Genomic DNA, 72,089 nt, shown 5'->3' with positions numbered 1-72,089 from the left:
ATAGTGGCACCTGCCCCTTCCCTATGTATGCATACCCCCATAGGCATTAGAAGAGCCCTGCTGGATCAGACCAAAGGCCTATCTCGTAGAAGCCTGTTTCTCACAGTGCCCAACCAGATGCCTACAGGAAGCCCACTGGTAAGACACAAAGGCAACAGCCAGCCCTCACAGTTGGTCCCAGCAACTGCCTCTGATCCTGAATAGTTCACTCTCCCTGCATTCGTCCATGACTGAAATTGAATTGGGAATGTCTCTAGCTCGAACGAAACACAATTTGGAGTAACTGTTTATACAGTTCTGCTTTTGCCGCAATGTTTCGAGCCACGGTAGGCTAAAGCAGGTTCCAACCTCTAGCAACTGTAGCATTCCATAACTTTTTGTTCTGCTTTCCAAGGCTCATCCTTCAAGTCTTACTAGGTGATGAGCCTATTGGTCTTCTTGCCCCAGATTATGGGGAGCATGGGGGTGCAAGGGAGGAAAGAGGAAGAGTCTGATGGGACTCATTAGGTGATTCTTGCCCATAGAATTTAGATTGCTTGCATTATGAACTAAACTTTTGTGGGGAGGGTGTGTTAAGGTTTGTAATCCAAATAAAATATGATACAAGTTATAGTATCATTGTTATATACTGTTTCCAGAGGAGGTACTGTGCTAGCCTGATGTTGCAGAAAATATAACAAAGTTTTGTAGAGTTTTAAATACCCTTAAATACAAATGTGTTTATGGACTAGAGCCCACTGCATCAGATGGATGAATTGCTATCCCCAGTTGGCATGTATTTCTAAAGGGGGAATCAGAAAAAGCCAAGAAAGAATATGGGCTAATATGACAGGTCCTATATACAATGTGTGTTTCACTTCAGCTGAATTCTTCTGGTGCCATATTTTATTTGTGTATGTTCTTGTTGCTTAGGAAACCTTTGGTTAGCCAAGGTATGGCCAATTAACTAAGCCCAGAAACATAATGAAAAGCAATTTGAGATACCAACTACAGTACAATATCTCAAATCAGAAAAGTGATTTCGGAACTTCCACAAATAGAAGCTGGAATGATAATTCAGAAATGAATACATGAAAAATATTGATTAACACAGTGGTAGCTCATATAGTGGCTTTTTTGGGTGGGTCACTACCAGCTTTGTTTTGTCTGAAACCCTGGAGAACTGCTACTGGTTCCGTGTCAGTGCCATTAAGCCAGATAAACCAATGGTCTGGCTGAGTATAAGGACATGTTCCTATGGACCATTGGTATGAACTTACGGTGCTCTATGACAGAGGAGAACCCATCCTTAATGGAAGCCTAGCAGAGGCTCAGATGCTGCTACTTTGGCACTATGTAGGAGGCATTGAGCAAGCTCTGAGATCACCAGCCAACATCAAGCACTATTATTCACCCAGTGACTATGGGCAGTATCTAACAAACTTCCCGCTTGCACAATGCAACTTTCCCCCAAAGGAGATTTAGGGGAATATGGGAGCGGGGAGGTTTTGCTGGGCAAGTGGAAATCCTTGCATTGATGGAACAAGTTAATTGGATACTGCCATATGTGTGGTGCTGAAGTAGTCACTCCTCTGCCTGCAACATTCTCCTGACAACATCCATCATTAAGGGCATTGGGTCCCGCTTTCTCTTGCAGGAATGCTGAGCAATGGAAGCTGGTGGGCCACCAGCAAACTGCCATGTGAACCATTACTGGTGTGGTACTCTAAGCATTACAAGGCAGGTTTTGCTGATAGCCAAACAGAGTGAGTTTATTGGTCCACTCTTTATTGATGCCATGGGCTCCATTGCATTGACCAGCTCAAGTACAAAGATTAGAAGGGGGTGGGAAGAAAGAAATCACAGTGTAATCCTGAAACTTCTTTATCCCTATGGCAATTTTATAGTGTTTCAATGTAAATGACTAAGGAGTTACATACTGCTGTTCTTCCGTCTCCCTTTTGGCCCCTTTTATACTTTACAGATCCTGGACTTAAATCCTAAATTTAGTACAAGAGTTTGGCTGGTATAAAGAGCTTGTACACAGTATCCAGAGGGAATAAATCAATGAAACCGAGTAGCAAAGCAGTTTAGGTAGAGATGCTTAAGACTTTGGAGGCATTCATTGTGTAGTATAAGGATGTGGAACTTCTATCGTCCCTGACTATTAGTCATGCTTACTGGGGCTGATGAGACTTGGAATTCAACATCATCTGGAGAATCTCAAGTTCCCCAACAAAAGGCTGTATCCAACCAAGTCAGTGCATTTATTTGTTTATTTTTTTAAATACTGAAGTGAAATAAATAAAATAAGTCAGCATAGAGACATTGAAATCGATAGACTTGAGCTGGTCATGTTGATAGATTTCAATGGATCTGTTCCGAGTATGACTTAGACTCAATCCACATACGTAAGATGGCATTTGCAAAGATGCCCTGTTGTTGCCAAAGGTCAGTACCACCGCCCTGTGACAGCAACCTGCTACTTTCATGAACCCATGAGCTTTGATTCCTATAAACACAGTTCAGAGGCTTACCAAGAAGCTAGAAATGGGATACAGACATGACACTGCAATGGGTGTATAATGACACCTACTCAGTAGACAGTACCCCTCTTCTTCAGACATTAACCCTTGCTTTCAGAGGATGTGTGGAGGGAGGTGCAGGGCTGTTTCACCCTAGATGTGAACATCTCAGAACTCCACTGCCAGACCTTCACATGTTGAGTGCAAAGTCTGAAGGGGGAACTTAAGATGCTTTTAGCTGAATGTCCACAGGCTCAGCATGCTTTGAAGTGTTGTGTGGTTGGAGGCCCCCATTGCTTGGAGGAACCTGTTCCATCGGGGTCCAAATCAACGGGAAGCAGGGCTATTCTACCACCTCTGCAGATATACCAGCTGCCTTTGGATGTATCTGAAGAAGCCATTCCACCAGACAACCCATGACAGCTGTTATAAATACTGTTACATTAATAGCTGGTGCCTGAGCTTGCTTTTTTCCCTTTACCCTTTCCCTCTCTTTTTCTTTGTGTGTCATATTGCCTTACTTACATTCGCGCCTTACTAATGATTTTGTATCCCACTCCAGGATTCTTTGCAGCAGAAGAGCAGGACAAAAATGCTTCAAATGAAAAACATCTGAAAGTGCTTCAGAGTGCTTTCTAATTATCACAGCTGCATCTGTACACAGCAGCTCACCTTCCTGCTTAGCATTTTCAAACATGATTAACATTTTAAGAGAGAGTGTGGATTTGACATTCCATTGAATATTTTATTGTTTACAGCTAGAAGCAGCAGCGCAGGTAAGTCCAATGCCTCCAATGACCATCCAGAGTGCGGCAAATGATGAAGGCTGTGACAAAGAGGCCTCTATTGTACATAGTGGGATTTATGTCTTAAGTAAATATGCACTAGACTATGCCGCACACAGATAAGCAATGCAATGTGTATACTTGAGGACATCAATCTCACTATATGGCATAGTCATTAAGCCCTGCATGCTCCCTGTTTTGCTTTTGTGCTCAAGGTCCCATTTCTAACTATCTGAACGTGCTTCTCCATGTATCATAACATTGCTCAAGATCTCCTGTGGATAATCTCACTCTTGTCTCTGTACTAATATCCAAAGCATTTGGATGTTGCCAATTTTAGAAGTCGGTTTATAGAGAGGTTCAGACTCCCACTTCCCAGATCAGGTTTGCTATCATGAGTTAAACTTTGGAATACAGAAAGTTACCTTTCACAGAGTCAGACTTTTGGCCAGGGATGCAGGTGGCGCTGTGGTCTAAACCACTGAGCCCTGGGCTTGCCGATCAAAAGGTAGGTGGTTCAAATCCCTGCGACGGGGTGAGCTCCCATTGCTCAGTCCCTGCTCCTGCCCACCTAGCAGTTCGAAAGCACATCAAAGTGCAAGTAGATAAATAGCTACCACTCTGGCGGGAAGCATTTCCGTGTCCTGCTCTGGTTTCGCCAGAAGCGGCTTAGTCATGCTGGCCGCATGACCCAGAAAAACTGTCGGCGGATAAACGTCGGCTCCCTTGGCCAGTAAAGCAAGATGAGTGCCGCAACCCCAGAGTTGTTCACGACTGGACTTAACTGTCAGGGGTCCTTTACCTTTACCTTTTTAGCTCAGTATTGTCTCCAGTGCTCCAGACCTTCAGTTTAGACCTTCTACATATAGAGCATGTGCTCAGCCACTGAGAAACAGTCCTTTCCCTTGCTCATGCCAGAAGAGCAAATCCAAAACAATGGCTCCCCAGTGCCAAGATGTTCTGTTTCCATCAACACTGCTTTGTGAAGGGGGTCACTATAATTATTTTACATACTAAAAGCTTTAAAGTTAGCACTGTCAGTATTTCTTGCACTCTATTTCTTTCTCACTTCTCTTGCTAACATTCTCTCTCTTTCTCTTGATAAAAAGGTAAAGGACCCCTGGACGGTTACGTCCAGTGAAAGGCAACTATGGGGTTGCGGCCCCCATCTCACTTTTCAGGCCAAGGGAGCCGGTATTTTTCCACACACAGATGAGCTTTCCGGCTCATCTGGCCAGCATGACTAAACCGCTTCTGGCACAACGGAACACCGTGACGGAAACCAGAGTGCACGGAAACACCATTTACCTTCCTGCCGCAGCAGTACCTGTTTATCTACTTGCACTGGTGTGCTTTCAAACTGCTAGATTGGCAGAAGCTGGGACAGAGCAACAGGAGCTCACCCCATCATGCAGATTCGAACCACCGACCTTCCAATTGGCAAGCCCAAGAGGCTCAGTGGTTTAGACCACAGTGCCACCCACCCACCCACCCACCCACACACACACACACACACACAACATCAGATATATCATTCCCTGCTTCTAATGAAGTTAACTCTAGCCCATCAACACGTTTGTCAAATCAATGTTACTTTTTGAGCTGCCACAAAACTCTTTGGCAGCCAACCTAAACATATGTTTTAGGCTGTACACCCCATTAGACACAATAATACTTACTGGTACTTCTGAGTAAGCATGCATAGGATGACAATGTGGTTTGGGGGTTTTTTTTGCAGCAATAGACTAACATGGCTACCACTCTGGAAATTGCTCAAAAAGTATAGATTACAGCTCATGGCACAGAAATATTAATATTTCTTCATCAGTGACTTTAAAGTAATACTAATATTTCCAGAGCAGGACTTATGTTAGTCTGAATTCCAAAGTCACGGACTTTGAATACCCTTGAATAAGTGAGCTGGTTTACACTTCTGAATCACACCATCTGATGACTGCAGCCTCAAATGATGACTTGAAGATGCGAAGAGCCATTACAGAGCGAAACACAACAGGTAGAAGTTGCATGTCAGTCTCATACCACTACAAACAGAATGCTTTTCAGTTTACATGTTCAACCAAGTCATCAACTATTGAGAACTCCAGGAAGGTTCATTAATGTTTATGTATAAACTGGCCCAATGTCTACATTGCTTTTACTATAAAACAGAATGAACATATGCACTTCTCTGAAGAAACTGAGAAATATAGATTGGGGGGGAGACAGAAATGAGTACTACATACTATCTATATGCAAGTATGAGTTGATTTGTTGTTGTTTAGTCGTTTAGTTGTGTCCGACTCTTTGTGACCCCATGGACCAGAGCATGCCAGGCGCTCCTGTCTTCCACTGCCTCCCGCAGTTTGGTCAAACTCATGCTGGTAGCTTCGAGAACACTATCCAACCATCTCGTCCTATGTCGTCCCCTTCTCCTTGTGCCCTCCATCTTTCCCAACATCAGGGTCTTTTCCAGGGAGTCTTCTCTTCTCATGAGGTGGCCAAAGTAAAACCCAATGGTTGTATTGTAAGGGGTCTCAGGCAAAAGACATGTTAATATATTGGTTTTTCCAGTTTAGGGTTTTTAAAACTGATGTATGTTTATGGTATGACCTGAGGAACGTCTAATCAGAACAGCCAATGGCCAGGGAGGATGGGAACTGTAGCTGACCCAACATCTGGAGAGTTATAGGTTCACCATCCCTGAATAGTGTTTATGAGCCAGGAGCTAGATACCCTTACTTCAAATGTCAGGTGAGCAAAGAAGGCACTTACCGTATTTTTTGCACCATGACGCTCACTTTTTTCTTCCTAGAAAGTAAGGGGAAATGTCTGTGCGTGTTATGGAGGGAATGCCTACGGGTGGCATGCCTACGGATTTTCCTCCTCTAAAAACTACGTGCGTGTTATGGTCAGGTGTGTGTTATAGAGTGAAAAATACGGTATATTCAGGTTCTCCATCCAGTATATACGTGGATGATGTTATTGCTGTACCTTTACAGAACTGTTATAAGAACTACTGAGATACAGAGATGAAATGCTAGGCAAATTGTAGTAAAACAACAGCAACATGTAGCTATTATTATTAAACAATCACTAGAGGAAATGCAAACCTTTGGAAAAGCATTTCACAATGGAAACAATCTAGCCAACATTAGGGACTCTGAACTAGGATGTCACCCAGTTCAAGAAATGGAAGTTTAGTATATTCATTGGTTAATCAATTTGTTCAATCTGCATACAAAATCAATAGCGTTGAAGAAAATATACATTGTTGGGAGATGCTGCACATATGCTCCACAGTGGACATAATCTTAGGAGAAGCATCACCCCTCACTTTCCTCCTCTCATGCATAGGTGGGCTTTGCTCTTTTAATATATGACACTTGCCACCTGCTGTTTGTATAATTAATCTCACGGGTTAAACGATATAGCCGAATGTTCAGGCTCCACTGACCTCAAAAGGAAAGAGTTCAGCAGAAGCTTAAATATCTAACTGAAGTCAATGGGGACTTTGTAGCATTTAGTGCTGTAGCCATCCTAAAACAAGAAGTATCTATTCTGATAGGTTGCACAGAGCATACTAGCAAATGGGTAGTTCCTCTTCCAATGAGAACTAGATCAATGTCCACTTGCATCCCCCAACCACTACCTTTCCTTTAATCCCTCTTCATTTACCTTTGAGCAGGACGGCTGCAAAGAGGAAAATGCCAGCAGTGCTAACACAGGGCTGTGCCAACATGAGATTCGCATTCGCTGGAGTTATAACACATCATTAAGTGTGCAATTCAGTGGGGCTTACTTTTGAGTAGACACGCATAGATAGGATGGCGCTAAAAGGGCTTCGCCTTATTAATACTGGGCGGATTTCTTGGTCTGCAGAGATTTCCTATGGACCAGGGTCCCTGCACCCAGGAAAGCAGAGAGCTTGCAGCTGCAGAGTGCTTGCAGTTTTTGAACAACCTCCTGCCGGGTAACCTGTCTTGGTCCAGGTACTGCGCATATATTTCCCTTCCCACCAGGAGTGAGAACAATTGGGTGAGCGCGCGCCTTCCAGCAATGTGCAGCTGAAGCGGCAGCAGGTTGATTTAAATCCCCTTTTCGCGTTGGAAGCGCGCGCACGCCCACACCTGCAACCGACATAAACAGAGCTGCTTCTTTTTTACACCCTGTCCTCACAAGGTCCCGTCCAGAGCAGATCACGCTGATCCAAGGTGACAAGCAGCCCCGCGCGGATCAAGAGGAGATCGCCCTCCCCAGACGCCGGAGAACGCGAGACAAACCCGCGGGAGCCCCAGACATTAACTTGCAAACAAACGCGAGCAAGGCGGCCAATCGCCAGCGCCGCCCGCCGCCTGACTTGGGCCCCGGGGAAACGTTTCGCAAGAGGCGCGCTTCCAACAAGATTCCCGCGCGGCAGGAATACTACCCAAAAACTTGTGTTTGCTTGCTTCCTCCACAATGCATAACTCTTGAGTAACCCGCAAAACCCCATCCAGCGTAATATTCCGGGTTGTTTTCCCTTGTGGGCATTGCAAACGGCATTTGACGCGAGCCTCTCTCTCTTGCAAAACCCCTTAAGAATTTGGAAGCAGCAGCGAGCTCTTGCTGCTGATTTACAAATGTTTGGTCGGCAGGACGTCCCACTCGGTTCAGTGGGACTTGCATCTTGAATATGTTTAGGATTGCGGCCGGGTTCGTGTCTATTCAGAAGTAAGTCTCAAGTGCACCTAGGAGAGCAGCCTTGCAGTGCAATGTCTGCTCAGGAGTAAGTCCCATTAAGTGCAATGGGGTTTACTCTCAGGCAAGCGGATATAGGATTGCAACCCGATCCTATGATACGCCCACTCTGAACTAAGCCCCGCTTATTTTTTAATGAGGCTTATGATGCACAGAACTGCAGACTTGAGGTTTTTTTTATTATTATCATCATCATCATCATTATTTAAGCGGTTTGCTAGCCCTCGGCCCTTGCAAGGGTTAAAGCCGGTAGGGAAGAGGAAAAGCTCTATCCTTCTCCCAAGGGAGACTAATATTTGAAATGTCATTCTCCAGCCTTGAGCTGCAGCTGGATGCTTCTTTCATCCTGTAGGGTCGGCAGGAAGGACGCGGAGAATCCCGCCGCCTGATAAGCCCACACGCAACAACGGAACGGAACAGCCACGCGCGAGCAAAGCAACCCACTCGAGACCCAGCCCGATCTTCTCACCCCACCCCTGCCGGCAAACCAAGGAAGGGGGAAAAGGAACAGAAAAGCCGGTTTCCTCCTCACCCTTCTGTCGATGCCATGGTCCAGCGGAAGCCCCCCTGTCTTGCCTTCCCAAGAAATCCAAGGGTTTAAACCACGCGCGGCCTCTTTCCGGGTGGGGAAACTTCTTCTTCTCCTTTTATCTTTGGGTGTCGCAGAACCCCTTTAGTTCCTGCCTTGTATAATCCTCCCGGCTCCGAAAGGCGATCATCCAAGAAGCTTGGCTGGTCTCGAGATCTAAGCCCCGACGCCGCCACCTCCTCTTGCTCCTGCTACTCGGAGGGAGGTTTCTCAACGTCTCCTTCCAGAGGCTTGAATGTCTTCAGGGTAGTAGTGGAAAGAGAGAGAGAGAGAGAGAGAATATGAAATAGGGGAGGGAGGGAGGGGGGCGAAGAGAGAAGATGGTCAATGGCAAACGACAGGCAAGGGCTCCGAGGCTGTGTGCTGGTGGGCACCTGCGCTACGATCCTTGGCTTTCTGCGCCTTTCCGGAGGGCTGCCTGGCGAGGGAGTGCAGTGTGTGTTTGTTTGTGTGTGTGTGTGTGTGAGGGAGGGAGGGAGGCGAAGGGGGTTGTGTGTATGTGGAAGAGGCGGTGGGTGACTTCACATTGCCATGGTGTTTGTTGGCTGAGGCTGGATTGGAAGGCTTTAACGGTGGATTTGCAGTCTATCCCTCTCTATTTTAGGCGAGAGCTGACATCACCCGGTGTGGTTGCAAATCCCCCTCCCCGAGTCTCTTTATAAAGGGAGGGGGCAGCCCTCCCGGGAGGGAAGACGCGTGAATCTATAGGAATGAAGGCGATCCCGGGCTGAGATCGGCAGCTGGGGAACTCCGAGGCCGAGCACAACTCTACGCCCCCTCCCTCGCTCCCTCCTCATGCTCGCTCGCTTGCATTGCTATTATTATTTCGACGCTTTTCCTCGATGGCTTGGATTAGCTGACGGGGAGGGAGGCGTCTCCACTGTCTCACCAGCCTGCACAGACGATCGATTCCTTTTGTGCTCGTTGTCTGATCCCAGTGGCAACAGCAGCAGCAAGCGTCTATCGGTTCTCCCACCACCCTGCTAACGAGGGAATATATTGCCCCCTCGTCCCTATTAGCAGCTCCGCGCCGGGCTTGCAATGCGTGTGCGGCTCTCTCCGCTCCCTCCCACACCCTTTCCGCCGTTTACCGTGGAGGTGGGGGGCCACATGGCGCGCGCACCCCTCCCCACTCGGCCACTCACTCGCTATCAGCTCCGGAGCCTCCCGGCGGCCTGGAAGAGCTAATTGGGAAGTCGGACTAATTAGTAGTGCAAGCGCTCGCATTGCTGGAATTCTGTCGGCAAGTGACGCTTGTGATCATATTTGTAGAACGAAGACATACACAGAGAGAGAGAGAGACAGACAGAGAGAGAGCATCCTCTGGTCCGGCAGAGAAGGGGTTAACCGCCCCCCCCCCCGCACTCCAATGCTGTCACATTTATTGTCCTTTAAAACCTGCCTGAATATCCGATTGGAACTCGGGCGGGAGGGGGCGGGGCTACTGTACACTAATGAATTAATACTCGCGACACGAGACAAAGGGCGGCTTTACTGAACGCTGCGCAGACAGAGGAGGACAGGAAGCCAAATAAGCTTCTCAGCCAGTCAGACCGCTCTCTTTCTCTAAGTTGCCTTGTAGAATTAATAGGGCTCGATACGATTCCCTATCGTTGAGGGCTGCTCTTATCCGCTAGCGTTAGGGAGATTTCCAAAGAATCAGGGAGGTTTCTGGAAACTCCAAACGGAGAGAAACTATGGGACTCTGATGCAATCCTAACATTTCTTTTAAAAGAAATCCTTCTGGAGAGATGACGGTGACTTGTGTGGAATGGATGTTGGGTAATATAAGCTTGCCTGCTTTCTTTAGCGGCTGAGCCATTGTTTCTTCTTTCCACTACTGCATATCTGTTGGAAAGTCCCAAGAGGCATCTTTGGCCTGCAGCTCAATACCTCCTTACCTGGGAGTAAGCCTAAATGGACTCAATGGAACTTACTGCTCAGTAGTTATGTGTGGGGTTGCACATGCTCCTACAGGAGTTCTATGAAAGTGTTGGTGTAAGCAAGGAAGGAGAACAGACCAACTCTATTTCCCATCTCCCTGCAGTTTTTCCTAGAGAAAAGGAAAGGCAACAGTATAATTCTTCTGTATTTTGTATTTAAGCGATGCAATAGCAGCAAACTTGACACCTCTCATTGGGTCTAATGTCTGATTTATATGTATGCAATCTTTTGAGGAACAGAATGATGAAATGAACAAAAGAAGGCAGGCTCACGAGATAGGATGAGATCCAACCACCACCACCTCAACAAATCCCCCACCTGCACCCTTGGCAACTAAACTTCTGTAAATCTCATTTACTCCCAGAAACCAGCTATGAAGATACACCATGTGTTAGCATCGTTTTAGCCCATTAAGAAATAGGAGCAGCTTCTCTGCATCTATAAACTTCAATGACTGATAAAGAGTCAGTCCTCCAAGGCTCTGCTGACCTCTGTTGGAGATGTGGTAAATCAGTGCTAGTTGAAACAGGCAGGGGAAAGAGCTGGGGAAGAGAGGGCTTTCCTGGGAAATTGGGAGCATTTTGTGAGCTTGCTTTTCTCTTCCTCAAAACAATTTCTTCTTAATTGGCATCCTTAGTAGTCAGTAGATTTTAACTTCCTTAGAAGACGGTAAAGGAGAATATAAACTGGTATTTTTCTGAAGTGGAACGCTGGCTGCTAGAGTACTTGAAATCATTGTTCTAGGGCAGGGATGTCCAACTCCCAATAGACTGCGATCTACTCACAGTATAAAAAAAACTGGCAGTGATCTATCCATTGTTGTTGAGCTTCTTTTAGGAAGGCAGAGTTGTTGAGCTTTTTTTAGGAAGCCACTGCTGTTGTTTTCACCCTTTTTGTGGGGGGCAAGAGATCTACCAGAAGCACCCCACGATCTACCAGTAGATCACAATCTACCTGTTGGCCATGCCTTTTTCTAGAGGAATACTCAAGTTGGAGTTGTACATTAGCTTTTCTTGCAGGATGAAAAGAGACGGCTGTGCTGTAATTCAAGGAAGGAGTGCAGAAGCAAAGAAGCAGTTTGGCAATATTGACCTCCTCTGTTGCTTGCTAGTGAAATGCCTCCTTTATCTCTAGCAACTTCATCTTTGCAAACTGGGTTATTTGACAAATAGTAATTAGCCTAGGAATATGTAAACACCATGTGCTGTGTGGACCCAGGTCAACTCTTACCAACATTATAGCAGTGATCTCCTTCTTCTCTTTACTTCCTGTTTTTCTGTCCTCTCCACATCACACATGTCTAAACAGAGGTGGGAATTTGGGGGGTCCTGCAGATGTTGCTGGACATACCATCATCTCTGACTCTTGGCTTTGCTGGTTGGTGCTAGCTCCCTCGCCCTTTATCGTTCCTAAGCCACTTCCTGACTCTAAATATTTTTGCATGCTTCATCTGATTCCTTATCAAACAGAACCTTTCCCCTTAATCTTTTCCCTTAGTTCTAAGCTTCTAAACATGAGAGGACTCCTGCACCTTCTAGACAGGAAAATTCCACTAGCTGTGGTTTCTCAACGTTTTGTAATGAAAAAAGGCACACGGGCAAAAATATTTCTCCTTCTGATCGACTCTTAAAGGTACAGGATGTCAAGCAATTTTATTTCTGTCCAGCCTGTTACATATGTGTGTGCATGCAGTATTCAAAAACAGGAGCATCAAAGTAATGCTAACACAATCAAACAACAAAAAATGCTTCACTTGAGCCAGTCCACGTGCTCAGTTCCCAGAATTTCAATCCAGGAATCAAATGATGAGAGATCCGGTAAAAGCATGGGTGGATCATGCACTCAGTGGAGTGCCCCTTCAGTATCTTCCAAGGATGCAATCATATGGAGAACATTTCACATCAGTTATCATGGGCAAGTTACTTTGGAAATGCATGCTATGGTTGTAGAAATTACTGCAGAGAAGTGATAGCTGTATCTCTAGACCTCTACATTTTTGAGATATTTCCTTACTGGGAAGGGTAGCAATGATATAAGGGTGACCATATACTGTAAATGAGGCAGTATATGGAGGTGTAACCTGACATTTAGGTTTTAAGCTCTCCCTTCTGTACAATGTTTAGGTCCCAAGATGCAATATAAATATTATGTTCTAGTACTAATGATCAACATAGTCCTAGGGTATGGTCAGAATATATAAATTGTTGGCAATACATAAAGTTGCTGTTGCAGCTGGGTCAGATGAAGGCGTCTGGTTGTGCTGCTGCAGATGCACTAAGGCATTTCTTCTCTCTGAGCTCCTCCCAGCGGTCATCCCTCCTCTGGTCACTGCTATGGACTGTCTCCAGGCATTATGGTTGTCTGCAAGGAATGATCACATGGCAGGGCTAATGTTGCCAACCTTCATGTCATGTTTGCAGACTACTTTATAATGCAGAGTACCTGAAGCCAGCTCCCTGTTGAGCATGTCCCTGGGGATCCTGCCATCTTCTATTCTGTGGACATGACCAACTCCGTGTAGACAGAAATGGTACTTCTTATTTTATTTTTTTTAAAAAATGATTAGCCTTGGTCATGGTACTGGCCACAAAATTTAACCAGTCATCAGTGCACTTACACGAAAATATCGGTTTTATCTCTCACTTACATGTGCTATTCTATACATGTCCGCTAAACTGATATGGTGCTCATGTTGGTTTCTGCTTTCCTCCACTGTGCAGCGAAAGGGCTTGTCACGAGACAGGTGTTTACATTCCACAGTCTGTACTGTTGGAGTTTCTCACGGGAAAGGGAGGCTGGATGTGACGTACACTGGTTTCCTGTTTTTCACTGTGTGATTCTCTCCGAGCTGTCGAGGAGAGAGGATGCATTTTTCTGCTCCGGCAGAGGCAAGATGTCTTTCTGTAATATACCAGCTTTGAACTGTAAATAAAAGCAATATAGAGTATGCAGCACGTACTCCTCATCCTTCCGCTGGGCACGAGACTCTGCTTTACATCAACACGTGGTTATGGGCTCCAGAAGTCGAATCGGAGTGCCGGCAAAGAATCGGAATGCAGAGGGACAGATCGGAACAAAATCTGCTCTGCGCGTAAAAGTGATTGATGAGGTATGTGCTACTGCTCCGGGCAGCCTGCCAGCTGCTAGTTAATGACTTTATGGCTGGTCTTTGAACTTTTAAAGCCGTTTTGCCGGGAATAGGCAAAAGGCTCCCAGGCTCAAGTTACTATGCTGGGGAAATCGAAAGTAACTTTTAAAAGCGCTTTTGGAATAAAGCAGCTGCAGCAGTGACGCAGCAAGATTTAAAGCGGCTTATATGACGCTGAAGGCTAATGCCAGAGTCATGATGGCCCTTCAGGATGCTTGTGGGATTCCTAAGCTCAACAAGAAAAATTATGCCGACTGGGTTCTATATGCAGAGGCAATTCTGCGGAAAGAGGGTTTGTTTGAGGTGATTACAGAAACCCCCCCAGTTCCAGTTACAGATGCATGGGAAGCTAAAGATTCTAAAGCTAGGGGAACTCTTACATTGATAGTATCCCCAGAAGAGCTCTGTCTATTGCGTGATAAGACCTCAGCCAGAGAAATTTGGGACGCTTTGAGAGAGGCTCACTTAAGGACAGAAGCTGGATCTACTATGTTTTACTTTAACAAGCTGCATAATATGGCTCTTGCTGAAGGTGGAGATGTGCGTTTACATCTGATGGAGATGCAAAATCTGAGACATGAGCTGCAACAGAGAGGACTCAACTTTCCAGAGGCTGTGTATTCTTTCATGATACTACAATCTTTGGGTACAGGTTGGGAGTCTGTTGCAACCCAGATTGCTGTGCAACCAACCGCTCAGCTGACAGTGGACTATGTAACTGCCGTGATATTGAATGAAGCAGATCGCCGGGGTGCTAGCTGCATGGGCAAGGGGGAGTCTTCACAGACGTCATCCCTTAGTGCAGTGGAACCACCAGATGGCGCCAAAGCTTTGAAGGCAGTGAAATGCTACTCTTGTGGACGTCTAGGCCATATGAAGAGGGAATGCAGATATCCCAGGGCCAAGACAGAGCAGCGCAGCGAAAGCTCATCGCGTGGAAAAGGCCGAGGCAAAGGCAAAGGTCTGGTGTCTAGGACAACGCAGCACAAGGCTATGGTTTCACGCTTCACTCCAAAGGTTGCAGAGGTCCAGAAGACGTCTAGATCTTTCTTCGTTGTTGATTCAGCGGCAACTCACCACATGTGCAACGATAAGAGACTGTTTGTGTCTTTTACACCGCAGGAAGGTGCGATTCACCAGGCGGATGACCACACTATTCCCAGTAAAGGCTACGGAACTGTTGTTCTTCACAGTTTGGACTTATCGATACAGAATGTGCTTTATGTGCCAGACGCCAAACATAATCTGCTCAGCGTTGGACAGCTGAATGAGCGGAACATTGACGTGTCCTTCAAGAACAAGAAGTGCATCATCACAAAGAAAAATGATTATGTATTGCATGCAGAATATGTTGATCGTTTGTTTGTTTTGTATTATGATGATGTTGAAAAGGATGACACTTGTTGCATTGCAGGTTCTAACAAAAGTTTGCATGCAGAATGTATTCACGATTTTCATAGAAAATTTGGTCATTTGCATTTTGAGGCAGTATCTAAAATGCCTGCCTTGGTTGAAGGTATGACTATTAAACCCTGCAGGTACCACATGAAGTGCAAAGCATGCGCAGCAAACAAGGTGAAAATGGCTGCGAAAGGTAAGGTGTCTAGTAGGCAAGCTACAGAACCATACCAGGTTGTTCATGCTGATTTGGTTGGACCACTAGCGCCCTCTTTGGGTGGCAATAGGTACTTCATGGTTCTCATTGATGCATTTTCTAGATATATTTTTGTGTACAATCTCAAGCAGAAATCAGAGGCTTTTCCTAGGTTCAAGGAATTCTGTGCTTGGTTGGAAAATGTGCATGGTAAGAAGATAAAGACTCTTTTCAGTGATCGCGGGGGAGAATTCACTTCTCAGCAGTTTGAAGCTTTTCTGACTGAGAAAGGAATTCAACATGATTTGTCTAGTCCTCGCTCGCCATGGCAGAATGGACTTGCGGAACGGGCAAATCAGACATTGCTTCAAGGGTTAAAAACCTTGCTGCATGATGCCAATCTTCCAGAGAGTTATTGGGCCGAAGCTCTCTCGTGTTTTGTTTACAGTTACAATCACAGGTTATCTTCAGCGATTGGTTGTACCCCCTATGAGAAGATGTTTGGCAAGAAGCCATACATCAAACACATGAAAATTTTTGGTTCGGACATGTGGGTTCGCTCACCACAGAACTCCAAGTTAGACAAGCGTGGATTGCATGGTATCTTTCTAGGTTATCAGAAAGGGTCTTACAGAATAATGATGACTGACTCTAAGACAATTAAGCTCACGAGAAGTGTTGAGTACAATGCAAAGTGGGGGGAGAATGTGGGTATTTTCCAATGTTATCCTGATGACAGTGATGAGACTGAGGATAGTCAAAAGCAACCACAACAACCCAAACCCACTGATGAAGGTTCTGAGTCTGAATCTGAAACTGAATCGGGTGATTCAGAGGATTTCAAGAGTGCGAAAGCCTCTATGCGACCCTCTGAAAGTTCTGATCAAGAATTGGAGGAACCGTTGTTCACAATAGGTCGTTTTTCTCCTAAGAAGGAAGAGGAGAGTGTTGAAGACTTAAGGCTAATTCGTAGGTCACAGAGAGCCACAAAAGGCAAACCTCCAAAGAGATTTGCTGATGAGTTTGCTACGATAGCAGTAACAGCTGTTAAAAGCTCCAAGAAGGTATTTGAACCTTCAAGTTTCCAAGAAATCCAGGGTTTGGATTCAAAGGAAGCTGAGCCATGGTTAAATGCCATGAAGGCTGAGCTTGATTCCTTAGAAAGGAACAAAACATGGGAGCTAGTTCCAGTAGTTCCTGGAATGAAACTGCTTGGAAGCAAATGGGTCTTCAAAGCGAAGACAGATCAAAATGGCAAGATAGTCAGACACAAAGCCAGATTGGTAGCCAGAGGTTTTGCACAGGTACCAGGTGAAGACTATCATGAGACCTACTCACCCACAGTGAGATATGAGAGCATTAGGCTTATGCTCAAGCTAGCTGCAGAGGAAAATCTGCACATTAGTCACCATGATATTAATACAGCTTTTCTGTACGGATCTCTAGATGAATCACTTTATATGCTTCCACCTGATGGCGTACAGGTAAAACAGGGATTTGTTTGTGCTCTGAAGAAATCCCTTTATGGTCTCAAACAAAGTGCACGGTGTTGGCACACAAAACTCACTGAAGTATTGTTTTCTCTAGGTTTTCAGCAAGGGAAAGCTGATCCATGTGTATTTGTCAAAGAGGAGGGGCAAAAGAAACTGTACTGTTTATTTTATGTTGATGATTTATTATTCTTTTGGAAAGATGTCGCAATGTACAATAACGCCCTAGCTCAACTGAAAGAGCACTTTGACATGAAAGATCTTGGTAAGGTAAACAACTACCTATCTCTGGAAATAGAGAGAGATCAAGATGGTAACATTCTAGTACACCAGTCACGGAAAATTGCTGATGTGTTAAGCAAACTAAACCTGATGGATGCTAACCCTGTAGACACACCGATGACAACAGGTTATCAGGTAGATGACACTGAAGAAGCATTTTCTGACACTACACTGTACAGAAGTGTGCTAGGCAAGCTAAACTTCATTGCCAGATGTTCAAGACCAGACATTGCTGTTAGCTGTAATTTGCTAAGCAGACAAGTCAACAATCCTAGTGTCAAGGATTGGAAAGCTCTGAAACGCATAGCGCGGTATTTGAAAGGCACTATGCATTACAGACTGAGACTTAACAATCAGAAGTCTGGTGGTCTTGAAATATTTGCAGATGCAAGTTTTGGAAGTGACACTACAGACAGGAAAAGTACGTCTGGAGTTTGCTACATGTACAATCAGGGTCTGTTTGATTGGTCATGCAAGAAGCAAACAACAGTTAGCTTAAGTACTTGTGAAGCTGAACTGAATGCACTGTCTTATTCACTTCAGGATTGTGAATGGTTAGTACAATTGTGCAAAGATATGAAAATTCCTGTCAAATGTCCAATCCAGGTTTACCAGGACAACAAAGCATGTTTGGCTTTGCTGAAGTCTGAAGGTTGTAAGCAAAGCACAAAGCACTTGCAATTAAAGTTGCAGCATGCTAGGGAATGTATTCAGAAGGGACTCGTAACGGTGTCCTATATGCCAGGTAATGAAATTCCTGCTGATGTATTGTCCAAGATTATATCAAGGGATCAACACTGTACCTATGTGCAGAAGTTGGGTTTGTACTGATATTTTACGAACACGCTGCCCAGTGATGTTCACAGAAAGGGGGAGGATGTTGGTTTCTGCTTTCCTCCACTGTGCAGCGAAAGGGCTTGTCACGAGACAGGTGTTTACATTCCACAGTCTGTACTGTTGGAGTTTCTCACGGGAAAGGGAGGCTGGATGTGACGTACACTGGTTTCCTGTTTTTCACTGTGTGATTCTCTCCGAGCTGTTGAGGAGAGAGGATGCATTTTTCTGCTCCGGCAGAGGCAAGATGTCTTTCTGTAATATACCAGCTTTGAACTGTAAATAAAAGCAATATAGAGTATGCAGCACGTACTCCTCATCCTTCCGCTGGGCACGAGACTCTGCTTTACATCAACAGCTCACCTATACTAAGGTTAAGGAGGCATAAGGTTGCAGTCTTGATATTTTCATTAGCTTATTGATCTCCAAAAAAGGAAGTGTGAAACAAGATCAAATAGAGAGACCCAAGAGTTAGTTTTAGATGTTTGGGAGCTGTGCATTCATTCAGCGATAAAGAAATGGCACTCTGCTCTTGCTCAGAAGCATCACTTTGTTATGACTTTTGCTGTCTCGGGGCGAGAATTACCAGTTCACAGATTCTATTCAGAGTTACTATAACTATAAACAATCATGCCTGGGAACATTTGAAGCTGGCTTATTCTGAGTCAGACTGTTGGTCTATGTATTCCAATACTATTCCATTCAAAAGCAAGGTAAGGTAAAAGTAAAGGTACCCCTGCCCGTACGGGCCAGTCTTGACAGACTCTAGGGTTGTGCGCTCATCTCACTCTAGAGGCCGGGAGCCAGCGCTGTCCACAGACACTTCTGGGTCACGTGGCCAGCGTGACAAGCTGCATCTGGTGAGCCAGCGCAGCACACGGAATGCCGTTTACCTTCCCGCTGGTAAGCGGTCCCTATTTATCTACTTGCACTCGGGGGTGCTTTTGAACTGCTAGGTTGGCAGGCGCTGGGACCGAACAATGGGAGCACACTCCGCCACGGGGATTCGAACCGCCGACCATGCGATCGGCAAGTGGGTTTTACCCACAGCGCCACCCGCGTCCCTTTTTCTTTTTCCCTTGTCAAAAGCAAATGTTCTTAAATTTTACAGGGTTCATCCTCCCCTTTTAGTTTAACCTTGAATATATGCAAGATGGGACCTTTCAGCTTTTCTCAGAACCGTGTTGTATAGCTTGTGTGGCAAGCTGAAATTCCATCTTCTACCCAACTATTAAAGATACAGGAGTCATGTTGTCTTTTCTAATGAGCCAGCCCTCCTCACCCTTCCTCTGGCAGAGGCTGTATAAAAGCAAAACAACTTAAGAAAACCCTGAAAACTTTTTTTTAAAAAAATGAGCAGGAACTCAGGGAGGGGACACAATTTGGAATGGACAAGGGGGCTTTTGGAAATTTATTGATGGAAACACAGTTTGGGAAATAATTTAGAGTAGGACAGCTGTACATAGGGAAGAGATGAAGCGTCTCATTTCTCTACTCCAAGCCATGCTCCTCTTGAAACCTCCCAAATTTTTATAATGACAATTTAGATTCTGTTTCATGCATATTTGTATAACAGAGAATCATAGAATTGTAGAGTTGGAAGGGACCCCAAGGGTTATCTAGCAGTAAGGCCCCAAGTCCTATCTTAAAAGGTACGGTTAAATATAAGATACACACACACACACACACACACACACACACACACGCACACAAAAATGAATAGTGAGATGCTAGATTTGCAGCAGGAATAACCTTAGCATGCCTTTTAGACACTTCAAATGCACTCTCTGTAGAATACTAGGTTCTACATCAAAGCCTGCTTTCATTGAAAGATTTTGTTTTATGAGCCAGCAAAAGACTCTCAAGAATCAAATCAAATTGTGCAGATCAGCAAAGGGTATGAAGCAGCTCTCTCTACACTTTGTTCAAATGGCACAATTCTTTTTCCCTTGTCAAACGCCGTTATCAATCTCAGCACTTCTCTTAAGAGGATCTAGACTTCTATCATGGTTTTTGTAATACAAACGGGCTTTTCCCTTGCTTTGGGTTTAACTTGAACCCTGTGTCGAAATACACCCTGACCCAGCACTAAGATAATCAGGTGCATTTGACACAGCCCCTGTACTTCTAACAGCTGCATGGCAGCTTACAATGCAATTATTGAAGATAATTAAATCCTATTTTCTTTTTTCAGGGTTGGGTAATCTGTGAGCCTCTAGTTATTGTTGCTGGACTCTGACTCCCATCAGCCCCCGCCAGCATGGCCAATGGTCAAGCATGATGAGACTTGTAGCCCAACATCTGGTGAGCCCAACATCTGGTCAAGCATGATGAGACTTGTAGCCCAACATCTAATTCATCTACAATGAACAGCAAATCATCTAATCCATTAGTCCATCTACCCAGGATAGCTGCCATAATTCAAGGACTCAGGGAGATAGCCTTCCTAGATCTGCAACCCCATATACTGGGGATTGAATTTGGAAACTTATTGCCACAAGTGCATCCTCTAAGCCAGGCACAGGCAAACTCCGGCCCTCCAGATGTTTGGGACTACAATTCCCATCATCCCTGACCACTGGTCCTGTTAGCTAGGGATGATGGGAGTTGTAGTCCCAAACATCTGGAGGGCTGGAGTTTGCCTATGCCTGCTCTAAGCAATATTATCTAGTCTTTACTTTCATGAGTTGGGTTATTATACTAGTACAGTAGAGTATTTGACATAGCCTTCAATAAGATTGTTCAACACTAAACTGTGTTAAGTAAGCGAGAGCTTCTTATCTGCTTGAAGACGTACATGCAAGTGATGCAATTTCCTTTGCAATATATATGCTTTTGGAATATATATACATATTTGCACATTATTTGTGATTGGGATAACTCTCATCTGTTTCTTATGCCCTCTGTATCAACCTGCCTACCTCCCAGCCCACTGATATGCCTTAAAATAAAAGTGATTCCTACAGAAAGCAGTCCATTTTTATTGCTTGATAATTGCTGTAATAATGACAAGTGACAGCAAAATAAAACAATAACTCACTAACACCCTTTTAAAGGGGAAGCCAGAAAGAGGGCAAGGAAACATACAACCAGATTCTGTACAATTTTACTTGGCAGTAAGTCCCACAAGTTCAACAGGACTTTCTCCCAAGTAAGTGCACATGGGATTGCTGGCTAAAGTTTCAACACTGAACATGCTTATTTGGACACAATTCCTATTGAAACCAATGAGACTTGCTTTTGAGTAAACATAGAGCAAACGAGGCCATCAAATTGCAGTGGACCATTTAGAATCACTTGAGAGGTAGATGTCTTGGGGTACTGGAAAGAACCTATTCTGTGCTGAAGCCTTGCCACATTATTATTATTATTTATTGAATTTATACAGCAAAGGTTATCTGTCTCTCAGTTTTTCCTCTTGGGGAGTCACTTGCTTGAAGGCAATACAATCACTATGGTGAAAAGTATGTGAAGGAGACAAAGACACATCCCCCCATTATTTTATAAATGGAGGAGACTCCTGGATAAGCAAAGGCATGCCATAGTAAACAATTAAATTCTTTTCTCAAGCTGCTCTTCACTTCTGTACCACTAAGGACCCACAAACACATTCAGATGAATTTCAAACATCTAAAAAATAATATCTAACTAGAAAAGAGAACTTCTGATGTTTACTAGCAGTTAATTCCTAGCATATATGTTCTTTGTAATTGTCAATAAGAACATTTTTCAGGAGTAATTTTCTGTTTGAAAAAGTGCAGTAAATTGAAATATGAGCAACATGTAATTGATGAGGGGAACTTAAGTAATTAAAAGCTAAAAATGGTCATGATTCTGAAAATGTTTCTGTGTGTGGAAATTGAAGAGAATGCTATTTATTTATCTATCTATTTATGTGTTTGATTTATTTGAAAAGACTTATATGCTACCCTGAAACTAATGTCTTCAGATAATCCCACTACTAATTTCCTTTCACAAGTATAAGTTTCAGACCATGTTCAGATAAGAAACACTTTAAAAATAGGATATCCAAATATGTTTTTTGTTTTCTATTGCCCAGGATTGCACAGTCTTATAGTATTGGGTAACCTGCTTGGGTCTCCTGAGAACCAGTGCAAAATGATGTTCATGAGCAGTTTCTATGACTGGAAGAGGAAATGTCAACCCAACAATGAAAATAAGATGCCAGAGTACAAGCACAGGCAAGGGTTAGTCTTCAGGAGTTAGTAAGGCACTAAATACCGGAAACAGAGTCTATTTTAGAAGCACAGAACAGTGAACCCTGGTGTTTGTTGGCATATATTATTATTTCGATGATATGGACCAATCTCTTAGAATGCTGAATATGGAGGACCATAATTCAGTGGATTAGATCAAAGGTTTTCAAAATGCATTCTTGCTTGGAGGTTCTCAGGGGTTCACTGCTGAGAACATTAGCATCAGCAGGGAAACTTGCCTGAAAGATACTTTGCCCCCCCCCCCCCGCAATGTGCAACCTCAAAGTGTGCTCAAGGCATCAGTCTCAGTGTTTGTGGGACAATGGCCAATTCTCCTCATGAACTGACTAGGGGTCCTGGAACTTGTCCCAGAATCCTCTTCTATCTGTAGGTGTTCAACTGCAGACACATTAAGTCAATAAGGAAGGGGATCCATCAAGACAGAACGTTTGAAAAATGATAGAATTCAGTGGTCTACATTTTTCTGGTTCTACCTGTCTAAAGAGAGAAAAACTATTTTTGATCGATCAGACTCGGAGGAATAAATGGTAAAGTGTTGGTTTTCAGGTTTAAAAGAAACCTTTGTTTATTTGAATGTGTAATGTCCTCAGGAGGGCAAATAATACAACATAAAATACAGCAATATAGATAGCTTCGAAGTGACCATAACAAATTCATCCAATCTCCTAATTATCTCTTTCCAGCCTCATCTCTATCTCAGACTCGGATGAAAATAATTCTAATTGTTTCATTCAGGTGATCGTTAAATATAGATTGAAGACCGCTACTTCTGGTCGTTGTGTTTTTTGGTACAACAACCCACCATCCATGCACGCCCTATTCCCACCAGGAGAAAAGGGGGCAGCTGAGACATGCCAACCCATCTGCTGTGTGCAGAGCCTCTAGCACAGATGAAGTGGTCTGGCTTGATAGCTAAAGCTAAAGGTAAAGAGACCCCTGACCATTAGGTCCAGTCATGGCCGACTCTGAGATTGTGGCGCTCATCTTGCTTTATTGGCCGAGGGAGCTGGCATACAGCTTCCGGGTCATGTGGCCAGCATGACTAAACCGCTTCTGGCGAACCAGAGCAGCGCACAGAAATGCCGTTTACCTTCCCACCAGAGCGGTACCTATTTATCTACTTGCACTTTGACGTGATTTCGAACTGCTAGGTTGGCAGGAGCAGGGACCGAGCAACGGGAGCTCACCCCGTCGTGGGGATTCGAACCGCCGACCTTCTGATCGGCAAGTCCTAGGCTCTGTGGTTTAACCCACAGCGCCACCCGTGTCCCTCTTGATAGCTAAACTGTATCAAATTGCTGAGACCCCTGCTTCACCAGGTGTTCCATCAATGGGGTGACAATTCTAAAGTATCAGAGACTGTGAGAGAAATGAATATATTTAACATTTTAAAAAAAAATTGGAGGGGAGGGTGGGGGGAGTGTTTCATTTCATGTTCTTCTCAATCCAGTCTTTGAAAGGGATGGCTCGGGTGTAGCCGGCATAGAGTTCTAGGCTGCATGTTTTATCGTAGCCCCAGCTCACTAACCCCATGAGATGCCAAGTTAACTCCGGAAATGATTTTCCTGGCAAAGCTATAGCCGCAATGCCTCCAGTCTCAGCAGGGCAGATGTTGGAAAAGGCGGTGGGGTGCTGCTTGGCACAAAACATGCTCTCAGTGACGCTGACCTGGATGCCGTTTTCCTCATACTGCTGCTCACACAACAGGGAGTCTACCATCTGAACAGTCCCCATGCGGAGGGTGTCATTCTTGTAGCTCGGATCAGCAACATCTGTCAGGATCTTCCAGCCAGTGATCATTATCTGCAAGTCATCCGCGGGTGGATCAATATCACGTATGGATGCCAGGCATATGGGTTGGACACGGCTGCTGATTTTCCCTTTGTCCAGGAGTTTAATGAGAGCAATGTCGGAGTCGAGCAAGATAGGGTCATAGTTAGGGTGAACTATGATGGCTGAAATCTAGGAAAGAGCCCAGAAATAGTCAACAAATTATAACGGCTTCATTTTCAGTTCACCATTTACTTGGAATTATTATTATTATTATTATTATTATTATTATTATTATTATTATTATTATTATTATTATTATACTTTCCCCCTGAAAGGGACTCAAGGAGGCTAAAATAGAAAGATCTAAAAAAACAAACCAGGGGAAAAGCAATCATTAAAAAATATAAATATTAATAGAATACTACTATGTGCGATCTATTAAAACATACGATAAAAACATTGCAGCACCAAGCCAGTTAAAACAGTCAGTTCCCAAAAATGTGTTGGAACATAATATATACAACTGGGAAATTCTGAGGTGTCTCTAGTCATTGTAAGGTGGTCCCATTGCTGCTGGTGACTCATTGTCATTATTTAGAAAGATCTTTTGGTAGATTACACTATTGAATAGGAAATCAAATGGCTATTGTTCTAATAATACTTCATTCACCAATGGAAATTAATTTGGGGAAGGCCCACATGTTTTCATTTTAACTGTAATTTCTGTAGCAAGTATTTTGTACCAGTATTTTGTAGTAAGGTCATTTACACTGGACAGATCTGCATACATTTCACAGCTGAATGGCAGAATCCCTTGCAAACATACTGTGGAATGCTTCTCAGAGACTGGCAGGGGATGGAGGTATCACAGTATTGGAAGTGCAAAAATTCTGCATCTGCAATGACCAGGGCCAGGAGAGGGGAAGGAGAGGGAATACTCTGTAGTGCAGAACTCCCAAGTGTCTGGTCTGGGTAACCAGAAGAGAATGTGTAGAGCCTTCAGACTTTTAAAAAAAGTTCTTGATGCCAACTAGAAAATTTCTTTAAAACCTTGGCAAATGAAGGTGAAGATTTTGCAATACCAGGCAATCCTAACAAGTAGAGTGATCATAGCAATGTATAGGCCCTCTGCCTACAAATGGGTTTCATGGTAACAAATAGCTGGATAGGAAATTGCCTGAGATGTTATCTTATAATACTTCAAGCTGGTAAACCTACTTGATCCAAATGACAGCTGAATAAACCTTCCAGCAGAGCTGACCAGGGACAACAAATTTACAAGTTCAGCTTTAAGCTTTCAGATTTTCACTGTTTTTTCCTCCAAAATGCAGTCAGCAAATGAAATGATGCACACAGCCAAGGGTATACTGGATGCCTGCCTTACTAAATATATTTTCTAATTAGCGCTGGTATTAGCTGGCACTTTTTTAAAAAAAGTAATCTCATCTAAGATGCCAAACATTTAATGAGGAAACTGAAATATAATCACATTGTGAGAGATTATAGAGTAGAATAGAAATATATCCCATTATATTGTATTGTACTGTATTTATATAATATTATATTATATTATATTATATTATATTATATTATATTATATTATATTATATTATATTATATTACAAACACACACAATGGAACACAATCATAAAGCTTTTGTTGGTAAATTTGATTTAGACATTATTGTTTTAAAAATACAAGTGATGTGCTAATCATAGTTATGTACTTAAAACATTTTTTATTTTATTTCTTTGCGATTTTAGTGGGTTCTACCACCATGTAAGTACAGTCGTACCTTGGTTCTCAAATGTAATCCATTCCGGAAGTCTGCTCAACTCCCGAAACTGTTCGAAAACCAAGGCGCAGCTTCCCATTGGCTGCAGGAGCTTCCTGCACACAAGTGGAAGCCACGCTGGACATTTGGCTTCCAAAAAACATTCAGAAACCAGAACACTTCTGGGTTTTGAGCGTTCGGGAGCCAAAACACCAAGGCGTTCGAGAACCAAGGTACGACTGTACTTACATTTGCAGTCCCCAAATAGTCTCTCTGTTTCAACACAGAGTCCTGAATGTGTAGCAGTCCCTTTCTGTAGGCCTTTGCACCTGTTTGCACATGCACAGTGTCATGGAGCCTCAAAGCCTTACTCACCCGCAAGTTCTGTATGGTCTTTTCGTCTCTATCATCATCTCTGTAGAACTTGCCGAGAACGACTTTAATGTCTGCTGCTTTGAGAACCGTGACCTTCCCCAGATTGGTGACGCAGTGGGCTGCCACCACGACTGTGCGCTCGTTTAGAAGGGCCCCGCTGCAAATCAATATCCAGGCCCCTTTTCTGTGACTGGGAACCTTCACCCCATTGGGCCTCCTATAGATGGCTGCTTGCCACGGCCATCTGGTTGAGGATGTTTTTGGAACAGTGGTGTTTTCTGCCTTTCCACAGACTATCATAAAAGAGAGATAAAATTATTATTGCTGCTGTTGTCTTGGTTTTTCTCGAAGGTATTATATGTTTCAGAGGCTTCTTACTTGGGATGCATGAAGGAGCTCTCCCGCTCCACTTCCCTGTTTTCAGACAGGTTCTCCGGCTGCTTCCCAAACGACGATAGAAAGGAGAAATGCAATCATACTGAAGCTGTGTGTGAAGATGCTGGAACCCTGGAGGTAGTTCTCCAAATGGTAGTAATGGTTTTTTGGTTGGGTATACGTCCAGCTTCTGCTTGTTAAACGTCGATGAATAGAGCCGATGCAAAGGGGTTTCTCTGTTTCGATGCATAAAGAACATAGGAATATCACCCAAAACCTGTCATCACAGTGTTTTATGGCACATATAAGCAAATGTTTAATGCAGGCATAGCCAAATGTGGCCCTCCAGCTGTTTTGGGACTACAATACCCATCATCCCTGACCACTGGTCCTGTTAGCTAGGGATGATGGGAGTTGTAGTCCCAAAGCAGCTGGAGGGCCAAGTCTGGCCGTGCCTGGTTTAATGGGTACAATTCAGATAAACTGTGCATGTGCTCAAACCCTACCGAAGTGATTTAATTGTGTCCTTGTAGCCAATAGATTTCATTGCTCAGAATCCAGCTCAGAGCTGGATGTGCAGTGGGTTTAATCATGCCTAACTGGGCTAGATTGTGGCAAGTGGATCTAAAATTCTTTGGAATGTGTCCAGAAGGGATCACCAATTTTTGGGGGGTGAGTGGGCACATTTGGAATTTTGAGAAAGTGCCATGGACTCCAAAATGGCTGCTCAATCTAAAAGCGCAGAAAAAGAGACAGGACCATAAAATCTATGGCCATGCCCCCACTGGTGGAGTGGGGACAGACATTCAAGTGCTGGGAGTTGTGTGTGAGGATCCTTTATAAGCTTACAGCTATGAGGTGGTCCTGAGCAGGCTTCCTCAACCTCGGCCCTCCAGATGTTTTGAGGCTACAATTCCCAGCATCCCTGACCACTGGTCCTACTAGCTAGGGATCATGGGAGTTGTAGGCCAAAAATATCTGGAGGGCCAAGGTTGAGGAAGCCTGGTCCAGAGCTTACCTTTAAAATAAATCAGTCAATTTATAATTAAAAGTAGGATCTTGGAAGAACCTTCCTTCCCACCATTTCATCTCTTAGGTTTCACTATCAAAGCTGCAACAGATCTATCAGCAATCCACAGGAAAGTCCTGGGATGTCTCACCTGCTACATTATTAGTTACAATGCTTACTGATACAACATCTGTGACCATCTCTACCTATAGTATGTATTGTCTTGTGGGTAACTTCATCAGTTTGGATGTCTACACCCAGGGTACCCCCATCTAACTAGCAGCCATTATTTCTGGAACATCTGTGTTGTTCATGCAAAGCATTTGGTAGGATGCCCAAACAAGCTAGGACACATAGGTATCAACATTGCTCGTTAACACTGTAGTTAAGACACTGCGATCTCACCTTGATTGAACCTGCATTGGGAGTACTTTCTGTCTCACCAGGTCAGAGATCTTTGGCTCTCTGCAAGCTAGGGGGAAAAAATACAATGTTCCACAATGCTTTTCCATGCTCAGAACTCGAAAGTTATGTTTCATATACCTGTCCATCCTTTCCTTTTCCTAATAGCAATGTCTCAAGATGAGAGGCAATCAGTATACAAAATAGCGGCACCTGAATTTTCTTTTCAAAGCAGCTACCATATTTTCCCGTCTTTAAGACCCCCCCCCATGTATAAGACAAAATCTATTTTTGAGCCCAAAATTAAGAAATAAATATTTTAAACATTCCGTGTATAAGACAACCCCCAATTTCAAACTTAAAAAAAATGGGAAAAAGCATAGTCTTATACATGGAAAAATACGGTATTTTCAGAGAGAAGTTTAGTCGTGCATGTTAAATGTATGTACATGTTAAAATACTGTAAACTAGCTTGAGTTCTAGATCAGGGATGGAGAACTGGTGGCCTTCCAGATGTTATCCGACTACAACTTCCATCAGCCACAGTCAGCATGGCAAATTGTCAAGGATGATGGGAGCTGTAGTCCAATAGCAATTCGGCAGGCAGAGGTACCTACCTTTATTTGGATAACTATATGTTAGAAATGACACATTTGGTTTTTATTTATACTTTTCAAGTTTATACATTTCATTAGTTTCACAATCAATTTAGCATTTCAAAGTCTGACTTCCTTCCCCCTCTTTCTGCGGTTCTTTAAATTTATTTTTTTATTATCTTCTGCATATCCAAATTCATTTAATTATCTACTTTAAATATATACTCTTATGAAACTGCAGGTTATTGCAATAATCCTACCAGTGTTCTTATCTGTAAATATTCAATCAACCATTTCCATTCTTTTATAAAAAGTTTGTTATCTTGATTTCTTATTCTTCTGGTAAGTTTTGCCATTTCTGCATATTCCAGAAGTTTTTGAATCCATTTTTCCTTTGCTTCTTTCCACTTTGGGGCGAGTAGCATTCCAAATGACACATTTGGATCCAGTCTAATTGTGAAATCCACTGAATGAGAAGTAAATCCCACTGAGCTCTATGGACCTTACTCCCTGGTAAGTGCGTATAGGATTGCAGCCTGGTTACATTCAGTTCCCCACTGAAATAAATGGGATTTAAATATGACTTCCTTCCAAGCACGTATATTGAAGATCACACTGATGGCAGGGTGGAAAGCAAGAGGCATGAGCCTGGAGGGAAGTCTGGCAGGCAAGTGAAACTTCAGCACAAGAGTCAATGCCATAAGGCAGACAAATACAGTAAATGCCAACAGTTGCCTAGACAATGGTCAAGGTTGATCTGGAAGACACTACAATCCTACCAGTCAGTGGAAACAAATATTGGGGGGGGGGGTGTCACCGGAGAATGAGAAAATAATTGAGCCATGGAATCTCCTTACCTGCAGCCCCCCCCCATGGCTGACCACTGAAAGCCATCAAGTACAAACCAAAAGTGCCCTTCCTTTAGCTTCTGGTGCAAACATTTTGCAGAAAATGAGTTTTTGTCATTTCTTCTGCATATGTGCACTTTAAAAACCTAGAAATACACATCTGCTGAAGTAGATTCTAACTTCACTGAGAGCAATGGAGGATGATTGGCAAAAACTGTCTGCCTCTGCAATGGGCGCCAATCCATCCTTGTATTGATATTTGCCAGGAAGCAGCTTGTATCTCATATGTCTCAGCTATAAAACTAAGCCAATGTAAAAAACAACAACAAATGTTTAGTTGTCATAAAAGGGATTGTAAATTACCTTTAATGCAAATTGGCTGTTTTCCTGACCATTCTCCATTGTCTTGGCAGGTCCTTTGCTCATTGCCACTGAGAATATAGGAGTTATTGCAAAAGAATGTAATGACTGCTCCAATTTTTGCATACCGGCCGTTCATCCATGCAGTACCATCCATCATTTTCTTGTACCCATTGAGTGGAGCACCAGGATCAGAGCAGTTTCTATCTTCTGTGACTAACAGCAAGGGGATACATTTTATTTTTCCATGCAGAAAGTATTAATCCTGACCATCAGATCATTCCACAGTTTATACACCTATTGTACACTGCCATGCATATTATTAACTTTCCTTTTATGAGCATTAAAGAAGTAGTAATTGCAACTGCAAAATAACACTACAGGTATAAACAGTTTGATCTGATAAAATCTAATTCCATTGAGAATTGCAGTGAAGTTACTTCAAGCTTTAGCCAAGCTAGGTGTGCTTTCCAGATGTTTCAGACTTCAACTCCCATTAGCCCCAGCCAGCACAGCTGTGTTGGGGCTGATGGGAGTTGTAGTTCAAATATTTCAAGGACACCAGGTTGGCAAAGGTTGTTCCATTGGACCATTGCATTCCATAGTTGCATCCAGCAAGTGGTGAACCAAAAGTCAAACTGCAAAAACTAAGGATAGAAGTTGTCTTTCCAAAGTTCATCCACAAAATTGCACAGTTTGCAACAACACTGCCGTTTGATTTATTACTGCTTGACTGGCCATAATAATAGCAGATTAATGTGGAAACAGATCAGACTTGTGAATGAACTCATGCAAAATTGACACTGGGTAGTAATCCATCCATTTTTAGAGGAGTGCTCACCATGTGATCAAGAAACTTGTTTTTAATGCACATGGATATACTGGAGCTCTTTCTAGCCTTAGCATGTGGCATGTTCATTATCACCTGTCTCTGCTCCCCAATTACTATCTCAGTGGGGCTCTCATTTCTTTGGGTTGGCACTCAAGCCCAGAGCCCCAGAGCTTCAGTGACTCCTAAAATGTCAAAGGCAGTGCCGCATACACTGGCTGCAGCTTCTCATAAAGAGAGATTTGGAAAGGAAAGAATTAAGAAGTAAATTGCTCTTTATATTGTGCACAGGCCACTAGGGATGTGCCATATAGCTGCTGGTGGCCTTGGAGGAATGTGCTTTAAAAGCAATGGGAGACTTACTAGAGTTTGAGGAAGGTGGTGGCTGATGGAGAGGAGGGAGGATAATGGCATATCCTGCTGAGCATGGAGAAACAGGGATTCACCTACACATAATATGGTCAGTGTATGCGTTTTCAATCATGAAACTTAAATGGAATATTGGAAGAATCTTGAAAATGGCCTGCCAGATGTGTGGCTCAGATTTGTATCCAACTATTCAAAATGGCACTTCAGCTGTTTTCCAGCCATTTCCAAGGAATGCATGCCAGTTCTGACTTCAAAATTCCAAGTTAGCAAATAAGGGCTGTGCACCTGTACATTTGGACTGGTATATTTGTTAGGCTTTTAAAGAAGTGCCACAAGCACAAAGGTCTCTTTGGCATCCAGACTACAGCTGTCCATGGCGGCAGTGACCCAGTCCAGTTTAAGCCTTGCCCCAAGCTTGAAGAAGAGACCTCACAATACCCTTACCCAGAATCCCTTGCCAAAAAGAGCAAGGAAATAGTTGGATGGAATGTTTTCATTTTTCTTTCTAGCAAAGACCAATTTTGCCCTCAGCGGGGAAGGAGAAAAGCATCAGCCACAACATACAAAAAATTGAAAATGGTTTCCTTGTATCTCTACCAAGGGCAAGTCCTTCCTTTAAGGAAGAGCAGCTGATGCCAAGTGGAGCAAGACGTTTTAGGAGCACAGGCAAAAGCCTGCCAGGAGCAGGCACTTGTACTCGCTGCAATAATTGGAAGTCACTACAAGCACACTGAGGCTTCTTAACAGGTGGCCTCTTATTAAATGGGACCATGTGAATGAATGTCACACTATTAATTCGCCAACCTCAAAATAGCGTGTTGGCTTTGCTGTTAATTAGTCTTAAAGGAAAATAATAATGGAATAATGGTTGAAATTGATAAAAAATGTAAAGCATCCTTACCACATTCAGAATGATGTTTTGACCAGCTCCCATCCAGCTGACAGTCAGCAACACGGCTGCCTTTCAATGTGTAACCTGCGTTGCATTTGAAGTAAACCTGGGACCCGTATTTAAAGTCATCTCCTTCCACAAAACCATGAGCAGGAGCACCTGGAGTCCTACACATCACCACTGACAGTTCAGATATTTCAAAAAAATCCACTTTATTACAAAAACAGGGCTGTGTTAAGTTGATTCTTTACTTAGAATGTAATAAAAATATTAAGAAGGAAGAGATACAGAGACAAAAAAAATCAAAATATTGAGACTGCTATACATAATTCTTTTTTATATAAAAAAGCACACACTTCATTCCAATCTACCAAATTCCTGACGTATCTTTCATCTTAAATACTACCACCTAAGTAATCTGATTAGTTACTTGACTTAAAGCATGAGTATATAAGTACTTGAAGCAGTAGGCCCTTAGGTTTTCTGTACTCATCTGTGACCAGGTTCGCACGACACACTAAGCAAAACCTTGGGTTAGCGTGATACCACTGGCTCCCAAGGAAATCACAGAAATTTTACTCCTTCCCAGGCTCTTTAAGTCACTGAGGTGTGGCAGCTAAGCCATGGTTTTGGCTTAGTGTGTTGTCCAAACCCAGAACCATGATCAAGGACCCTCCTTAACCATGACTGCATCCATAGGACAAACCTTGGAAAAACTATGGCTTAGTTGCCATGTTATACTGATGTAAAAAGCCTACTTGTAACAATGCTACATAGGGCTGCCCCTCCAGTGAAGAGGAACAAGGTATCTGCCCCATTTGGTGGATCACTATCAAAGGGCAGCAAATGCCAGCCATTTCATATGTTTATTAGCAGCAGCTGTAAAGGCCACCACATGCCAGAAGTTCCTGGACTAGCCCTGTATGCTTTATGACTTTGCTACCATCAGAGTTTTCAGGTTCGTATTGGCTGCCTTGTCATTCTGCCTGATGAAAAAGCAAATGCATTCAGGACCTTTTCACCCAGTAAAATGGGGGCAACACATGCTGTCTTGTAACCTATTGTAAGCCCTTTCCTTCTCTAGAGTGTTTCCTGCAGTTTCTCTGCAGCTTGATCCTTTTTCGGTCTCATTCCTGCTTTGTGCAAGAAAAGCTCTGAAGCTGGTTTTGAAATGAGTGCTGCTACCTTGTGTGTTTTATAGGAAAGTTTTCTTTCATTGTGTGAATGGTTGCCTGTCGGGTACATGAACCTGATTGATTTTTCCCCTCTTCAGATCCCTCTGTGCATTCAACAGAGTTTTAGCCAAGGACAGGATCTTTATAAGATATATTTTTAAAATGCCTTTTAAGAGTGTCCCCCGCCTTCAAAGTCAATTTAACCTTTGCAGCTGCCTATGTGGCTCTAGCTGGAAAGAGGTTTCAGAGAGAGAATGGAATAGTGGAACATTCAGTACATATCTCCACTTGTAATGACCATATTCTGCTGGGGTCTGATCCAAATGGGAGAAGTCACACTCAAATCCCTTTAGAAGCACCACCAAACTCTAAGTGTTGGGTTCTCAACAATGAAAGAGTGACCTGGATGGCTGACATCTTATCCCATGCCACAAAAGAGTTACAACTGTATCATCATTTTTCAGAAAAGAGTGGAAATAATCCTGTCCAAAAGGATGGTCCTATCCAACCACTACCAAGCACATTTAGGTCCCATTAATTCCAAAGGGAAAATATTGAGGGCATGCTTAATTGCCACATTAAAATAATGGGACTTATTTTAATGCTTTCTAGCATATAAGTCCCAGGAACCAATAAAAGTGATACTATGTCTGTGTCACTGGTGCAGTTAAATTTTGCGGAACGTTTAACTATACAAGACCTTCCTCACCAGAGTCCTTCATTATTTCTAAATATTCAGCACTGGTAAGAAGTTTCCTGTGTAATGCAGATTAAAAGACAAGTTTTCAGTGCTGCAGGAGAATGAAAAGGCAACAAAAGTAAACCCAATTAGGTGAAGTTCAGGCAGCAGCTTCGTACAGAACCACCATTAAGTACAAATGAAGGTATTATTAATGTGAATGAAGAACATTCTGGCCAATGTCGATTTTTATATTTTCACTACATGGCATAGGAACATAAGGAAGGTGCCTTTTCCTAGGCTATTAGACCGTTTATCCATCTAGACCTCCATGGTCCTCTGTGATTGGCAGTGGATCCTACACTGGCCACATTCACGCCATACATTTAAAGTGCTATGATAACACTTTAAACAGTCATAATTTCTCCCAAAGAATTCTGGGAGCTGTAGTTTGTTAAGGGTGCTGGGAGTTGTTAGGAGACCCCTATTGTCCTCAACAATTCCCAACCCTCTTCCCAGGGAACACGGTAAGACATGTGGAACCAAGCTGTATCTCTCAGGCCCCATGTCATGCACATTTTGTGCTCACAAGGGATAAGGGACTGGACCAAAAGAGTTGTTTTGGTCAGTCCATACAGCCCTCTTCCTGATTGATGGAGGAGTGCCAAGGCAGAAAATGTGAGGGTCTCAAAACTATACAAGTCCACGAGTGTGTGATAGGATTTAATACCATCCTTGCCTTTTTTCTACAGATATTCATTGATTTCTTTTTCTTACAATGAACTATATTTAATGTTCTATGTTATATTTATGTTCTGTGGGTATTTCTAGAACTCAAAGGCAGTCTAGAATAAATGAAGACAGAGTATCTGAATTTTTAAGTGAAGTATTCTGGGTTATTAATAACCAAGAGAATAATTTCATTCCTTTCTTCCTCAATTACTTATGGGCAACATTCCTCAACTTTGAATTATTTGCCATTTAGAAATAGCTTCTATACTCAATTTGCTACGGAAAAATTGGATTACCTATTTAAAACCACTTTCTTCTTCTGCTGAACATTCCCCTATTAATCCTTTCTAAATCCCGACTGTTCTTTACCCATGTTCCATTACTTCCCTGCATAAATAAAGCCTACTTTTCTTTTTCTGGTCTCTTTCCCCTCCATTATTCATTGCTAAATAATACATAGGTTAATCTCATCCACCCACATCTCATCCATAATATATCCCATAGCTAGATAATCATTCTTTGTCTTCAGTATGACCACAGATATTGACATTTGCCACCTATACCTCTGAAATATGGCCCACAAGAGGCTATAAAGAATCTGATCTTGGTGAAATCCAGTGTGAATTGACCTGAACCAAGCCTATCAGATTGGAATGTGGATTAGAATGTAGCTATCTGTGGGATTTTACACTTCTCCAAATGTTGCAGCACTGCTCTTGGCTCAAAAATTTCATCATAAGACAATTTCAAATGTGTATTTTGAGAGAAAGTGTGTTTAAAACCATGCATTTGTATATGAATTCGAATGCAAGTTTTTTCTTATAAATATTCACAGAGAAATGCAGAAATGGTATAAAATGTACAGTACAGAATGGGTGAACACATGGAAAAGTGACTTGGATTAAAAACAGAGAGTGATCTGTCTATCCCAAATAAAATTGCCTTCATGTTTTTAGGGGCAGACCTTGGTCTTTCAAATTTCAGTGGTGCGCTGTGCAAGGCCAAATTTGGCAACCCCGCCTCTTGCCTCCCATTCTACTCAATTCACTATGTCATAGTAGTGACGCTCTGTGGTGCCCCATTGGTTTGGCACCCAGTCTGACGGAACCGGGCGCTATGCTCTACATCCACCTGATATTTTCAAGGTATTAATATGATCTTTTAAAACATAGAATTGATTCTAGAGAAAGTTGATCTGATCACTCTGTGACTGCAGCAAAGGATAAATACTGTAGGAATTTCCAATCACAGAAAATTTCGGGATAGTCTGTCTCTCTAGAACAGGCATAGGCAAATTCAGGCCTCCAGATGTTTTGAGACTACAATTCCCATCATCCCTGAACACTGGTCTTGTTAGCTAGGGCTCATGGGAGTTGTACTCCCAAAACATCTGGAGGGCCACGTTTGCCTATTCCTCCTCTAGAACAAGCATAGGGCAAGGCTGCCTGGAAAACAAATGCTTCCACAAGTGGCAAATTTGTGTTCAAGGCACTTCCACCACACTTTTGAATATCTGTCTTCACGCACACTTGGACAGTATTCCTCGCTCATGCCACGTACACAACATGGAAGGGAATCTTGTAGTGATCACCGAGCCTCACAGTATATTTTCATCCATGGATTTAGAGTTCTGGTTTGAGCAAAACATCATTTTCTGCAGTTATCCCAACAGCCAGGAATCACCAGAATAAAGCAATGATGTAATCCCAGCAGCAATGAAAATCTTTTCATGCCCTTCCAGCCAAGTGGAACCCACCCCAGTGTCTTCCAGTTCCATGCGTCTGTGAATGAGACAGTAACCATGTGAAAGTATGCTTGGGTCAGCCACTGGGATGTATTCATCCGGAGGCAATTTGGAGGCTGTTGCTTACAACTAGCCACTTGATCTTTATCAGCATTGTTTGAATCCCTTAGAAATCTGTGTCTTTGGATACAACCTTTCCGGTTATTTGGTTAACCCATTTAATTATAGAACTGAACTGGTTTGCATATAAGACTGGGCTGAATGAAAACTATAAACGTCCCCATCAAACTTCACCTTCTCGCTCTATGCTTCTATCATTAATATTGTGAACAGGTTCCAGAAGGTAAGCAGATAGGAAACACCACAATAAACAGCTGATTAAAAGGAAGATTGTGGGGCTGAATAAAGGATGGTATTTTCTTTAAATAATAATAAAATAACAATAAACCAAATCTGTATCCTGCCCTTTCCCCACTTACCTCAGGATAGCCTGGCTGAGACTTTACTGGGCTGTTTTATTTTTGTCGGGGAGGGGGGTGCCTTCACTTCCCCAAAAAATGTTTTGGTACATCTACAAATATCAGGCTTTCCCCAAGCCTGCCAATCACTCCCAATGACAGCTAATCAATATTTTGTTGTTATGGAGTAAGGTTGCATGTGATTAGGAAGTATCCTGCCAATGCTATGAGTTACTATGACTTTATTGAATTGTATTCATTGTTTTGATGAAGTTGTTGTTGTTTGCTTCAAATGCTATTGTGTTTGATATTATAAGTGACTGCAATGTGTGTGTGTGTGTGTTTTAAAGCTCTTGTGGTTATTGTAAGCTGCTTGGAGCTCAACATCTGCTGTTGGGAAAGCAGAATACAAGTATAAAATCAAATCAACCCTCTGAGATGCACAGGTGGTGTCATTTTGGTTGTTCAACGATCCATGTTTGCAGAATGCATTTGTCATTAGTATAAATGATTTAGGGTGGGAGGAGTGTTTAGGAGAGGGGAGCAACATCCCTAGCTGAAATAACCCTGAGGTGACATTATTGAAACACCCCAGACTGTAGTTTGGCTGCTTTGTTTGGAAGCAACAGACACTTCTGAAGACATGAGCCCCTTACAACAATCCAAGCAGGACATAATCTGAATAACCACGGCCAGATCCAGTTCCTCAGTTGGGGCATCAACAGAATTGCTACAAGCATGCACCTTTTCCTACCAATAATATTTAAGCCAACAGTTGAAGTTCATTAATAATCACAGCAACACTAGAAGTAATGCAAATATGTGGAGGGAAGCCACCATATGCCTTAATTCAAGGTGACATAGTGAGTCAGTAGCAGAGCTGTGAAAGTTGAGTTTTTCCCTCTGCATTGTTCTGCAATTCCAAATACAGAATTGGAGCCTAACCTTCCTGACCGCCAACACACACACACACACACACACACACACACACACACACACACACACAGTTTGCCTAATGACATTACCATCAGCCTGCATGTTTTGCCACAGTTTCAGTAATTCTGCCCTGCTTTCCTTTTCAACAAATTCATCTCCCAGATTGCAACGTGATATATTAAGCAATATACCTTATGCTGCATTTTGCAATGCCAAGAGGTCATCAAATTTTATTTCACTCTGAAGATTTCAGGAGCAACCTTGGCTGTCATTTTCAGAGGCCACGCATCCTTGTTCTCAGCTCATGGATGAGAAGCTCAAAAGGAAAGTAGGACCTCCATTACACGTTGCTTGGTCTTTGAGGTACTGGTCTCAGGGCAGCAGTCACGACATAGGAAGTTGTCATATACTGTACTGAGTCAAGTCAGACCACTGGCCAATCTAACTCAGTATCAGGAGTGCCAGCTTGGCCCTGTGACTGTGGATGCATGGGGCCGTAGGTGCCGTAGTGTGCATGGCCCTGGTGCCAAAATTTGTGGATGCTCCACCCCTTCATGGGGAATTTTGTGGGTGCTTGGGCACCCAGTGCCCCAGGGAGCTGGAACCTATGCTCAGTATTGTCAGCAATGACTGACAATGGGTCTCCAGAGTTTCAGACAGGAGTCACTACAGAGGAGGGTTTAGGGCAGTGCAGCCAAAGAGGGCGCTTTCTCAGACCCCGGTAGACTTGTCCTGCTTTGGGAAGGAGGTGTGAGGGCTCTGACAGGGTCCTAGAGTCCTCCTTCCCAAAGCCGGGCAAGCACCCCTCAGCTACCACTTCAATGATGTCAGCAGGTAGGTGGTGTGTATTGAATTTGCACTTAATGCTGCCTACTTCTCAATCCTGTTTGTAGATAGCGCACCTCTATATGCATTGCTTGGGAATTCAGTCTGATAACTTCCCTAGTATATAATGAACGATTGCATTCTGAAAAGGTTGATATGGTGGGAATGAGATGCTGTATGAAATGTATGCAAAATATAAGGCGATATATTTTTGGAACATTTCAAAGTGCCTTTGGCAGGGCATGCCACTAGTCCTCACAGATTTGGCATGTGATTTATTCCCTACCACACACTGTGAATCCCTGACAGTGCAATCCTATACATTTCCGCTCAGACGAGTCCCTTTGAGGTTTACATTCAGGTAAGTCTTGCAGTCTAATCCTATATACATCTTTTCAGAAGTAAACCCCATTGCTTTCAATAGGGCTTGTTCCCAGGTGTGTATAGGATTTCAGCCTTATTCATTTTTTTAAACAAACAAGCAAAAAGATTTTCCTCTGTCCAATATTAGGAAGGCATGTTCAATTTTGGCACTCAGAAATTTCAGGTAATCACATGAACATCTCCCCTTTATCAGTGCAGCTACATCACAGCAGTAGTCTCACAATACTGACTCTGTAAAGATTAATTTCTCTCTTTAAAGCAAACAAACCAAAAACAACAACCATGTTCAATACCCTACAGAGAGCAGCTGTTTCTACTTCTCCTGCTGCCAGAGGCTGAGAGGGTGTCCCTTTTAAACCCATGAGTCAGTCGGCAAAGACAAGGAAGCCCTGAAGAACTGTCTTTCTAAAAACTTTGTGTGTGTGGCTGAGCAATGGCAGTGGGCAGGAGTCAAGCACAGGGGAAGGACCAAGAGAGCACTTTCACAGGCCTATCCTGGAAAAAAGGGGGTGATGCTGGAACGACCGAGGAGCTGCTAGTGATAGCACAGTACGCCACAGTTTAGCTCAATGGAGCACCCTTCATTAGGATGCGGGAGAAGTGTCAAACGGCTGGCAAGGGAGACTGGGAAGCCGTAAAGAAATGGAAGTTGGATCTAAGCAATGAATTCCCCATTCAATACAAGATCCCAGCATTTACTCAAGGACTTGAGCTTGCTGGGCTTTGTTTCAGACAAAGGTGACAGGAAGTCTCAGAGCAAAAAGGGGTCAGAGTCCCTCGCTTAGAAGGCCAGCAATTCCCTGGGAGGCCCACTAAGCCAGAATGCTCTGCACCCCCTGAGAGGAACACAGTACACCACTTGAAAGGGGGGGGAGAGGAGAGGAGAGGGGGAAGAACCATTTTGAGCCTGGTCAAAGAGAGGCTGAGCAAGGATAGGACTGTATTCCACATATACATAACAGGGGTTAATAAAGCACCGGGGTGGGGTGGGGGAAGAGAGCATTTATGCTAAAGTTTTCCAAAACTTTGGCTACTTACAGCCTAAGTGTCCAATCTGACTGTGGGTAGAGTTTGTTAAATTGCTACGAAAATACTTTGGGTTGGATTCAGACTTCGGCTGCATACGCACAGCTGCTTTTCCAATGTTAGAAAAAGGCACTTCCGGAAATATACCAGAATATTGTGGAAATGTAGCTCTCATTTCTGTGTTATTTGCTTCCAGAAAAAAAATATCCATTTGTAAAGAACTTTGAAATGAAAGCTAAACCTGCACTATATTCCACTATATTTCCAGAAGTGGCTTTTATGTCAAGTGAAATCTAAAAGATAATTAAGAGTTAGGGAAACAGGAAAATGGAATAAACTACTGTGTGAATGCACGCTTTGTCATACTTAAACGCACTGAAAGCAATGGGACTAACTTAGATCTGGAGTCAACTTTTGCTTGAGAGCCTGGCAGATTGGGTTCGTGTTAATAGTCACAGGGCAGCTGATATATCTGTGGGTGGAGGGGTCCTACTGGTAAGTGGCAAACAGTCCTGTACTCTTCTCTTATCCTTCCTCAGGCTGTCCAGCAAGGGTTCAAGCAAAGAGCAGAACAACACAGGCCTTGTCCACACACACATTTAATGTGCATTTGCAGCTCCTTCCCCACTGCAAAGAATTTGGACCTCATCCACCTGATGCTCCCCTTCACCAGCCCCCTTACCACTTCTTCCAATTTATATTTAGAACTGTTTTGAATTTGCAGCTGCTCAGTCCACGTACGGTTGCACTAGCCAACTGTGCCAGCAACTTTCCATCTTGTTGCAGCCCTTTAAGCACCAGTTTAGTGCACTTTAGTTATAAATTACAAAGCCCATTGCCTGGCTATAATGATAATGGAGACAGACGAGATCTAGCTGCAGCTTCTAATAGTTTTCTTTTACATCTAGGGATTGAGGCTGGTGGGCTAATTAGGATGAAAATTAGCCCATCCAATTTGCTCTATTAATATAGGACTGTGCATCACTTGAATAAGGGGTTGGGGAGAATTCATTGAGATCCGTCCCTAATGCTAACTATTCATACTTTTAGAATACATCTGAAGGCAGCCCTGTTTAGGGAAGCTTTTAATGTTTAATAGGTTATTGTATTTTAGTGTTTTATTGGAAGCCGCCCAGAGTGGCTGGGGAAACCCAGCCAGTTGGGCGGGGTATAAATTATAAATTATTATTATTATTATTATTATTATTATTATTATTATTATTATTATTATTATTACAATTTAATTTGACACTAAGCACAGAGAAGAATCAGAGGAACCCAGTGCTTTTTTTCTGGAGGGACGCAGGGGTACGCATACCCCTAAACATTTTGTGAATCTAACAGGAGAAGAAACTATTTTAAAAAATATTTAGCTTCTTCTCTAGCACAGTGAATCACCAGTTCTGCTGCTACCCCTGATGGCAGCCTCATTTCCTGTCATGGTGTTTCCTGAGTCTCAGACGGAAGCGAGTGTTTAATATGTGAAGCAGTGTGGAATGTGGATGTGTGGTGTTTTACTTATGAAAGTTTGGCCTCATTGAGTATTTCAATATGAGTATTTCAATATGAGTAATGCATGTTCTTTGTACTTTTGTCCATTTACTGTATTTATTTTCCCCGATTTGAACTATAACATGGGGGGTTACCTGAGTCTAAATGAGAGTACCCCTAAATATTTTTAAGGGCAAAAAAGCTCTGGGTGAACCAATATTGCATATGCATTACATGAGGATGGAGATAACACCTAAAAGTGGTGGGAAGACAGACAATTCCCTGATTCCTCAAATCCACAACCAGGATGATAGCACTGGAAAATTAACAATGCAGAGTTAAGCCATTTCAGTTGTATGATCTCTAGGAGAACTCTTCCATTTAGGGTGATATTGCAAAGGTGTCCTCCACCCTCTGAATCCCTATCTACCGAGGTAATGCAAATACGTGTGAAGAAGGACCCAATCCACCTACTGCAACTCAACCACTTTGCTTGAAGGGGCAGCATCCCAGAAGGCTTCCCTTGCAGTCATTGTCCTACTGCCCTACACCCCAGCTGAAGTTTGTAGGTGGGGCAATTCCTGGGTCAGCTATGGGGCTGGTGTAATGTTGTGCCATCAATAGGGTGTGTAATACTTGACTGAAGGCATAGAATATCCAACATATGGATGACCTCCCCTGTGTTGCCTCTGTCCTCCTAATGTCCATGCCCTATTTCAGTCCTCTCACTGGCAGAGTATTCCGACAGCATATCCTGGGCCATTCTGTCAGGATGTCTGCCAGGACAGCAGTTCAGCTAGCACAGTGAGCTTCATGCAAACCCTATAGCCCCTCAGCCAATGGATCGTCAGTATATAAGATTCTGCCCTCAATTTTCTCATTTCAAAAGCACTTCTTTTTGTCTGTCAGGAAACACTCTCATATCAGCAGGATCTGCCTAGAGAAAAGCTACAGTATATCCACTTCTTTCAAAGACATGGAATAAAAATGTTCCTGGCTTAGTTTTGAAAGCATTAAGGCAGACAGAAATAATTTTAGGTTCATGATTCTCCTCTATGTATTAAAATAAAGTTGGGACTGTTTACCCATGTACTACCCAGGAAAAAAATGTTCAGGTTTTGTTTGGTAATACCGAAGGAAATCTTAAAAAATGTGTGTCAGGAGTGAATTTTAACAAAGACTGCCATAATTCTAAGACATGGGTAGGCAAACTAAAGCCCAGGGGCCGGATCCAGCCCAATCGCCTTCTAAATCCGGCCCGCGGACAGTCCGAGAATCAGTGTGTTTTTACATGAGTAGAATGTGTGCTTTTATTTAAAATGCATCTCTGGGTTATTTGTGGGGCATAGGAATTTGTTCATTCCCCCCCAAAAAATATAGTCCGGCCCCCCACAAGGTCTGAGCGACAGTGGACCAGCCCCCTGCTGAAAAAGGTTTGCTGACCCCTATTCTAAGATCTTTAGAATTTAGATAGCTGGGGGGCACACCTCAAGTCTTTTAGCATCTTATAGAACAGGATGATCAATATATTACCCTCCCCCCAATGTTCTTTTGTATACATCATGAGGTATTCATGTTCTTCACTAAAAATGCACTCCTTTATAGAGAATGGTATTATTTAAAATAATACATAACTATACCCTATTTCAAGGGTTTCAACCTTTTTGGTCTGTTGGCACAACTGGAATTTTGAGAAGGTGTCATAGGTGCCAGTCACAAAATGGCTGCTGTGGGGAACTGGCAATGACAGTCACATCTAAAAGCAGAAAAGCAGATAAGAGCACAAAATGATGGTTCCAGTCGCTTGACAAATTGGCCTGCAGGTGGCGGGGGCGGGGGGAACTGGCCTACCAGGCAGAAAAGCTTCCCCACCCCAACTTAGCATTATGTATGAACCCTGCCCAGCAGTTTACAAACTTTGGTTTGTTTTAATCAAGCACTCTTGCTTAAGCATGGTTTGTTGGGCAACCCCATCTCAGATGTTCACCACAGTACAAAGGTACAAGGCAAGGGCAGTTAGAAAACAAGGCAAACTTTGGAGAAGCAAGCCATCTGTGGGACAACTCATGCTTAAATTGAGGTTTGTTAAGTAAACCATGGCTTAGTTTTATGTGTGGACCAGGCTATTCTTTCTTCAGCACCTTCCAAAGCATTATTCTTGTTATTGTTATTATCATTATTAGCCATTGCGTGCCAGTTATCAGACTCCATCAGCCTGCTGGCCTGTGTTCCTTTGGGAAGAAGAGCAGGATATAAATTTTAAATAAACAAATAAACAAATAAATAAATAAATAAATAAAATATTCTGTATAGAAATGCTAAGCATTAACTGAAAACACAATAATTCAAATCAAGCTCATGTACATTCACATTCACTGGCATAGGGATGCATGTACTCACAGCTTTCACAGCGGTTCCCAGTATAGCCAGCAAGGCAAGCACATTTGTAGCCACCAATTTTATCTAGGATGCAGGTTCCGTCATTCAGGCATGGAGAGGAAGAACAAGCTGGAAAAAAGTATAAGGAGGATCATAAAACAGCTTCCTTCACCTCTTTCATCTCTTATATGCACAGCCATCCAGGTGTGAAAAACTTTTGTAAGGGAACGTATTTTCACCGAATGTTCCTGTTTTTAAGTGGTAATGTAGACTTATGCTGCGAAGAAAATCATTTTAAAAGTTCTTCCATTTACCAGAACATCTGACCTGACTAAAGCCTTATTCTTCATGGTGAACAATATTTTTCTCAAAGACAGGGCATAGGCAGAGTGGCCTTATCTTCGCAAATATCTAAACCTGGAACTAAAACAGCTCAATAGACACCCCTGTGATTTTCATATAGATCACCTGAACTTCTTTGCCACCTGGCCCCCAAGGAACTTAGGTCACAGCCAAGACTTGACCCCTTATGATTTCAGAAGACTAGAAAAAAAATGGGCAGGAAAGAAGCCATGGAGAAGGAAAACTGTACAACCCACAGAGTTGCAATTACAGCAGAAGACCCTGCAGAGACCAAAGGATTGTGAAATGTCAGTGAAGAGATCTACATGGGCAGCGAGAGATCTGAGCAGGGGCTTAATGAAGCTGATGTAAACAGACAGTTCCCAGCAACAGAAGTGCCAAAAGTTGAAAAACAAATGAAACTATATAACAGCATATTTTATAGTTTCTACAATGATTAATAAAACCACCACTTTTTATTTTCCTTAGTTGTAAAGACCCTCAGGCAGCCTGATCCTAAACATGAACCCTCATATGCTAGCTCCATTCACTTCAATGGGACTCCTGGTAAGAATGCTTAGGATTGTGGTCCTAGCCAAGGATATCACCTGATCCCTTCTGGGCCACTGCACAGTCTTTAAGTGCTACAACCTGATCTTAGCAATAAACAGGAGGACAGCCAAGGAAACTCTGTTCGTCTTGTTACACCGATCTCAGCTACCCCTTGAGGTTTTTGTCCAGAGAAGGATTTCACACTGCTATATCTTGTTAAATTTGTGCTGCCAGAGGTCTCCATCCCACAGTCCCCCCCCCAAGCCTCTTCACTCCCCATGCAAATCACATTCTTTCCCATAAACAGTGTCAGCGGCCTTGCAAAAGAGAGCGTTTTAAAAGCTTTTCATTTCAGCTGCACATTAGGCCAGGACAGACTCACAATAAGGCACACAATAAAGCTTCCTTCTAAAAACTGTAAGCCCTCCATATCCCACTCTGCATAGATTACCACTGTAGCAACCACCCAATCTCTAAATAATTGCTGCTAAAAATGGGGCGGAAAGAAAAGTAGATGGCAGCAGTGGAATACTAAAAGGCTCCCGCTGAGCGGAGGAAACAAGATCCATTCATTCTGCCCCGTATGGAATACGTTAGTCCCATGAGTGTGGGAGGCCTTGCTGCAACATACCCCACACAAAGTTCAATTTCACAGAGCCGACTCTTGTTTTTCCTTTTTCCTTTTTTTTATAGGCTGCTTAATTAACACAGTGCTACTTATAGCAACTCCTGTGATGGTACTCTTTGCCCTTCATGCAATAACGAAAAGAGAAATCATGATACAGAAGATCAACCAGTAAGTAAGGTGTCCAATTTGAAGTGATAAGCCCCAGTGGACTAAGAGTTAGACTTGGGAAGGTGGAAGTCCATGGTGAAAGCCATATGCAACATTCCAACTTTAACATCCAACCTTCCAACTCTACAGTTCTATGATCCTTGCCAAGAACTTATTGTGGAGTCTCTGGGTTCTTCTAGATGACCTGTTTATTGAGCATTCATCCTGATTTGCTCACATAATGCTTATATGGAAGCTAGACTATGTCTGGTCTTTATTGAGCATCCTTTTTGATTGGTTTATGAGGTGGTTATCCTATTTGCTTGTGGGATATTTTGGTGTCTCCCCATTAATCATCCATTCATCCCACACCTTAAAGTGCATTTCCCCATCACTTTCCTAACTGCAGAAAGTCTGTTATTTTTAAGTGGATCTGTTGTGCCAAGGCAACAGAGCACTTTGATCCACTGTAATGGTGCCAACCTAAATTTCCGGCACGTGCTTGAATCCCTTGCACAAAGTCTGGACACACCCTTTGACAAGTAGCTATTCCTCATGCTCAATTTCCCTCCAGCCTACCCTTCCCCTCCATGAAATGAAATGGTCAGGCAAGGAGACCCACAAACTTTAGAGCTGGAAGGGGAAAAAGAGGGCAGGGACTTGGAACAGCCTGGCATAGCTTTATGCACCATGTATAGAGGGGAGAAATCTCAGAGGCAATCAGAACCACCTAAGCCCCACTTTGTTAATACACTGTTTTATGGCCCCATAGCAGTAAGGTTCTAACTCCTGAGATCAAATTTCAAAGGATTCTACAGCTACATACATATGGAGAGCTAAGGATTCAGAAACGGCTTATCCACACTTACTTTTGCTCCACATTTCTAGACACAGGTCTGGGCTTTCCAGGTCCATGTCTGCATGCTTTTTCTTTTGCTCCGAATTACCATTTACTCCGATTCAACAGTAAATATTGGGTTTTCCTAGGGAAAGCAGCAGGGCAAAATAAAAAGCGCAGACCTGTGCCTAGAACAGTGTTTTTCAACCTTTTTTGGGCAAAGGCACACTTGTTTCATGAAAAAAATCACGAGGCACACCACCATTAGAAAATGTTAAAAAATTTAACTCTGTGCTTATATTGACTATATATAAAGTAATTCTCTTGAATAGGAATCAAATAAACACAAAGAAAGTATTTTATAATTACTTTATTATGAAATAGTAAGTAAACAGAAATATGAAAAATTATAAAATACTTTATTCAGTGTGCAACCTGGGCCTGTTTGGCTGAACACAAAGCTGATATTCTGGCTGGAATCGAAGAAAGACACACACGTAGCTCTTCGTCAACAGCTCTCAGTCTCTCTCTGTATTTAGTTTTTATAGCAATCATGCTTGAAAAGCTCATCTCACACAGATATGTAGTGGAAAATGGGAGCAATGTCAAAATAGCTTTGTTTGCCAGAAGGGGGAACTCCTTGGCAGTATCCAACCAAAAACTGTCCAAAGGTAGATCAGCAAATCTTAGCTTGAAACCACAATTTTGTCTCAGTTCAGTTAGTTCCTCCTGCTCCTGTAAAGTCATGTCCTTTCCACCAACTGATGCTGAGCTATAAGGGTCCCTAACCCATTCAAGGCATTCAGTGGAGACTGAAGAGAAATAAAATGACAACTTCTCCAGTTCTCCTGGTGAACTCGAGTCGCAACGTCTTCTTCTCTCCGCTGCTGCGCACACTGTGCTCGGGCGGGAAGGAAGTCGGAAGATGATGTCCTACTGTGATAGGTCCAGGCTGGAGTCTGGACCAATCACAGCCCGGACATCAGAAAATTGGAGGGTGTCCCCCTGAGGAGCGCCAATCGGCGCCCCTGCTGGCCGAGGGTGGGGTCAAAAACCCCACCCCACCCCATACCCAGGACACAGTCCGGCGCCCGCTTAGTGGGAGAAATTTTGAAATTTATTTTTTAAAAAAATCTTTCGAATTTTTCAATTTTTCCCACGGCATACCAGGCAACATCTCGCGGCACACTAGTGTGCCGCGGAACAGTGGTTGAAAAACACTGGCCTAGAAAGCGCAGGGCAAAAGGTAACCGTGGATGAGTCCTAAATTAGTCAAGTGAATAGCAAGAAGCAATCTTGTGAGTAGAATGAAACAGGACCATATTTCACACTCATTGGATTTCCCCCCCTTCCAAATCATGTGGCTAAACCACTGCAAGGGATATAGTCACACGATTACTTCAATAACTCAAGACTTTTCTTTTCACCCAGGTAGCTGTTGGGCATGCATTTTATACTTTTTCATCCTACTTACCTGTAATTTCTTCAAAGACAGCATGAAACCCATCAAAGTTCTTGGAACCATCTGAATGGAAGAGAACATGGAGAGAAGGCCCTGTGCTTCGGATTGGGGGAGGCCTGTCATTCCCACAGAAACGCTTAATTATCCTGCTATCAATGCTATCCCCATCTCGGATCTCCACGTAATCATACTGGCACATGTAGTCAAACTCCAGACTCAGCATAGCAAACCTTGGACACAAAAGGGGTGGGTTTTTGTTTTTTTTACAAATTCAGATGCCAAAATTTCTAACATATGTCTGTATTTCTAAATTACTTCTGTGCTCCTAAATGAGAGAAACAAGCCTCCCACCAAAGCGCTTCCTTTACACCTTCAGTTTCACAAGATAGCCTTCAAAGATAGCCTTTGCTACTGGCAAAGGCTTCCCACATGACTTAGGCAAGTAAGCAGACACTCCTCTGGGTGGGCTGAGTTTGTAACCAGTCCTGTGGCCCAAACGCTATGCCACTGCCCTATCCTATCCCCATCCAAGCAATGCCAATATTGGGAGGGTGGCTGCACCCCATCAACCACACCACTACAGTTGAAAACCCCTGCACTGCTGCAGTAAGCTTTCCCACATACTCTGCCCCATGCCCCTGTGTGGGACCCTTTAAATTGTGATGCTTTGAGCATTCAGTCAGGAATGCTCATAAGCTCCATTGTTCCTGGTAGGAGGCATAACAGCAGGGAAGCATAACAAGGTGGACACAATCTTTCATGCAACCTGACCCTGATCTTATGCACCCCACACAAGTGATATAGCATCACTTTCCTGCTGAAGATGTGGAGACTTGAATCCCCAGTCTATTCCTCAGTGGGAAAAGGATTCTGAGAGGACGCACAGTTGATGCCTCCCTCTTTGCTTCTTCACAGGTAAGTTTTCTTTTTTTTTTTTAAGAAATTTTTATTGGGTTTTCCGCTTTTATAAAGACAATACAAACACAAAGATAACACAAGACACAAACATGTATAAATTCAGCAGATCCTCGTTTCATAACCTTGTTCCCTGACTTCCCCCCACCCCCCCTCGTGCATCCCAATTCCCAAGATTATATCAGCAAGTTGGTATTTCTCCTCTTAACCATCTTATTCATTTTATTACCTCTTTTCTAATAAAAAAAAAAATAAAATTGATTTTCCTAAGTTGGACTTAAGTTCTCTTCCATCGATTTTTCATTTTATCTTAAAATCTTTCTCTCTGGTCGGGGACAGAGGGTGGCGCTTGGGGGGGAACTGTCATCCCGCCACTCCTTGGTGTGTGGAGTGCCTCAGGGTGCGATTCTCTCCCCGTTGCTTTTTAACATCTTTATGCGCCCCCTCGCCCAGCTTGTCCGGAGTTTTGGGCTGGGCTGCCATCAGTATGCTGATGACACCCAACTCTATCTGTTGATGGATGGCCATCCTGACTCGGCCCCAGACACACTGATCAGATGCTTGGAAGCTGTGGCTGGATGGTTACGTGGGAGCCGGTTGAAGTTAAATCCTTCGAAGACAGAGGTCCTATGGCTGGGACGGGACGATATGGGATTGAGGGGGCAACTCCCATCTCTTGCGGGGGTGCAATTAGTGCCAGCACCGTCCGTTAAGAGTTTGGGTGTAATCTTCGATACCTCCCTCTCCATGGAGGCGCAGATTGCAGCTATAACAAAGGCGGCATTTTTTCATCTCCGCCAAGCTAAGCAGTTGGCTCCTTACCTCTCTCGCCCTGACCTAGCCACTGTGATCCATGTGACGGTCACCTCCAGACTGGATTATTGTAACTCGCTCTACGTGGGGCTGCCCTTGAGACTGACCCAGAAACTCCAGCGGGTGCAGAATGCCGCAGCGAGACTCCTTACGGGGTCTTCGCTGCGGGATTACATTCATCCGGTGCTATACCACCTGCACTGGCTCCCGGTGGAGTACAGGATCAGGTTTAAGGTGCTGGTTTTAACCTTCAAAGCCCAGACGGCCTAGGACCCTCGTATCTACGGGACCGCCTCTCCTGGTATGCCCCACAGAGGAACTTACGGTCCTCAAATAAAAACATCTTGAAGGTCCCAGGCCACAGAGAGGTTAGGCTGGCCTCAACTAGAGCCAGGGCTTTTTCGGCTGCGGCTCCAACCTGGTGGAACGCTCTGTCACAAGAGACAAGGGCCCTGCAGGACTTGACATCTTTCCGCAGGGCCTGCAAGACAGAGCTGTTCCACCAGGCCTTTGGTTAGGGCACAGCCTGACTCCCTCCTTTGGCAATCTTTACAATACTTTAGTTTATGGTTGCCATCAATTTTGATTTTAATTAATTCTTATGATGTTTTTATAATGTTGCACTATTTTAGTGTTGTTAGCCACCCTGAGCCCGGCTCCGGCTGGGGAGGGCGGGATATAAATAAAATTTATTATTATTATTATTATTATTATTATTATTATTATTATTTTTACAGCCGGAACTAGCTGGAATTCAGTTCCGGCACCTCTCAGGTAGGCACCATTGCCATTCTAAAAGAACAAAGGAGGCATTCCAACACCTACTTTTCTGGAAAAATAGCACTGAATGCAGCCATTTTTAGTCCATTAATTATGATTAATGTTAATGGTTGGGGGAGCAGAAAAACTCCGCTGGAAATCCCTCTAGGTCCCAGGGTTGAAATACTAGCCTGATGGCTGAACAAGCCTTAAATATGTACATAAACTTGAAAAGAAGAATCTGTATGCTGAAATGCATCACCCACCTACCTTAACTCAACAACAAAACCAGGTTTAGCATGAATAGTCCACTCACAGCGGGCATTCAGTGGATAACTCTCCAACAAGATCTGACCCTTGGAAGCCTGCAGAACCTGACCACATCCTGAAGGGCAGGAAAAGAAGAAGAAGATTTATATTAGGCTCTGTGAGGGAACACAGACTCAGAAATAGCTCAGAGCTAAATGGACCAGTGGTGCGACTCCAGATAAGGCAGCTTCATATGCTCATATGTCCCAATCTGTGAGACTGAGGTGTGTTCAAACCAGGATCTGAAACTACAGCTTGTTGAGCTGACTGAGTTAAAAGCAGCTTCCTATGCCCACCTGGACAGCCACAATATATAGATGGTGAGCCTTCTGCTCAATGTGATGGGTCAGAAGCAGTGTCTGCACCACCTCCTAACTTATAGGAAACTACACTGGGAAATCAAAAACGATTGCCCACGGTAGAATTTAAATCCATTATTTTAGCACTGGTTGGTATTAGAATACAGTCGTGCTCTTCCGCAGCTCCTGGTTATTTCAGCTTCCTGGGCAGATTGTCGCCATTGGTAAATAGTGGGATTCATTGCCATTTTGACGTTATGTCTAGGTCAGTGTTTCCCAACCTTTTTTGGGCAAAGGCACACTTGTTTGATGAAAAAAATCTCGAGGCACACCACCATTACAGCCCCGTGACGTCAGCGCGCAGCGTCACGCCGGGAGGGACGCACGAAAGTATAAGTTTCAATTTTTTCCCCTCCCCCTTGCCGGGGAACCTCCAAGCTTTGGGGGTGGGGGGGAGGAGGCAGCAAAGCGAGGCAGGAAGGAGAGCGCGGCTTGGCTGGATGAGCTTTGGCAGGGGCAGGGAATGAGAGCCGCGAGGCGGGCGCTGCGGACGGAGGCGCTGCCCGCCGAGCTCGCAGGCAGCCAGGCAGGCAGACGGCGAGAGCCCCGCGCTGGGCGGCCTCTCCTCGTCGTCGCCGCCCCGCCTCTCGCCGCCCGACTCGCCCGCCTCCCTCCAGGCAACATCTCGCGGCACACCAGGCAACATCTCGCGGCACACTAGTGTGCCGCGGAACAGTGGTTGGGAAACACTGGTCTAGGTATCAGGTATCAAAGTCATATTACTAGCCTCTACAACATCTTCCATGTTGTTACTGGAGAAACATTTGGCATGCACCCAAGTATTAGGAATTCGATGTGTGGCAAGACAATCTCACAACTGTGCCCCCATAGGTTCAGACTCAGGTAAACTATCAATCCACATTAGATTTGTTCAGAACTTCTCATCTGTGTGTTCCCTGGATGAACAGAAGGAGAGGGTTTGCTCAGTGGCCCCACTTCCAAACCCTCTCTGTCAGCAAACTTTTTGAGCAAGGGGGCCAGTCCATTGTCCCTCAGACCTTGTGGGGGGGGGCGGACTACATTTTTTTTGGGGGGGGGGAATGAACGAATTCCTGTGCCCCACAAATAACCCAGAGATGCATTTTAAATAAAAGGACACATTCTACTCATGTAAAAACACTGATTCCCGGACCGTCCATGGGCTAGATTTAGAAGGCAATTGGGCCAGATCCGCCCCCTGGGCCTTAGTTTGCCTACCCATGCTCTACGCGTTCAGAGAAGATGTTGCAAGGGAGATCTGAACAAACCACAGTTTTTAGGGTTGTAGGCAGGCTCACTGTATTTCCCATGTGTGCGGGGGGATGAACAGTGGCCTGAAAAAGCTCAGCCCATGAATGGTGCAGCTTTGTCACATCCAGCAACATGCCATGTGCCATAGCATGATATTTCCTCTTTCCTGCAAGACTCTACAGTGTTAAGACTTGTCCGTTCTAATAAAAGAAAAAAATCTCCTTTTGTCAGTTTACCCTCAATTACCCTCAATTAAGTGCACTCTGATGAAACGGAAAACAAGCTCGGAGGGGTTCATCATAAGTGTTTCGTTCCACACCAGGGCTTGTTGGTTCCTGATGTGAAAGGCTGGAGAATTAATTACTTTGCCCCCATGGCTGTCATTAAGATGCTATTGGGATATGCCAGGATCTGCCGCAACGTACATGATAATGCAGCTTCCCACAGTGGAGAGAGGAAACCTTGCCCTGTTGCTGGCTCCTACCTCAAAACAACCTGAGACAAAGCTGCAGGAAACCTTCTTCAGAAGGATTGACAAGGTCCTTGAATCACCTCAGAGAACATTCCCCTTTCGTTACAAGGGGGCTTTTGAGTTGCCTTTGTTGCTCTTGCCTTTTGACGAGAAAGAACTGGTGGAAAGAGATGTTGGCGTGCCGGGAATACTGAGTGCACCTTTCCCGGGAGAACATTACGGTCTGAACTTGCAGAAATTCCTGCCAAGGAAATAGGACTGGCCAACAAAGCAGGTGGTCCAGAGGCTAAAGAGAGAGCCATTCAAAGAGTGGCCCCAAGGAAACAGGCTCATATTTGCCACAAACTTTTGCATGAAGCATAGCTGTGGTGAGATGTGGATCTTCCATTTCCCTCCACCATCTGAAGCTCTCTCAGGAGAGGTTTATGTAACGCCCTGCCACCTCTCTCTCAACAAATGATTGAGCAACCAGCTCCACCATTTCCACTCAAAGGGATCTTTTCTCTCTTGCCGAAGCCTGAAGAAGAAAGCCTGGAAAGTTCTCAAGAATAATTTACACCCACAATGGCAAATCCTGGCAAATCCTTCCTTGCTCCTGAGGAGCGGAGAGGGAGGGAAGAGTGAGAAAAGAATCCATTTTGGAAGACTGTCAGCACCACTGTGCCATCTGAAAAGGAGGCAAAACTGTTTTCTGGGACACACAAAAATTCTTGCTTGAGGCAAGAGAGAGAGAGAGAGAATGATCGTTTATTCCTTTCAATAATTGTAATTTACATTCTATGTTTATTTAAGGTCACCTGAGAAAATTCATGGGCAGATAGATATCAATAGGGGTGGTGGGTATTATTACTTCACACAATCCATAAATAATTTATGGGGTCCACTGCCTCAAAATGACTTAGGTAACTTAAAAACAACAACCCTATCAATGTGTATTATCCTCTACGGCTATATGGGAACTCTTGTTAAGAGGTAAATATGCCTTATTTTCCACTATGTCCACTAGGACTTTGCTCTTCCACCAGACCATATGCATCTGAGTCATTTGTATAGTCTATATATGTAAGCCAATCACACTGCCCATGGTTTTCTCCCACTTTTGATGGGTCCAGAGCCAAGTCTCACCCAGTCTATTGCCTGGCGTCATTCAGGGTGCCCCTATGCATACTTAAAGAATGGAATCAGAGTTGGAAGGGACGCCACATATCATATAGTTTAACCCCCTGCAATGCAGGAATCTCAACTAAAGCATCCATGACAGATGGCCATCCAACCTCTGCTTAAAAACCACCAAGGAAGGAGAGCCCACAACCTCCTTAGGGAGTCTGTTCGAACAGCCCTTACCGTAAAAAAGTTCTTCTTGACGTTTCCTGCTTGGCAGGGGGTTGGACTCGATGGCCCTTGTGGTCTCTTCCAACTCTATGATTCTATGATTCTATGATTCTATGAATTAGAATCTGACATGCTCTCTACACTGTTGTGAGGAACATAAAATGCTGCCTTACGCAGACTGCTGATCCAGCTGTAGACACTGTCTTGCCTACAATGACTAGCACTGGCTCTCTGGAGTTTCAGACAGAAAACCTTTCCCAGCTCTGCCTGCAGATGCTCGGGATTAAACTGCAAAGCAGATACTCTATCACTGAGCTACAGCCCTTCTAGATGGTGCTGAACTACAACTCCCATCTGTGACCATTGGCCCAGAGCTGAGGCCCAACCACCCATGCTCCCTAAATATCCCTAAATCTGTTCTGGGAGGTTGGAGGGAACCCACAGAGGAGATTTACCTGCCCTGAGGCCTGTGGGTATAGGGCGGCATATAAATTCAATGAAATAATAATAATAATAATAACAATAATAATAATAATAGGTGCACAGAGGTACCTATTGCACAAGCAGACCTTGTTCCCCATGCACATACCCCCATATTTTGCTCCACTGAATTTCACTCATATTTCTAAGAACTTTGCTTCTCTCTCCCCCTGTCCCCATTTCAGCCATAGCCACTGCAGTGGTACCTCGGGTTACAGATGCTTCAGGTTACAGACTCCGCTAACCCAGAAATAGTACCTCGGGTTAAGAACTTTGCTTCAGGATGAGAACAGAAATCGGGCGGCGGCAGTGCGGCGGCAGCAGCTAAAGTGGAGCTTCAGGTTATGAATAGTTTCAGGTTAAGAACGGACCTCCAGAATAAATTACGGTAAGTTCTTAACCCGAGGTACCACTGTACTAACCAACACAGACTGCTATGTCTGCAAAAGCAGGATGTCCATTAATGTGGTGTGAAACTCAGGCTGTGAAACTCATAAAAAACTGCAGCAAAGCACACATCCCAAACAAATACTGGTGGAAGAAGGAGGAGGAGGAGGAGAAGAAACACACACCCACACCCACACCTGGCTGGGTTTCCCCAGCCACTCTGGGCGGCTCCCAACAGAATATTAAAAACACGATAAAACACCAAACATTAAAAACTTCCCTAAACAGGGCTGCCTTCAGATGTCTTCTAAAAGTCAGTACCGTATTTTGCGCCCCATAGGACGCACTGGCCCATAAGGCGCACCTAGTTTTTTGGGGGGGAAATAAAGAAAAACAATTTTATTTTCCCCCAGGTGCGGGGCTGGGGCGGGGGAAGCCCGAGCTTCCCCCGACCCCAGCCCCCAGAACAGGCTGCTTTGTGCAAGCCGTGGGAGCCCTCCCACAGCTTGCGCGGAGCTACCCGAAGCCCCGGCGCGACTGCTGAGCGCGCCGGGGCTTCGGGATAAGAGGCAGCTCTGCGCAAGCCGGGGGAGGGCTCCCGCGGATTGCGCAGAGTTTCCTGAAGCCTGGAGAGCGAGAGGGGTCGGTGCGCACCAACCCCTCTCGCTCTCCAGGCTTCAGCGAAAGCCTGCATTCGCCCCATAGGACGCACACACATTTCCCCTTCCTTTTTGGAGGGGGAAAAGTGCATCCTATAGGGCGAAAAATACGGTAGTTTATTTCCTTGACATCTGATGGGAGGGCATTCCACAGAGCGGGTGCCACTACCGAGAAGGCCCTCTGCCTGGTTCCCTGTAACCTCTCTTCTTGCAGGGAGGGAACTGCCAGAAGGCCCTTGGCGCTGGACCTCAGTGTCCGGGATGAACGATGGGGGTGGAGATGCTCCTTCAGGTATACTGGGCCGAGGCTGTTTAGGGCTTTAAAAGTCAGCACCAACACTTTGAATTGTGTTCAGAAATTTACTGGAAGCCAATGTAGGTCTTTCAGGACTGGTGTTATGTTGTCTCGGTGGCCGCTCCCAGTCACCAGTCTAGCTGCCGCATTATGAGCTTGGCACATAGTTGATGGCCATCACTGCCTCTTGTGGCAGCAAACCCCACAGTTTAGCTATGCGCTGTGTGAAGAAGGGCTTTCTATTGCTTGTCCAGAGTCTTCCAATATTCAACTTCATGAGAACTCCATGAGTTCTAGTGTTACGAGAGGGAGGGAGAAAAACTTTTCTCCATTGCATGCATAATATTATACTTTTCTATCATGTCACCTCTTACCCACCTTTTCTCTAAATTAAAAAAACAAACACTGTCATGTTTTGTTTCCTCATACATTTAGCTTAATGATGAGTTTTCCCATTAATCCATGATAGTGAATATGCCTGGGTGGAAAGGAATCACTCTTTTTCTATATTAATAATGCCTTTTTCATGGAAGAGCTTCTGAGCACCACCTTCTGGATAGATTGAGGTACTACAGTAATTTGTACACTGGAAATCCTTTTTTAAAAAGCAAGGTTACCTAGTCTCCCCTATAGCCTTGAAGATATTTAAAGAACTTGACCCCTCACAACCTCTATTCCACATTGTGTCATTTCCTGCAAATATGATACTATGATACAAACAAGTAAAGTACTGCCAGGCAGTGACTACTGGTTTTGGACACATGGTTGCAATGGAATGTTTATTGCATTTGCCATTAAGTGTTTTATATTGATGGCTTGCTTTGCTGTGACCTTAAATGTTGCAATATTCATATAACTAAACTGGATTATTTGTTGAACTGTTGCAGGTGGGATTCAACTAAACCGTTGCATCACCCATTCATGGCTCCCACCTTATCCAATATTCTGAACTGCGTCGGCCAAGGCAAGGATCTGCATCTTGTCCTGGATGGGTGGCTCTTTGGACCTAGCCATGTATCTCCTTGATTTCCACTGTATTCAGTCTTCCCTCCACCATATTTGAAGCAGTACCCTTTCTCCTATTGGGGAACATGTCTCTTAACAATACTCACTCATGCAATCTCCTCCATACCAGCCTGCTCTGCATTCTGCGCAGTAGATGCCCTTGATGTAGAAGTTGTCTAGCGTTCCTCCCCAGGATCCATTGCGACAGGACTTACAGTTCTCAAAAATCATACAGCCTAAAAAGAAGAGAAAAACCATCTGGTGGGTGGAAGGCTACGTTCAGGTTTTTTCTGGATGGGGAATGACATTTAGAAAATGTTTCTAGTCTGATTGAACAGACCTTGGTTTGGAAAGTGCTCTGAACCACATATATGTGATTTGTTTGTGTCCCCCTGAACCCTCCTAAACCGGTTCTGGTCTTATCCCCAAGCCTTCAGTGTGGATTATGGGACACAGCAGGATGCATGTGGGGAAAGGAGAGGGAAATCCCTTTATTCTAGCACAAGAATTAACTGAATACTGCCCAATATCTCTGAACATTTTGCACTGTGTTTGAACATTCATAATCTGTATCTCAGTCTCACAGAACAGTTGGAATCTCACAAACGCACCTGGCTTTTATGTCAAAAATACAGCACTGCACAAATTTAAAACACTTAAAAAAATTAGACCTAGTATGAATTGAAACTGCTGGGCATGCACATTGGGCTACAAAGGAGCAAATGAAAGTGGATGGCAGAGATAATACACTACAGCAGACAAGCTGTCACATACTGTGTTTGCTCTGGACAGCCAGAACAAGTGATAAAAGACTGGCAGCAGCCTGGTTAGATTGTAGCTGGAAATGTATATCTAAATCTACTTATAGTTCCTTGGCTTCAAGGTAGAGGAGCCGGAGGACTTGGGCAAAGCTGTTGGCCTATATGGTACTTCCTTTACTAAACACTATCTAGGGAATTTGACTATTTCCTTGGGATAATATCAAGTAGCAGGATCAGACTTTGGTTATATGGTGCTCTAAGCAAAGACAAAATTTGCCCTCCAAATATTTCTTATTTTCACAATAATTTCTTTTGGTACAGTTGCTTTTTAATGGATCTTCTCAGTAGGTACCCATATAGACAGTGCTTTTAAAAAAAAATATGTTTAGGGGTATTCTCATTTTCCTACTCATATTGAAATACTGCCACTCAAAGAAGCCAAACTCAGATTCACAAAATGTTTAGGGGTATGCGTACCCCCTGAAAAAAGCACTGCATATAAATATAGGTTTTATTATTGGTACTGTAGTATTAGTAATGGTGTTATTTTGTGCCCCCTCAGCTCAGCACCCTGTGCGAGGGAACCGCCCACACTGCCCTAAATCTGGCGTTGCAAGTAGACTAATGACCCGGGGTAAACAATTTGGATCAATTCCTAATAGAACTATTATCTTCTTGTTTTTACTGGCTGTTGCTTCCTTATCCCTTTGTCTTTATTGTTTTCTTATTCCTTTTGCGGAGTCTGAGCTCAGCAACTTTGTTCCTATCTTTTTAAGTAAGGCAATGTGCAAGCCAGGCCTGGGAGACTCAGGAATGAAAAATCTTCATCTGGTGCTGAAGCCAACAATGACTTTACTCTCTGGAGGGCTTCCAGGCAGACACGGTGAAATCCTGGAAACTTTCGACTCTGAGCGTGAGTTTAAATTATTAGAAAAGGGGACGTACTAACGGCAATACGCTAAATGCATTAACTTTCATCAACTCAGTAAACCATTTGTATTGGCACCCATCCATCTCTGAAGAGAGAGAGAGAGAGAGAGAGAGAGAGAGAGAGAGAGAGAGAGAGAGAACCTATTCATCATCAATGTCTGGCAGACCAAACAGGCTGCACGCTCCACCTAGCTACAAACAGGGTCATTGAATAAAGATTTATGTCTGGTGAGAACATCCAAAAGGTGAGGGGGTTCAGATAAGGGCAATAAATCAACATACCTGGGTGGATTAGACAGGAGTCACACTCATTGTCCTCATTCCTGCAGCACGGAATAGTGTAACCTACCACTTCTTTTCGCCCGGGGCACACACACTTTATCTGATCGTACTCACAACACTCCCGACACATGATATTCCATTCGGCTCCTGGACAATTTTCATTGATCACCGTATACCCTGCAGAAAAGCAAAGGGAAGGGGTGTGGGGGAGGGAATAATTCATTATTGGAAGAATGTCATCCATTCCATTACAGCCAAACAACATGTCAGGCAGGAGACCTGTGGTTTGATGTCCTGACTCGAAGGACTGTCATTTGGCCGCTGTTCCTTGTTGCAGGAGACTCAGCAAAATGTATCTTGACTATCACAGAATCCAGGGATGAAAACAGAGCACCTCAACCCCATTTCTGCACAATGCCATCAACAGGATCCTAGAGATATTAAGAGGCAAACCATAGGCTTGACCTGACTTCTGCTTTATTTAACATTGTTCACTCAGCTTGGAGTATCTAAGAAGAGGGATCTGGTTCACATTTCCTTCCAGCTTATGGTGTTTTCTGGAGAAAATAGCTGATGCGATGCATTTGTTTCATATGACATACATTATTGTTGTCAGATGACAGACTGGGAAATTGTATAAACACTGAATTATATTTTTGCTGTTGCATCCTTATCATCTTTTTAATGGTTTACCTGTTTAGCACTGTAGCTGAAATAGAATTGCTATTACTGTTGCTACTACCTATCTGAGCACTGCAGAATATTTGTATAACCGTTATTTTTTAAACAGTACCTAAGGTTTTCATCTTGGCAGACGCTGCCAACTCCTCTTTAAGAAACGCCAGACTGAAGCTGCAAAAATTGTGACTGTTGGCTAAGAAAGTAATTCTGCAGATTCCATCTTCCTTCCATTGGCATGCTGTCTGCATCCAGCAAATTGAAATTTAATGAGCTGACAATTCTATCAGGGTGTCCCTCAACCAAAAGACAGACCTGAGGGCTGTTACTGTGGAGCCTGGAGATAAGAGGAGGTTGCAGAGATGAATAGAGGAAGGAATATAACATGACCATCCTTCATTTTTGTCAGCAGCAGGGCCTTAAATTTCCTGTTTTATGTTCATTGCAACAAAACTGCTTCAATCTGGATTACGCCTTCCACACACAAAGTGACTTAGAAAAAAATTACAGTGATACCTCGCAAGACGAATGCCTCGCAAGACAAAAAACTCGCTAGACGAAAGGTTTTTCCGTTTTCGATTTGCCTCGCAAGACGAATTTCCCTATGGGCTTGCTTCGCAAGACGAAAATGTCTCGTGACTTTGTTTCCTTTGTCTAAAAACAAAGACATGTTTTGTTTATAAAGTTAATTTATTTTCCCTTCAATTTTTGAACTGCTCTTTACAGTATGTGTGACTTTAAAGAGCAGTTAATAAACTGTTGTACCAAATTTGGCTTTGTTTGGACTTTTTTTGACCATAGGAACGCATTAATTGATTTTCAATGCATTCCTATGGGATTTCGTGATTCGCAAGACGAAAAATTCGCTAGACGACAAAACTTGCGGAACGAATTAATTTCGTCTTGCGGGGCACCACTGTACAAGTTTCTGGCAAAATTAGGCACACCGAAGTCACTATGAATAGAAACATAGGAAGCTGCTATATACTGAATCGGACCATTGGTCCATCTAGGCCAGTATCATCTACACTGACTGGCAGCAGCTCTCCATAGTTTCAGACAAGGAATCTTACCTCAAAATGCTGAGGGTTGAATCTGGGACCTTCCCCATGCAAAACAGATGCTCTACCACTGAGCACTATTTCTCTAGAAAAAGAGGTGTCAGAGCTTACCATGAATTTCTCCCTTGTTCTCTTAAAATGGCAATGGTGCCCATCTGAGAGGTGCTGGAGCTAAACTCCTGCATCTGAATAAAGCCCTTGGTAGGGCTCTTCCCTAAATACAATCAGATACATGTCTAATTAGAAGTAAACCCCACTGAGTTCAGTGGGACTTACTTCCAAGCAAATGTTCATTGTGCTTTTATGAGCTAACTAATTCCAATGGAATCTTCATACATTATTATTATTATTATTATTATTATTATTATTATTATTATTATTATAAATTTTATTTATATCCCGCCCTCCCCAGCCAAAGCCGGGCTCAGGGCGGCTAACAACAATCAAATAATCAGTCAAATAATCACACGATCTAAAAATATTTCATTATAAAAATTAATTAAATCAATTAATTATTATTATTATTAGTAGTAGTAGTAGTAGTAGTAGTAGTAGTAGTAGTAGCAGTAGCAGTAGTAGCAGTAGAATTTACCAGTCCTAAGGCATACCCTCCAAGTGTACCTATTCTCCAGGGACAGTCCTGGAATTACAAAAGCCATTCTACCTTCTGATTTGATCCCAGAATGTCTCCATTTCCCCCACCAGGGCCACCACTGAGCTCAGGGAAGGGGATGAGCCAGCATTATGCAGCTGTTCCATAATCCTGTTTAATAAACTCTACACAAAGGATATGTTGGTATTCATGGAGACAGATAGTCAGAATGTATGGGCTGTTTATTACACCAATGGCTATTAAAAGTTAGATTGGAATTTTAGACCCATCCTGGTTTATAAGTCAGATGGGTCCATTTTTATTAACAACGGCTATAAAATCTGGGTGACAGGCTGAGTCCTGTGATGTGGCTTGCAACAACTAATTGGAGGGTTTATTCATAGTTTGGATCACAAATATGAGCCAGGTGAGGCTTTGCGACACAGAATCGGTTTGGATGCAGTCTTCCAATTATGAATGAACACTAGAGGGCTACTAAAGCAGAGCCTCTTTAAACAAAGCAAAGAAATAATGCAGAGCTTGTTTTTTGCACTGGATGTCTTGGCCTCAGAATTCTATTGAGGAAAAATCCCATGGCAGCTTGAACTCTGATGAAAGTACAGAGGGGGGGGAAACATACCACAAAGGGTTTCAGAACGTCATCAAGTACACAACTGACTTCAAGCTAGAATGCTTCCTTTCTTCATTGGAAATTGTTTCATTTTATCTGAACACACAAGTTTCACATTCATTCCCAGAAATCTTTTTATTTGCAGCAAACAGCACTTTAGGAGGGAAATAGACACTCTGGAGGGCAGTATTTGGCCAGAAAACAAAACAAAGAGGGAAAATAACCCCTTCCCAGACTGTAATCCCAACTGGTATCGCAGGCCCCAGGCCTGTTCCCCTCTATTCCAAAGAAAAAGCCATGGCCAGTTCTAAGCACAATAGCAAAAAACACCTCAGTGAAACATGGAACATTTAGTGCTATTAAGAATAACCCTATTGGATAATGCCAAAGGCCCATTAGTCCAGCTTCCTATTCTAACTCTGGTGGACCACATGCTTTAGGGAAGCCTGTAAGCAGGACCTGGACACAATAGCCCTCTGCCCTCACTTGTGATTCCAGGCAACTGCCACCCTGAGGGATCCTGCCTTCAACAGTCGAGGTAGAAGCTAGCCGTCATGAAGTACACATTTGTTGGAAGAGAAGAACAACTGAAATGACTCCCTGACAGATTTATTGTGTTTATACTCAGCATAATTCTCTCAGCTACATGGAAAGGTATTTGCTGAGGGGAGGTGGGGAGGAATGCATGTTTTCTTCTGGCTCCATGGTTTAATTATCCTAAAAAATGATTAAAAGTCTAGATGAAGTGCCAGCTTCCTTAATATTAATCTCAATCTTATTACACCAGTAAGGTAAGAAGGAGCGACTGGCTAATTTATTGGGATGGAACAAAGGGAGAAATGTCATTAAGCGCTGACATAAACATTTGCAAATTCAGTGAGCCAGGAAATAGCCATGTCCTTAATATGTGTGAGAGAGAAGCGATTTGATTTCCCATTGCTAGGCTCAGGCATTCTAAAACAGATAGGCACCCTTGTCTGTATATCATTGGCTTGAATCAGACTCAGCTATGATTTTTTCGTTGAGAGAGACGGAGAAAGAGAGAGATGACTTGAGGGGAGGATAGAGTTTTGTAACATTATTCGTAGAATGGAGAAAGTGGATAGGAAGACACACATCTTTTCTCTTAACACTACAGCCACTCGGTGAAGTTTATGGGCAGTAGATTCAGCACCAGCAAAAGGAACGTTTTCACACAGTGGATAAACAACTTATGGGATTCACCAGCAAAAGATGTGGTGATGGCCACTATCTTAGATGGTTTTAAAGAAGGGCTTCAACATATCTACAAAGTTGCTGGAAACCACAGCAGGCCTGTGGCCTGATCTAGCAGGCTCTTCTTGTGTTCCTATGTGATGTGAATTCCTGTTATACATGAACTGGTTTTATGCCTCTGAATATCAGAGACCTTCCAGAAGCTCCCTCTTTTTTATTGAGCTTTCATCATGATTGAACCTCATGATGTTACCAGGGTGGTCACACATGATCATGCTTTCAATAACATTTGCAGCTGCAAATGTTTTTGGGTGGTCATACAGCTTCACTGGCAGTTGGTGCATCTGCTGTAGTTTCCTACTAAAATCCTGTAACATTTCATACCACAAATATTGCGTGTGCATGTCCCTCTTTCTTTGCACCATAGTATAAGAGTGCCCTCTCACGGCAATAACGTTTATAACACTAGGGAAGTATCACAGAACAACTAATAAAGTGGAAGGATGTGTGGACAGTTCGGTATGAATTTACCACTATTGTACAATTATTGCATCAATGGCATGTTGTAGAATGCACGCCCCCCCCCACACAAAGGACTAGTTTGGAAGGGACCATAATTTCTGGAAACCCACAGCAGATTCTTCTCACTCTGTCTGTGGGATCTAGTCTAGCCACCGGCTAAAAGTCTAGCCCTCCGTCTCCTCCTCTTGCACACCCTGATATCCACGCCACCCCCTCAATCTGCTCCAGGGGGCTGGGGGAAGCACCAGAGCAGATTTTTTGATGGGGCCAACAAACTTACACAATGACTTCATTGGATACAGTCTGAAACACGGGAGAACCTCTGCCGGCCAGTAGATAATGCTGGTTTGGACGTAACACTAAACCACAGTTACTGTGGTAAGATACAAATGTGCCATGTTTTTGTGAAATACTTCTTCCCTGGTTCTAGTATGTTTACCACAAACCCTCATATTTCCCTTTTAGCTATTTGAGGTGTTTGTTTCTTCTAATGGAGCAAAGCATTTAGGTTAGTGAATGTAGCATGTCATAAATGAACTGGAACCATTGGTAATGTTTCCATCAGTCTTATTTGACAGAAAAGTGTCTGTTTTTCTCATCATGGTCTGGGCACATGTAATGACTTCACCCACTGTTCCCTGTGCCAAACCACCAGTGCAACTCTATCCCAAACTGCAGGCTCATGGAGCATGTGGTGATAGAATAGGCCCTCACAAAATGCTTTTTACAGCAATTTAAAGAAGTTAGGAACCAGTGGCTTTGAACAAACACTGTATCTCACAGCCATAGCTGTCACCTTTTCCCTTTTCTTGCGAGGAATCCTATTCAGAATAAGGGAATTTCCCTTTAAAAAGGGCAAACATTGACAGCTATGCTCATAGCTCTGACAATGCAAGTGTTCCAGTGTCAAGATTTGCATCTCAGTGCTTTTCAGCTGCTGTGCTAGAAGGATTGCTGGAGCCCTGTTGTATATGTTCTTATAAGGACCAAACTAGTTGTGCAAATATGATTACTGTAATGTGAACAAGCTTTGTTATGTAAACAGCACCACAGGGAAGCCTGGCACCTATGGGAATTTCCCTTGAAATGCAAAAAGCAGCTTTGGAGAGGCAGTTTTTGCTGGGACTGTGGCAGGGAGAAAAAGAGTTAATCACACAGCTTTCTAGTCCTGAGGTTGCTCAGGCTTCTCTGTGCCTGGTAATTACACACACACACACACACACACACACACACACACACACACCAAGTCTTATGGTGCTTTCTGGTTAAGTAAGAGCAGTTGGAGTCTTCAAAAGCACAAATATTCTCATCACTATGCTCCCTCCTATGACTTCAATAAAAACATAGGAGGGTTTTTAATTATGGCCATATAGGGAACATGAAGGTTTTTCTTGGCAGATCGAAGATGTGACATAAACTGTTACAGAGTTTTGTGTTTTGCTTTTTTTTACACATGACACAGCTTTTTGACCTCTGAGCAAATCAGTTTGCAAGAGATTTTTCATGAGTTTGGTGGGTGGCCAATGTGTGGAATGTGATCCCTTAATTGTCGGTGCATTATTTTTCTACCTGATATATATATATACATACATATATCACTGATTTTTGACACACACCCCCAACTCAGATCCTTATGAAGAATTTATGTAATACATTTGCTGCATTGGAAGACCTGACCATTGTGTTCTGCTTTGTGAGTGTGACTCATTTTCAGGGGATGGGGGGGATGGACAGGATTGGCAGGAATATTGCACATACACAGATAATGCTTGACCCCATGGTACGAAACTATTTGTTTGGAATGCATCCTGGTGAATCATCTTCCCAAACCTCCCAAGAATCCCCATGCAAGCTGAGCACATAAGGGTGTGATCAACATGCAGAGAATTTGTTTACTTCTGATGGAACTTTCCTTATATTAAATAGTCTGCAAGCTCATGGAAGACAAGGTAGCAAAGGCTGCTAACTACAATAGCTACGGTATGTTTCACCTCCACTGTTAGAGGTGTTGCACTTCTGAATACCAGTTGCAGGTGGGCAGAGTCTTGCATGTCCAGTTTGTAGGCTTCTCTGGGCATCTGGTTGGCCACTGTGAGAACAGCATGCTGGACTAGGTGGGCCATTGGCCTGATCCAGCAGGCTCATCTTATGTTGCATGCATGCAGACATGCTATTGAGACTGCATCTGCTTCTAAAAAGTGAACCTGTGCTGCCTTCAGTGCTGTTAACTAGTTGTCACCATACCCAGGCAAGGCTCTCAACCTGCCATGTAGCATCACATACATTCCAAAGGGAACCTTGCCTTTTGGGAGGCTATATATACGGGTAAAATAATAGCATAGAACAGAAATGAGGAGCTTGTGGCTTTCCATGTCTTAGAATCATAGAATTGTAGTGCTGGAAGAGACCACGAGGGTCATCTAATCCAAACCCCTGCAATGCGGGAATCACTTTGCTTCATGTGGGGCTCGAACCCACAACCCTGAGATTAAGAGTCTTGTGCTCTACCAACTGAGCTATCCCTCCCATCATCCCTGAGCATAGGCTATGCTTGCTGGGGCTTATAGGAGTCTGGAGGGCCATGTCTTCACCATCCCTGGCACAGAAGGTGTCAACCCTATATCACTGAAAGGCAAGGTATCATGTTTTGAAGAAGGAAGATGAAGGAATCTTGGGCACGTCACTCACTGTGCACCCTGCCCCTGCTGTTCTGCAGCGGCCCTTTTCAGACATTTTATCTAAGGTGATGCAGGCCAGCAGCACAGCCTGCAGCTGTGATCCTATCCCCACTCCACCCCCCCCCAATTCTACATAGATAGAAATTTTTTAATCTCCCTGGGTCAGAAAAGCATCAGTCACTCTCTTCAGAAGTGCCGCTTGCTTACATCATGTTTGCCTCAAACTCCCTTTGATGCCTTTGATTTGATCAAAGAATTCTGCTGCACCTGCCAATCTTCTCTCTCCTGGCTCTAGGGAGATAAAATGAGACTGCCTCTGTGTTTTTTGCCGTCTCCCTGCCACCCACTCTGCCTCAAGTAAGCCAAAGGCGTCCCATGTATTCTCATAAGTAAGTGTGGGGTGGACGTCTCAGGGGTCTCCACACCTTTTTTCTCCAGGATAAACTGGCTCTGGGATGCGGGTGGTGCTGTGGGTTAAACCACAGAGCCTAGGACTTGCCGATCAGAAGGTTGGCGGTTTGAATCCCCACGACGGGGTGAGCTCCTGTTGCTTGGTCCCAGCTCCTGCCAACCTAGCAGTTCAAAAGCAAGCCTCTGGCGGGAAGGTAAATGGTGTTTCCATGCACTGCTCTGGTCTGCCAGAAGCGGCTTAGTCATGCTGGCCACATGACCTGGAAGCTATACGCCAGCTCCCTCGGCCAATAAAGTGAGATGAACGCCGCAACCCAGAGTCGGTCACGACTGGACCTAATGGTCAGGGGTCCCTTTACCTTTACCTTTAAACTGGCTCTGCTTTGCATCCTTTGCAGTGTTTTTGCCTGGCTGAAATGCCACTGATCTCTGGTAATGGCTCTTGTTTGTCTGGATGGGGAACGGAATGTGTAGCCTATGGTGCAAAGGAAAAACTCACAGCTGTTCCTCTGCTCGCTTTTGCCTCTGGCCCCGCCTACCACTGTGTGGCCCCCAGAAGAGAATGAGGCCCCTGGGCTGAGAATGGTTCTTCAGTAGTGATGGGTGTGGCCTAGAGAGAGGGTGTGGTGGGGGGAGAGTCACTAGGGCCAGATGTGGAAGCTTGGAGGGCCACATTTGGTCCCTGGCCCCAAGATTCTTCACTCCTGTCCTAAAGAATTCTGAGAATTATAGATTGGTGAGAGCAAGTGTGCTGGAATAGATTCCTCCCCATTCCTTACAAAACTATGGGGTCCAGGTGAGAAGGAATGACTGTTACATAGTTTGTGACAAAGATGGAGACAAAGACCAGCATCGCAGCATTCTCCTGCCCATCCCTCAGCAGGGCTGAAACTGGACTTTATTTCACCTGGGTCAGGCTCAGTTTGGCACACACACCCATGCGCATTTGCGTACACACACACACACACATACAGACTGAGAACCTCCATGGCACCCTTCTGGAGGCTTCACCTGGAGCAAAAAACCTGGCTAGCCCCCTGCCCCCTGTAGCTACAGCTCTGCCCTCAGACATACACATATAGAGGGGAGAGAAATGGAGACAGGAATGCCCTTACAGATTGAGGCCCTTTTTCTGTTTCTCCACACCTATCCATCACTACCCTGCAGTGTTTAATGTACAGCAATTAGGTAGAATGGAGGGTAAAGGCAAGGGAGCCACAGCTGAATATCAGAGAATATCAGAGAAAACATTGACTATCATGCATTATAAAGTGACTCAGCAGGTAAAACTAATTGCTGACTCTGCTAGAGAGTCCTGTCACTGTTAGGCTGCAGGGCAGCTTTGGCAATAGGAAATTAACCCAACAGACGAAGCTGATCCTATTGAAGGAATGCGGATTACTATCTGAGGAAATTAAATGCAGGGGTATCCCACAAGAATGTTCTTATCCAGGGATCTTTGCTTTCATCGCTGAGGTGGAAAAAGTTAGGGCTTATCTATGTTCCATGTTCACGGTGCCAGAGTGCTGTTGATGTAGCCTGAATTGCAGTATCTACATTGAAAACATCTGGAAGCTGGTATTAAATACTCCCAGAAGCTGTGTTTTTAAACTGCTTTGAGGAGGGCAAATGTCCCTGCTAAAAGAACAGTTGACCTAATAGCAGAGCAGGAAGTTCCAAGAACAGACCTGTCCTAGTAGTAAGGTATTGGTCTATTACTTCCATGCCCCCCATTCCCCAGTCTCCATCATCATCGCCTTTGTCTGCACAAAAAACTCACTGTGTATTCTCACAACCTTACTTTCTTTCTGGTTCATAGCACACAGCACTGGGGAGGTGGGAGGGAAATACTTTATTGTTCCTTAAATCAACTGTGTAACCGGACAGCTACACTTGTGCTATTATTGGATTGCTTCAGCACTGAAGGCACAAGCTTGGGCAGTAATAAACTGCAGCGTAACTAAGCCCTTAAGAGGGAGCTGCTAAACTACTTTATGGAGGCAAATGCAGAGACTACCTGAATTCTCTTGTATGCTCACCACAACCAGAGCTTCTAGACTTCTGAAAGGCCCTAAAACAGAATCTGCTGGCCCGGGGGAATTGCCCAGGAAATCCATTTCGTTTGACTTTAAATGCATTCAAGTGGAGCGCAAGACCTGATGCATAACATTACATATGGAGTTATTTATACACACTATGAGCTTGGGTGTATGGAATGCTGCAATGTTTACTTGGTACATGTGATTTTACCATCATTCTTTTCTTTAATGAGGCAGCAATAGGCAGGCTTCCTTACCCGGAGAATGGATGCTTATGTTCCTTATTTCAAAAGGCCACTGCTTACTCTAAAAGCCTAAGGGTCCCACAGAACGCCACAACGTGCCTTTTTATGTCCACATACTGTCCAAGGGACGTTGCGGATTTCCTCCTTTCAGTTTCCAGTTGCCCATTAGTTATTAAAAAGTTGATCTGGCCTTCCCACCCATTGCTCAGAAGGGTAACCTGCGAGGGACTGCAAAGGACTCTGGGAGCAACAAAAGGAATGCGAGAGGTGCCCGGGCTTCCATGGCAAAACAAGGTGGCATGAAAGCAGCGCGCTTTGGAGACAGTTTCTGGCAAACATATATTGAAAGAAGAACTATTTTGGCACTATGCATGCCAGCTTGGCAGGCCAACATCCAAACGACAACCATGCAATAAAATAAAATAGCCCCGTTTAACTTCCACACTATTTTCTCTTTGAAGTAAAAAAAAAAGTAGAACAGTATTGGCAAAAGTAAAGCACAGGTCGGAACTCAAATCTGGCTTTTGTTTTGCTTGTCTTCCCCTCCTTTCTTCGGAGTCAGACTGAAAAGGAAAATCTGCCTTTTGGCAAGCTAAACAAATTACACTTTGCTAAAAGAAAAAGGGGTGGTGTTTTTCTTTTCTACTATTTCAGGGAAACTAAGCAAAAAGTAGATTTCCAGCAGTGTGGCTCAGTCAGATCCTATTGTTTTCCTCCAAATTCCCAGGAAACTCGTCCCAGAAGGTTACAGGATTAATCCCACCACACGGTGGGAGACCAAAAACGCACCGGTCTCTCTAGAAGGGGCGGGGGCCCCGGCAGAGACCCGTCCTGTTAAGCATGCCTAGAAAGCGAGTCGCCTACTTACAGTACCTCTTGGCAAGCAGGAAATGAACAGGAGCTGCAAGAGGACTGCGAGTCCCAGGTGGGTCCAGGGTGCTGTCTCCATGCTGCTCAGAGTCAGGCCGCCCAGGGCAAGCGGGTGGCTGCTGCTCAGGAAAAGGCAAGGCAAGGGAGGCAGGCGAGCAGCTTTTGCTGGGACCTCTGCAAGTGGTGCTTCTGTGAAGGCTCTCAGATTTCAGACCTCGGCTCGGCTCCCCTCATCATCAGAAGGGGGAACTACCTTCAAGAGACTCCTCAGACGGCCAGAAGCAAGACGACGTCACCCCCAAAAAAACCTCTCAGCTGCTCCTTTTAACTCTTTCTGCGCGGGAGGGGAGCGAGAGGAAGGGACCCGTTGGACGCCCAGCAACACACGCGTCGCGCTTCTCGAGTGCAAGGGACACGAGGTCATCGCGGAGGGGCGGGGGAACGGGCGGACAATGTGCTGCTTGGGGCAGCTCCTCGCGTATCTTGTGAAAGATACCTGGAGCAGGGCTGCATCAGAGCCAGCAGGGATCCCTCGAACCTCTTTTCTGTGCCGAGGTTTAACTCTTGGCATATGTGGGCTGCTTTGCATCTGAACATGTGCAGAATTCCAGAGAGACACAGCAGTCAGGAACCTTACTGGGTGCTTCCGGGCTGCTGTTTGATTGAGGTGTGATTCAATCACATAGCGGCAAATTTAAGTTGGAAGTTGAAGCCGATTTGGCGCTTTTGTGCAACAAACTCATCTCCCTCAATCGCTATGAGAAAAGTGACCTGAAAGAGAGGGATGAGCTTTGCATGATGCACCTGGCAGTGGCGTAGCGTGGGGTGTGCAGGGGGGCCGGCCGCACCGGGCGCAACATCTGGGGGTTAGGGGGCGCAAATCAACGGGTTAGGGGGCGCAAATTACTTGCCTTGCCCCGGGTGCTGACAACCCACGCTACGCCACTGGCACCTGGGTATAACAGCAAGCAAATCAGAATGATTGCTCAATAAATGCCCAATGTCATCTAACTTCCCCACAAACTTTATGCACACAAATTGGGGTGAATAATCAATAAAGGCATGGCCTGGAAGCAGCCATTGTCTTTCTTATGCTGGAGCAGAACAGCAACAGGAATCTCCTGACTCCACCCAGCTACAAGTCAGTTCAGGACCAACTAATAACTATACAATAGGAACATAAGAAGAGGCTGCTGGATCAGGCCACTTGCTCATCTAGTCCAGCATCCTGCTCTCACAATGGCCAATCAGGTGCCTGCCTATGGGAAACCCAAAAAGAGGACTTTGGTACAACAACACTTTTCCTTCATGAAGTTTCCAGCAACTGGGTTTCAGAAGCCTACTGCCCCCAAACGTGGAGGCAGAACATTGCCATCATAGCCCCACGGATAATGCATGGCAGTGATCTAGTGTACCAGCCCTCTGGAACCCCACTGCAACATTTGGCTTCTGGGTTTTTCCTGTATATATTTATCAGCCCCTTTGGGCCCTGCATTTTATGTTCAGCTTTTATGATTCCACTGCACTCCGTAGATGAGATGCAAGCTTTTTCTTTGAAGTGCTGAATGTAAACAAAGTGTTATGACAGATACCAAGATGAAAGAATTATGGGTTTGGGAGATTCTCAAAAGGTTATGTCATTCAGCTGACACTGAGGCAGGCTTTTCTAATACATTAATTCTTCTAACAACCATCTCTAAAACAAAAAAGAAACTCCACGGCTCTTCTTTTAAAGCTGATCTGATGGGAAGCTAAGATGGCTAGGGATTGAAGGGCAGGATACAAATCTGCTTAAAGAAAGAAATGTGTGTGCTAAATATATGATGTGATAGTTTTCCCCACATAGTAATTCCCCCCTCCCGTATCCAAACATTCACCCACCATTGCCATGTGCTATCCGAAGTGACATAGAACGGAGAGAATTTTGCTTAAATTAGAAAGTAGTTAAACATAGAACCACAGCTAGTCTCGTAAATTGCAACAATGGAAAACCTTCTGGATGATGCAATGCCATATTCTACTTGGATGTAATGAAGTCAATAAAGGGATGCAAAGTGATTTCAGAAGATTCTGAGTTTGGTTGATTCTGAAGCTTGCAGAACTCAGTTCTGGCTCCTCTCAGGTGCCATTTTAAGAGAGAAAGAAATAGTACTATAGTACTATTTTTCTTGGGGGGGGGTGTGCAGGTACTCACCATGAACACCTCCCTCATTCTCTTAGAATGGCAATGGTGCCCACCTGAGAGGTGCCAGAACTGAGTTCTGGCAAGTTCTGGCTGAAAAAAAGCCCAGTTCCTGCCTTTGTTCATTACGCTGCTTCTCACTCCCTTTTAAATTCTCCTCTTCCTCAGGATCTTTCTCATCTTTTTTTAAAAAAACAAACCAAGCCATTCCAGAACCATCTTACTTGCTCCTTTCATGTAATAGGATATTCCCACAAGCTGTAGAAATGGCTAGCTACTCAAACATAAGAAGAGTCTGATAGATCAGGCCAAAGGACCATGCAAGTCAGCATCCCATTGTCAATGGCCAGCCAGATGCCTGTGAGAAACCCCCAGGCAGGACCTGAGGACAAGAGAACTCTCCTTTGGGATGGCTTTAAAAAAGAGCCTTAG

General features: G+C 43.9%; 2 protein-coding genes across 5 annotated transcripts in view; both read right to left on the bottom strand.

Moving 5' to 3' along the window:
- The window catches only part of SLC1A2 (solute carrier family 1 member 2), a 103,276-nt gene extending 93,393 nt beyond the window's left edge, over positions 1-9,883 (bottom strand). The window contains exons 1-2 of one of the 3 annotated variants that reach the window (XM_081165037.1): positions 9,761-9,883; positions 8,559-8,854 (exon numbers count right to left, since the gene is read on the bottom strand). In XM_081165037.1, the coding sequence (XP_081021163.1) occupies positions 8,559-8,575 (17 nt within the window). In that variant the 5' untranslated portion in view covers positions 8,576-8,854; positions 9,761-9,883. Of the gene's footprint in view, positions 1-8,558; positions 9,311-9,504; positions 9,657-9,760 lie in introns of those variants that run through there. The other 2 variants (XM_081165036.1, XM_081165038.1) reach the window with 2 other exon arrangements.
- Positions 9,884-22,684: 12,801 nt separating this feature from the next.
- PAMR1 (peptidase domain containing associated with muscle regeneration 1) lies at positions 22,685-69,878 on the bottom strand. 2 transcript variants are annotated; one of them, XM_081164543.1, is made up of 12 exons: positions 69,474-69,878; positions 58,534-58,710; positions 56,668-56,796; positions 50,303-50,417; positions 47,558-47,775; positions 43,598-43,705; positions 31,757-31,927; positions 29,661-29,873; positions 27,857-27,923; positions 26,446-26,678; positions 26,068-26,360; positions 22,685-24,107 (listed from the first exon to the last, which is right to left on the bottom strand). In XM_081164543.1, the coding sequence occupies exons 2-12, from the start codon at positions 58,661-58,663 to the stop codon at positions 23,571-23,573; spliced, it is 2,214 nt and encodes a 737-aa protein (XP_081020669.1). In that variant the 5' UTR covers positions 58,664-58,710; positions 69,474-69,878; the 3' UTR covers positions 22,685-23,570. The 2 variants fall into 2 exon arrangements, with proteins under 2 accessions (XP_081020669.1, XP_081020668.1); XM_081164542.1 differs by having other exon boundaries at positions 69,479-69,878.
- Between the last annotated feature and the right edge of the window lie 2,211 nt (positions 69,879-72,089).

Source organism: Podarcis bocagei, assembly GCF_964188305.1.
Source record: "Podarcis bocagei genome assembly, chromosome: 1".
NCBI classification, from domain to species: Eukaryota; Metazoa; Chordata; class Lepidosauria; order Squamata; family Lacertidae; genus Podarcis; species Podarcis bocagei.
This window is presented reverse-complemented; position numbering and strand designations above follow the sequence as displayed.

Excerpts from the sequence above, each read along its gene's own strand:
- PAMR1 (XM_081164542.1), bottom strand. The coding sequence starts at position 69,554 with ATGGAGACAGCACCCTGGACCCACCTGGGACTCGCAGTCCTCTTGCAG. Across the intron at positions 27,924-29,660 it reads ACAGCCAATTTGCATTAAAG|CTTGCAGAGAGCCAAAGATC; the intron begins GTAATTTACAAT and ends TTTTCCCCCTAG. Across the intron at positions 24,108-26,067 it reads AGACCATACAGAACTTGCGG|ATTTCAGCCATCATAGTTCA; the intron begins GTGAGTAAGGCT and ends GCTCTTTCCTAG.